Source organism: Aplidium turbinatum, chromosome 7, assembly GCF_918807975.1.
Source record: "Aplidium turbinatum chromosome 7, kaAplTurb1.1, whole genome shotgun sequence".
Classification (NCBI taxonomy): Eukaryota; Metazoa; Chordata; class Ascidiacea; order Aplousobranchia; family Polyclinidae; genus Aplidium; species Aplidium turbinatum.
Window position 1 is genome coordinate 25908047 of NC_137478.1, and position 72089 is coordinate 25980135.

Here is a 72089-nt window from a genome sequence, read left to right on the forward strand (position 1 = left end):
CTTGCAAACAAGGCGGTCCTTATTTTAAAAACAGTACTTTTGCCTCTAGGCGTGCCAATAACACCATATTCATAACAACACATGATGCGTACAAAAACAATCAATTTCTCAAGACCAATCGTTGATGGAAATCAAAGGCAAAAACTAAACTGTTTAGTTTTGAATGTGACCAAATGAGAAATTCTTTGCAGTCGCTATTTCCAGAAAGTCTTGTGTTCAATAGTTTCATGTCTATCGACCGCATCAATAGTTGTTAAGGGATGGAGCAGTGCCGGTCTTAGGGTATGTCGAGCCCTGTGCGGAATATGCTTTGCGGGCCCCAATGACAATGATCCAATTCAGTAGCGTAGCTAGGTATTTTGAAAGGGGGAGGGGGCCCCCCGAGAAAATTTTGAAAAATTATTTTGAATTTGGTGCATTCTGAAAGCATGTTCAACAAAAATTTGGGTATGTATATGCATGTAAGCTTGTAAAGGTGGCAATCTCAGCACTTGCCTCAGCCTAAACTGACTTCAAGGATACCAGTACTTGCTTGTGAATCGAATTTTTTTTTCATTGGAAATGACAAAAATGACTGCATTTTCTGAGTTAATTGCGGGCCCTGTGCGATTGCACGGTTTGGACACCCCAAACACCTGCACTGGAGGGAGCGACTTTGTGAAAGAAACTGTCAATCAAGTAACTATGGTTCTACACCAAGGATGTGCTTTTGAGCCACGCTTCATAAGGACAGCTCTTCATTATCGACACCTAGCAGATGAAATAATTTACAAACAAAAACACGCGAAAACTTTGCTCTTGTTGACCGGGCTTGCGTCAGTGGTTCATATTCTCTGTAGGCAGGCTACGCAAAACTGCCAAGACAAATGGTCGTTATTTAGGCTAGTGAGATGATGAAATTATCAATTGTCACAATAAAAATGAAAGAAACGGGAAATCACTTTATTCAGAGGCAATGAGTAGCAATAGAAAGAAAAAAGCAACAGCAGTGTAAAGCAAGGTTCATTCTGAAAATAAGCAGCCCAACAATATAAAATGTAGCCTATCAAAAGCTATGAAATGCAGGTAGGCCTTATGAAGTATTACAACTTTCAGGATTAGAGCATGTGTTGTCATTACAAAACAAGCTGACTTCGGAATTGCCTTACCGCTGTCAAAGCAAAAAATTAGAACGAAAAAACCGCATGGCAAGTCGTCAGCGCATGTTGTTTCGAAAAATCAAATTGAAACTAATTTTTTTTAAAGGTTTTTGAGCTAAATATTGAAGTAGCTGCAAGGCGCTGAACGAGAATTCTCCGTTTTGTAATGTGAAAGGTAGTGTTGACACACAAGAACAATTCAGTATTTGAGGGAAGAAAACCAAGAAAACGAATCAGACAAATCGCCACAGCCTCAGTTTCACAGACGAACTAGCATGTGAACCAGGGTTGCCAATTGGTTTTCCCGCGGAATTAAGCTTTTATTTTGGAGTCGCGGGAAAATTTGAGCAGCCACGTTTTTTTCGTTTGGTTTTGTTCGATTCACACAGAAATTTTATCTGCTTTGAATATACTTTGAGCAAATTTATCATGTTTCGGGCTACTTTTCAGTAGCAATTCGGCTGAGAATTTTAAAAACATCTGGCAACCTTGATGTGAACAATCCATTGCCAAAAAAACTACTCGATCGAAACTACTCCATGACAAAGAGACTGAATTGGCTGAGAAAATTTGCATTCAGCAAAACAATCGCTTTTACAGTACATTGCATCATATCAGCGTGACAAGCTAACAGCAGTGATGAAATTGTCGTCAGAGCACGTGAAAGTGAGCAATGATGAACGTGGGCAAAAGATTTAAGTGCTTACCATAAACGAAAACAGTGGCATGCTTGTTTTTGAAAATAATTGCTGTCGTAACATTAATATTCTTAACACCAACTGGTTAAAAACTGAATTGAAATTTTACAAAATACCTAGACTCAAATGCGGAAGGCGTAAAAATGGCGCGAAACTTGTCACCAACGTAACGCAAACTTTCTCGTTCTCAAACTTGGGAACGGTTAAATGTTGTCAACGCAATAAAATTTGACGTAAGCACACTAAAACAAATTTGTGAAACACGTTTCATTTTGCTAATGTTAAGTTTTTTAAGGATACAACACCATCACACGTTAAACGGACGTCAAATGGGAGTTATTTTTTTACCCTGGGTACCAAGCAGTGATTTTTCGCAGACGTGAAACTACACTCTCCCTTGCCTTATCTTTTCGAAAGTAATCTAAGGAAGTTATGAAATAAAGAGAAGTTTCTGGTAGAGGACAACCTTACATGGAGAATGGAGATATAAAAAAATGTCTGAATTGAGGAATTGCCCTTTTAGTGTTGAGCGGAATTTCGTGTCCCGAAATGCAATGTGACTGGGAGGAATGTAAAAAAGCAATGTGGCAGTTAAAAAACGAACAACAAAGTAAAACATACAGGCAGTGGAAACTGTTTCGCAGACAAAAACACGATGGAAAAAAGATGTCACACGACAGCTGATTCGTCTAAACGTTTCTTTTTAAGCACTCCATTCACAAAACCGTTGTCAACAGATAACACTTCCGCTTTGAGTTGTTCCAATTTTTCCGCTCTTTCCGCCGATGACATCTCATCCCACTTGACTTCACGAAATTGTTCAAGAAACTTCTTAATCAAATCTTCTCCTTCCTAAACACACCGTTAGTTGAACATGGTGAACAGGCCTGTCACATTTACATTGGAATTTTCATGAACCCAGTCCCATGTTTAAAACCCCTAGCCTAGGCTAAACCAATATCCTTTATTGAACCATCAAAACCTAGGTTTTATGCGGGGTTCACACTGACAAGCATAAGCGCTAATCATAAAACGTGTCAAAAAAACGATGGTTCACAGTGAAAAAAAAGTGTTCACACTGAGAGCGTGAAGCGTGACCGAATCGCGCCACCGGTTTGGAGATCTCGATTTCAAGCGTGAAAACAGAAGTTGAATTATTTCAACTTTTCCCTTTCGCGCTTGACATGAGAACTCGATCTGTTCGACTTTCGAGTCGAGGTTTGGAAGAGGTCGGCTGATTGTACTCGCTTAGGCTATAGTTTGTCAGCAGTTTTGGCTCTGTAGATATTTTGTAACACATTATTATCAGCAGTCAGTTCAAATTCTAGCCAGCAGCAAGATGTAATTGATTTAACATACTGGCATTTAAAGATCAAAGCCTAGGAAAAAATACTAGACCTATAATATTGCTGTAACATACACCAGGGTCAGATCTCACTAGAATACTTAAGTGAGACTAAATAGTTGACAAATAATTCCAAATTTACAGAAAAACCAGATTGTTTTTGTTTTAAAACTAATCAAAGATACCGTAAGTTAACCTTTTTTTCCAAACAACCTCATTGCAAAAAGATCAATAAGGCTAATACAGTTTACAACTTTATACGGTATATAATTGGCAAATAAATGAAAGCGTAGTTCAGGTTTAGATGCATTATACTGAATTAGAATATGTAGGCTACAGTATTGTAGGCTATGCTGTTTTATTAGCCCTAAATCTATGAAGGCCGAGTGGCTATATTTGACTTGGCCTGCTACAATACAGGGCAGTACCGTACCGGTATAACACAATGTACCGGTATTCGATATAGGCTAGGTCTATGATTTAAAAGTAAAATTTAGTATGGTACTTTAACAAACAAACCGAAGTCATGACATAGACTAGGCTATGTCAATGGTACATGATCAAGTGGTATTAATTTTTTTATATTGCAGTTAATATTGCTTCAATTAAAAAATAAAACATACAATTAAATAAAAAACTGGTAGAACTTAAAATGTTGCTGCTCTGTACGATGAAAAGCATAATAGGTACAAAGATAGGAACTAGGAAGTTGAAGAAAAAGCTACGAAAAGAAATGAAAAAAGATATAGGCCATCCGGGTAATTATTAATTTATATTCTGACTTAAAAAATATTAAATAATGATTGATAACAAAACAACTTACGGTAGTTGGAAAACGTTGCTGAAATGGTTAAAAAACGTTTCTGCTGTTGCTGATGTCAGTGAGCTGAAGAGAAATCTAGTTCTAGTGTGAAAACATGTGTTGTTCATATTTTTGTAAACTGTAATGTTTTGGTTTTTCACTGTGTGTTTTACTGCTTTTGTGTCATCATACTAATCTCAGGTGTACGACTGTACGTAATGCTTATTTACAGGGTAGCAACTGAGCTATCTAAACAAACTTTGTGTTGCTTTATTTACGTATTTGATGATCAGGGATGTTGATGATGAATGAACACATGGATTGAAATTAGCAATACGAAGTAAAGGCGTGGCTATATTTCAGTGGCGTATTCTCCATGCATGCAAGGCATGCACTGCATGCCTTACAATTCTGATGAAATCAGAAATCTTTCAGAAGCAACGAATTTATGCGTAGAAATTGAAAATGTTAATAGCAGAACCACCTCGCTCTCTTAATTTCAATATTCGAAACAACTGTTCGTTTTCAAAATTTGGAAACTTTGCTGACCCTGGCAACTCTGCATGCTGAGACGAGCTCAGCATGCGTTGATAATACAATTTGCCTATTCGCCGCTCTTTTACAACAGCGTGGCGCAAATGGAACCAAGGCATGCAGATTTGAAATTGCATGCAAAACAAAAATCACGATCTCGAGACAGGGTTGCCAGATTGGTCTTTTTAAGGCCAGATTGGTCTTTTTAAGGCCAAATCTCAGAAATTTGGGGTTTTTAAAAAGTGTTTGGCCGGATTATTTTTGTTTGGACTCTTGGTCTTTTTTAGTTTTCCGATTGGCATTTGTTTGGCCTTTTTTCTTTTGGTCCTCATAGTTAAAGTCCTTGTGGTTTTCTACTGTAGATAGTATGATATACTTGAGACCAAAGAACAGTAGTTTAAAAAATCATCAAGAAAACGGGTCGGGTGTATGCTGAAGGCTATACACCGCTGCATAGCGCTTCAAGTCCGCTTTCCTGCAGTGCAGGATAAAAATATAAAATTAAGACATTGGATTCATGGTGCGTTCCAAACCTCATTTTTTGCAAAACAGCTCAAACAATTATCAGCTAAGTAAGGCTCAGATTGCAAGAAAAGCTATAAAACCTAAGGCAAATTTGCAAAATTTTCCTGGGGGGGCATGCCCCCAGACCCCCCTACACTGGCTATGACCCTCTTTCCATTGCATGCCCACAAAAATCAACCAGGATACGCCACTGCTATATTTACAGCACTAGTGTTACCAGATAAGAAATTTTTCCATAATTTAGTAAAGTTTAAAGTAGTTGAAGACAAAAACTTGTGATTTATGAGATTTTGAAATCTTGGGCAAAACTCTTAGCTTAAACCTATCCCTTGGCAACACTTTTTACAAAACAATGCTTTTTGATTGCAACCATGGTAATCCATGGTTACATATAACCACTTCGAATAAGTACTGTTACTGTAAGCTCACAGATATTACAACTATGTTGTGAGTGAGGATTTTAGTTTCTAAAATGATGATATGGGAGAAAATAATTAATACCATACCTAAAATTACAGAAATCGAAAAGTTGTTTGTGTAAGTCCTGTGCAGATAAGTCTTTTAAATGGATATTTTCCACAAAACTTGCACAAGAAAGATCACAACAGCTTTGTTGGAAATGCTTTCAATTTCTTGCTTTTAATGGAAGAATCTTCACAAAGTATGAAGTAGAGAGTGTGGTTATACTTAGTGAGTGACTTTATAGTATTGTCTCAACAATGTCACTGTGAAGCTGAATATATGTATTGCAATGACAATTACTCTTAAGTGCAAGCGCATGAGCTATATGAATGCAAAATCTGATTGTGGTCGAGCTGTGGGTTACCTTCAAAACAAAACTTTTCCTTTATATATACATGTTATGTTACCAAATATAAATCGAATATAGTTATTACTATCTAAACCCTTGACAGCCTGTTTCACCTAAAGGAGGATCATCAGAATGTCCTTATTCAAATAGAATCTCTTCTTGTTACTAAATATATTAATTATTGTGGAGATTCATCTGCTAAAATTAAGAAATTTCATGCTTAAAGTTAGTAAAAGTTAATTACAAATGCTTATTTTATGTGCAGCTGTGGAACTGAAAGACCCGGATGACAAGTTCAGTGAGACTGTGAGAGCATAAATTTGTAATGACTTTCTGTCTTAAAGCATAAATTCCTTTGAAGACTTCACTGAGGGGTAATTATTACCTAGAATCAGAAAATGCAAGGTCATTTTAGTAGAAAATGTTCAAAGGCGTGCAACCAAATTGGTTCCTGGATTAAGGCATTTGTCATATTCTGAAAGATTAGAAAAATTAAACTTGCCTACTCTAGCATTCCGACGTCTTCGCCATGATATTATTCAAGTGTATAAATATTTAAATGGTTTTTATGATGTAAATTATACTGTATTATTTCAAATGAATCCAAATACCTATGATACAAGAGGCCATAACTTAAAATTGTATAAGCCACAAACTATGTCAAGGCTGAGAAGCAACTTTTTCACAGTGCGTGTAGTAAATGCCTGGAATAATTTACCACCAACAGTCATAAGTGCACTTAGCTTGAATGCATTCAAGGCAAGGCTTGACAAGCACTGGAGCAGCGATCCATTGAAATTTACCTTGAAATCATCTTATGATGTTATGTATTAAGTGACAGTACTATTGTGTATGTATTTTCATGTATATATATATCACCGTATTATTTTCTGGTCCCACTAATATGTCTTCTAAAAGTTTATATATGTTATCAGATGTTATTGACGGTTAGAGTTATTAAACTAGCTGTTAACCTAATTAACAGCAAATGCGTTATGTATAATATATCAGAATGATGAAAAAGCACCTCGGTGCTTACAACATCAAATATTTATTATTATTATTATGATGTGAGAGTCCTGCTGGGGGTATTTAAGAAAGACCAAAAAGTTCACACAAAAATAAAATACAAGTAAAAAAAAAGAAAATTTTTGTCTTGTCTGATAAGCGGATAATGCAAGTAACATCAGGACATGAAAAAGCATTGCATTGTAAGAACTACAACAGATGTCGAGCTAATTGTGTCCCTTGTCCTTGATATTAAAAATATTAAATATCTTCAAATTAGGTATGTAAGATGTATGCTTGCTTTTCAATATATATATACCAGTGTTGTACGTTGACGCCGTCAATTTGACGGCGTCATTTGACGGCGTCAACTTTTTGTTGACGCTGAGGCTAGCGCCGTCAATTTATTTTTCAGTTGACGGAAGTGATAGCGCCGTCAACTATTTTGCCGATTTTAAGCGTCAAGCGCTAAGCGTCATTTTTTGTTTTCATGGAAAATCTCGTTTCACAATAAGAGTTTCACAATGTATTCTGGCCAGCGCGACTCATCCGAATTACCGGCTTTTGCGTTGGTTGGAATGGCTCCCTGGAATACATGCGGAAGAAGTTCTCCAAATGGTGATCACCCATGTATTGAGAACGAGGGATCAGAGACAGAAAGCGAAAAATCCATGAATGGCATCGCGAACGTTGAATATACTTTATTTCAAGAGCTCTATGCCCCTGAAAAGAGCGATGTTGGTGCAGTGGACCTCGTTAAAAGATTTATACGTGCTAAACTATCACAGCACGCTTGGAACAGTGATACCTTTCCGACTAAACGTTTTCAACTTGTTTTTGAAATACAACACACCAATACCAACCAGCGCTGCTGTGGAACGCATGTTTTCACTTGGAAAGGACAATATGCGCAGGGGCGCCGGAAGCGGGGGGAGCGGATGCCCCCCTGCCCTCAAATTTCTGTGGATGGGGAGGGAAGAGAGGGCAATGGTGCCCTTTTAAGGTCATGTAAGCTACTGCACACTTTGCAATATAACAATTTATGCTATTCGCTTTTAGCCTAATTATAAGGTTCTATTTTTGCCTCAAAATAATATTCACGACACAAAATTCTCCATCACAGTAGGCTAAGTTATATTACATCATTATAAAATAGCATGATGCCCTTCCGTGCCATTGTTCTTTGTATAGCGGACACTTGTATCATTACTCGATAATGAGCTGATAGATGAGCATTATCGCTATATCTTATCTTAAAACTTACAAAAAAAATTGGCCTTTCAGCAACAAAAGTGCCCTTTTTTCATACTCCTGCCCATCCAGTCAAAAATCGCTCCGGCGCCCCTGAATATGCGTCCCAAACGCAGCAGATTGTCAGACAAACGTTTTGAAATGCTTGTTTTTCTGCAAGGAAATAACTAATAGGCTGAGCAGCTAATTACAATACAGTCCCAAAACATAATACCTGCTCTTTATTTATACTATAGCTATTGTTAGCCTGAACTTGGTTGAAATATTTCCGTTTTATGAGACGCTGGCAAAAAATAGCGCTAGAAATTAGCGCTGACGCCGTCAATTTCTTTAAGAGCTTACGCAGTCCTTTACGCCGTAAAGTTTTTAGGCAATTCGCGCTGACGCTGACGCCGTCAAATTATTTCAATGACGCGTACAACACTGATATATACTGTACAAACGTTTACATCCAAGGTCGACCAAGCGTGTTATTTATATATTGTTATTTAAGTGTTGAAGGTTTTTGACATAAATCAAGGAACTTCAGTACTTTTCTGTGGTTCTTTTTTATGCGGCCTGCATCATAACTTATATATTTTTTCAGGAATGTTTGCTCTCCATGTTAAAAGAAAACTCGTCAGCAATAGGGACAGCACTGTCTACTGCTACATACAATACAAATGAAGAAGCATTGTTTGGTCAATTGATTAACCACGCCAAACTTTCAATTAGACAAACACGCTTCTGATATGTGCATGTCACACAGTGTTTAGTATGTATGCACCATTCAACAGAAAAGCACATAAGTGTGATTTAACTTGTCTTGTCTGATTTTTTAATATTTGTGTTAATCACATAAAGTTTGCAGATGATATTTGTTACTCTTCCCCCAGTTTACATGGTCTCAAACAAATATCTTCTAAACTACTGTGTCGGTTAATCGGTTATGCCTCCAGACATGGCATTGTTTGTAATTGTAAAAAATCTTTTGGTTGTTATTTTCTCAACATTTCAAACTTTCTTGAATCACACTCGCTTGAGCCTGAAAAATTTCTCTTTGTTGGGTCGGTTAAGTGTTTAGGTGTGTATACAATATACATGTAACTGTTTGTCTAATGAACTGGATATTTTGCGGCAAATGCGCTCACTTTGCTGCATTGCCAACAAATGAAAATCGCTATTTTATAAATGTTCAACGACTGTTAACATACTCTGTTTTACTCATACTCTGTTTTACCCATACTGTACGTCTTTTTATGCTTTGTAACTGTTGCATAAATATCGTCTCTTTTGTTTTAATCGTTTACGAGTAGCTTATAATGACTAGTTTAGAACGCTACATAATCTGTCACGATATGTGAGCGCACGTGAAAATCAAATTAATTGTGTTTTTCTTCTTGATCAAATGATCACCCTGCTTGCCATCAGTTTGTTGCAAATTGCAATGTGACTGGTTTGAAAAGTGATAAAAGATTGGAGGGGAGTTTGGCACTAAAATTGTATTGTATGTATTGTAGTAATTTGAAATAAGCCTTGGCTTAGACAATATGGTTTGCACTGACGTTATTCAGTTCATTTGAGATTATTTGAACACCGTAAAGAAGCCATTATATGCAACCCAGACAGCCACTCTATTTGGCCAAAATCGTACCCAATCTGGTAAAGATTTGGACCAGATAAAGTGGCTGTCTGGGAGGGCTGTGGAGTCTTGCGAAAAATATGCGACTCCTCGTTTTATAACTAGCCCACTCCGGCTTCAGAGTTTTCATTTTTTTATCGTTTTCCATTTTTGTAAAATTTAATTTCATCAAAGTTATGATCGAAATTGATACAGCGACTTTTACAAATTTAACAAAAACAAGCACTTCTAGTTTCAGGTGAAGTTTTAGACCCAAATACGGCGAACAAGAAATTATATTCTTTTAAAAAGAGTCTAAACAAAAATTTTGTTTTTCGTTATTTTGTATCAAGTCGGAGTGAGCCTTTTAAATTACTCCATTCCGGACACGCCAAAATTCCTCCGATTCCACAGCCTTGGCTACATTACATATGTTGTTCTGTATATTGTTTGCAATTATTTGAATTTGTATATCTAGTTTACTTTGATATGTATGGCTGATAAAAGTGCTTATTGTCTGCAAATGTGTGGACTGTGCATTCACAATGCACTGTACCGTCATTTTCATGCTTATACCAGATTAGCTTATTTCTTGCTATAGTAATCGTTCGTTGTGTTACTTGGTTCAATCAGTGTTTAGAGCAGTGGTTCCCAACCTGGGGTCCGCGGACCCCTTGGGGGTCCGTGAGAAAGCATTTGGGGTCCGTGTTACCTTGACGAATTTTTGGGGGGAAAAAAACGAAAAGCGATGTTTTTACTTTTTTTGTCAAACAAAGTTTTGATCGGAAAAAGAAACTTTGTTCCATATGCACGGATGGAGCACCAGCTATGCTTGGGAACAAATCCAGATTTGCTGCTTAAGTAGAAAACAAAGCTCCTCGCGTGGTTGTTACCCATCGTTTCTTATACAGGTACGCCTTAGCAGCAAAAAATTTACTTTAAGAAGCTTTAAAACGACTGCAGCAGCTAAAAAGTGAGGTATCAACTCTTTTGAAAGCAAAAGGAAGTCCCCTCTCAAAATTGTTTGAGAGTAAAGTTTTCTATACGGCATGGCCTACTTAGCCGATATTTTCGGTCATATTAACAATATTAATCGTGGCATTCAAGGACCAGGTGTGACAATAATTGATGCAGCTGAAAAACTGAAATCGTTTTTAGCCAAGTTGCCGGTTTGGAAACGCAGATCGGAAGCAGGTAATTACGCTAACTTTCCAATGTTAGAAGACCTTATCTTGATGGATGAAACTCCAAGAGAATGTACTCTTTTGATCTCTAGGAGAGAAAAATTTTGCCGCACACTTGGAAACCCTGCAAATCTCATTTCAACGTTATTTTGATTTAGAATACCTGCCGAACGAAGTTGAAACATGGATTCGAAATTCTTTTCTTATTGACTTGAACAACATTAGCGATGACGATCTCAGTAAAGATGACCTAATTGATTTGAGATCAAAAGAGTTTCATTCATTCAAAATTTCATTCAAAAACTGCGGAAGAATTTTGGTGCTCACAACTGAAAACCTGCCCATTTTTGGCAAAGCAAGCGATTTGTTTTGTTACCATTCATAACCACTTACCTTTGCGAGGCAGGATTGTCAGCTCTTGTTACAATAAAAACTAAACATCGAAATCACCTGGACGTTGAGAATGACATGCGTGTTGCATTGTCAAAAACTGAACCATAGTTCAATCGTTTAGTTCATGAAAGGCAACAATTACAGCCCTCTCATTAAATTTGCTTACGTTGAAAAAGTTTCGGCATGGCACTTTGGGTCACCTTGATATTCAAATACTGCTGACATTTCTTGAACAATTCATTCATTTTCTTATTTGCGCAACTGTTTAACCTGATATTTGCCGCAGGAGTCATAGCGGCAATGCAATATGACACAGTACAGTAGTTGAGTAGCATAATTATTATAATAGTCAATAGTATGTTAATTGAGTTTCAGGCAAAATTTAGGTAGGGGTCCGCAGAATTAATAATTTGTCTAAAGGGGTCCGTGACAACAAAAAATTGGGAACCACTGGTTTAGAACGTTTACTGCCACTGGTATGATTGATATCACTTATCATTATTATGAATCTTTCTAGTCGTTAGAGTAGAGTCAGTTTAAGATGATTGGTGTAGGTTCTTTTTCAAAGGATTCAATATTGCAGTGTATGTTCACTGTTCAGGTCTTGGTTTCATCATATGCCTAAGCCTTATGCTAGGCCTATTTGCCCATTGTAGATACGAATGTAGCTACACCATCTGCGGCTTGATTTTTCGTTTTTTTATGTTGTAGTTATCGTCAATTTTCGTTTTCCTCAACTTCGAAGCCTTATTACAATATACTGGTACACCGTAGGTGCTTGCTTTGGTACATCCGTGCTTGGTTTGGTAGTTTTTAGAGCAAAGAATTAAGAGTCCGACGCGTGTAGCTGTAGCCTATATTGCCAGCCTTATATGACTGTTGATGTTTGCAGAGCATCTGATGTCAGCCACAGCCTGTACTTTTTGGACAGTTGTGATGCGGAGATATGTTAAGGCAAGACCGTCTTGGTTGAGGGCAAACCATAAAAGTTGTAAGAGAAGCGGGGAAGTTAACACAAGATTCCAAATGAAATTTCACAAATGGGCCACTTGAATTACAACCAATTGTATTTTCCAACATCGCTGAAATAAAAGTAACCTGCGCTTGCAATTTGTTTTTATTCTGACCATATAAGTTAATATATGGCAAACATAGCAGAGGTCCAAAAAAGGGTAGAAGCGACAAAGCGGAGCTGACACGTTTTGTCAAGAAAGCAGATCATCTAAGGTACCTACTACTACTCATTCTAAACTACGGTAACGATGGAAGCATTCCTCCATTATGTCACAAGATTTTGTTCTCCCAGGACCCAGGTCATCCCTTCTTTGAAATATGGGTGCACCAACCATCTAAATGTTTTGTGAAAAATTTATTAAAAATACCGTAGGCTACCGTCTTCAGTTTGTTTTGTTGGTTAATCAGCCAGAAAGTGAAGTAGGCCTACTTGTAAAAAACAATAAACAAACTTTTTTTAAAGTAGCCTAGGTCTATGCCAGAAGAAAAACTTCATTGTTATTTGCAAGTAGTCTTGCATAGGCTACTTTTCAAAAAAAAATACCAAGTTTTCTTGTTGACGAAGCATCAGAGCGGATTTAAATACAATGTCGGGTTTTGTGATAACTTTGAAAGTTTGTCAACGGATATATGAACAAGCTTACTCACTCAATGGCTTCCACACGCTTAACGTCTTATTTCTATGGAAACCAATGTGAACATGTCAGCGCAAATCATAAAGCCGAAACACGCCAGACATGAAAACACGCCAACCCGCTATGTGCTAAATGCTAGACAAGCTCAGTGTGAACCCCGCATTAGTTCACATTTTTTCGTTTGGGCGTTTGAGACAAAGAATCAGTTCTTTCACCACCCCGGATTGGACATAGTTCTAAACTTTCTCGAGTGTAGCCAGTGAGCTAAAGTTGCCACTGAGCTATGCAAACAAATAGCCACAACTTATCACTCTTCGGTTTCTTATAATATCGTCAAGACTTGCTCAGTGCGCTGAAAAAGTTTGACTGTTTTTTTTAAACCAAAACAGTGACTTCGAGGTAGGTTTAAAACGCAGTACAGTGTATTTGTTTCCAAGATTAGCTACGTGTTAATCTTGGAAGCAAATACGAACAAGAGCAGATGTTCATGTTCAGATTTTAAAAATCAGCAACGTGTTCGAAAACTGAACATGAAAGGATAGGCGAGTTATTCGTTGCTTTACCCAGAAAACAAAATTCATCATTTTTACATGGATTCAACGCCTGCAGACGTTGAACCGATGTAAAAAATGACGGATTTTGCTGTCTGGGTATGCCATAGTTCAGTGCACAAACCTGTTTGATTTTTCTCCTTTTCCTGGACACGGATGCGTCGTTCTCCTCCACTCCGCATGATGGGGTGACGCAATAGTCTTCCAGCTCGGACGCCTTCTGTCGCGCGGCTGCAATCACACGCTCTGGGAAGCCAACGCATTCAGCCACGTGAATGCCAAAGCTTCGGTCACACGAACCTGTGTCAAAATAATTGAGAAATTAAAGATTGTTTGGAAACTGACTTAAGAAAAGGGACGTCGTAAAAAATCTTCCAAATTGTCACCAATTTGCGCTTTTCCGAAACCGTGGCGCATGACCTCAGGGTGGTCATTAACCAGCTCAAAATTAAGAGTTTTCACTGCTCTGTTGACACAGATTCCAATCAGAGCCCTGCATATGCATTGCAGGATGTTGCATAGGGTAGTTTTGATATGTTTAGTCACTTTTTAGTCGAAGTCGGTTTGACGTCAGATATCGTTTTCGCAGAGTGTAAACACTTTTCTCCAAAAGGTGTATCCTTCTTAACTGGTTTTGAACAAACGCAGAAGGAGTTGACAAAAAAAAAACTATTTCTGAACTTCCACACAAATGTCCATAGGTTGGAATAGCAAGTAAAAACACACTATTTGAGTGAGCCCAGTTTTGTCATTTCTAAATGTATTTAAAAACGCATCTAAAAACTTTTACTATCATAGTTGTTTGCGAAATGAATTCATTTTTAGCTATTGAAGCCGCCAGCCGATGACTATCTTTGTAAAGAGTTGATTTGTGTTACAAAACTTGAATATAGCGAGAAGGTTTCTCATAGCTTGAAGTTGCATTACTTTTTGTCAGACTTTCTTCAAGAGCTTGTCGTCAAAAAAATCCAAAGACCTTCCTATCGACATATTTTTGCACGTAAGTCCTATTAACCAACAAGCCTCATAAAAATACACCCTTGACAACACAATGGTATCAATGCCTGTGTAATGTATATTCCAAAAGAGAATCTCGGTTACCTGGCTTCAGCTGATACAGCATGGTCAAAGTTGACTGGCCGTCTTCATCAACATTGGTCAGTGCGGTCACGTGATAGTTGGCAACTGTTTGGACGTCGTCAGCCAGTGACGTCATCTCGTCAAAATGCGTTGCGAAAAGACAAGGTGATCTGATGTCGACAGCGATCTTGTGCGATATGGCCCAAGCAAGGCCGAAACCGTCGTACGTGGACGTGCCTCTACCTGTGCAGGGTGAACAAGAAAATTTTGTTTTTTTCCTTTGGTGCTGAGGAGATGGCTTCAAAACGATCAAGTGAATCGTTAAACTTTTGAGCTCATCTGATGACACATCGGGTTATACCAACTGTTTCGCAGAAAAAAGTCACTACAGCTATCAAATCAGATCTCTTTTTACATTGATTCCACGTCGGCGTCTACAACCAATGTCAAAAAGACCTAGTTTGCTGGCTGGGATAAACGAATTGGGAAGTGCAACAGAGCATTAGTTTACATTATAGGAAGTACGATAAAAACCTTTATACGAACTATCGGATGATATGTTTTATCCAATTCCTTAAAATCCTTTTCCTTTTACGTATCACTTGTCCATTAGGATAGTTAAATAGCTCAAAACGATTATAGTGCACGTTCTGCCGTTGGGCTACAGTTGTTTCAATAAGACAGAGGCGGATAATAACGGAAGGACATTCAAACCTAGTTCGTCAATGATGACCAGAGAGTTCTCAGTCGCAGAACGGAGAATGGTTGAAGTTTCCAGCATCTCTGCCATGAATGTAGAAACACCTTGAACCTGGTGAAAAAGTTAATAAAACGTGAGATCTAGCGTGACTTCGTTAACTGGGGTTGCACGATGCGGCTGCGTGTGCGGTATAAATGACGAAACAAACTTTCATGACAGTCTGGAGTCTTTCACGTGAGTTATTTGTGGAACGCAGTTCGTGAGTTATTTATGAAACGCAGTTCGTGAGTTGTTTATGAAACGCAGTTCGTGAGTTACTTATGTAACGCAGTTTGTGAGTTATTTATGAAATGCAGTTCCATAGACCAGCAATACGCTTCACTTTGATCATAATTTAAACTTTGCGATTTCATAAGCTGTTGAGAAAACGTTTAGCTTTCTAAAGTATTGAATGCAAAAAAACTTAAAGCTTGTTCACCAGATAGGTTGCCGCCATTGAGTAACGTTTAGACTCTTAGAGCTACAATATAGGCGCATTCATGGTGTTGAACTGATAAAACCTCACTGTCAGCAAAAGTCGAGAAAGTGCAAAAAATTTCTTAAGGATGCTGGAGAAATCAGTTCGAGTGAAGACATCTTTTACACTGCAACTTCAATTGCAAAAATATACTACACTGATATCTTTTGCAGTTGCAACAAGAGACGGCAATTGGTTCAAATACCTTCAGTATGAATATTGGAAGAGGAAACAAGCCAACAAAGTAACTTACTGAAAGAAACAAACCAACAAAGTAACTTGCTGAAAGAAACAAGCAAACAAAGTAACTTGCTGAAAAAAACAAGCCAACAAAGTAACTTGCTGAAGAAACAAGCCAACAAAGTAACTTGCTGAAAAAAACAAGCCAACAAAGTAACTTGCGGAAGAAACAAGCCAACAAAGTAACTTGCTGAAAGAAACAAGCCAACAAAGTAACTTGCTGAAGAACAAGCCAACAAAGTAACTTGCTGAAAGAAACAAGCCAACAAAGTTACTTCCTGAAAAAACAAGTCAACAAAGTAACTTGCCGAAAGAAACAAGCCAACAAAGTAACTTGCTGAAAGAAACAAGCCAACAAAGTAACTTGCCGAAAGAAACAAGCCAACAAAGTACCTTGCTGAAGAAGCAAGCCAACAAAGTTACTTGCTGAAGAAATAAGCCAACAAAGTTACTTGCTGAAAAAACAAGTCAACAAAGTAACTTGCTGAAAGAAACAAGCCAACAAAGTAACTTGTTGCAGCGACTTTCAGACCAACTTTAGGTTGTGACTTACAGTTTAAGAACCACTGGTATTGAAAGAATGACTTGTACCTGGCAGTCACCAGCGCCAACTCTTGCTAGTATTGCATCAACCAGTGTGATTTCAGCAGAGTCGCACGGCACGAAACAGCCTATTTGTGCCATAAGCACAGTGACACCCACTTGACGAATGTAGGTCGACTTTCCACCCATATTTGGCCCTGTGAGTACAATTACATGAAGTCAGAGCATTTTCATCAAGATCATTTTCATCGAGATAGTCAAAAACACTACCTAATAACTGCCTTCGCAGTGTTGGCAATAAACAGTCATATTTTTTGTATTAATTGTTGAGAGAAAAACTGAACAAATTTTTTGCCGTGAAATAAAACTACTGTATACATTACATAACCATTGCTTTGAAATCACATGGTATGTCAGTAGGAAAAATGGAGGTAAAACGTGTCAAAAAACACATTTTTCAACAACCTCGTAATGACGATAGAGTGCAATTTATTCTGAAATAAGACAAAGCGAAACCGGAAGCTTTGTGCCTTGAAATTTTATTAAAGATTTACCTGTGACAATCAGGAAGTTTTCTTTGTCTTTTTCTAGTATGGCGTCGTTTGGAATAAAAGAAACCCCGTCCTGTACTTCCACGCAAGGATGACGACATTGAATCAGTTCGATCCGGTTTGAACCCGTTCCGACGGCGTGCAGTTTGGGACGAACGTACGAAACAGGTGCGATGACGGTTGCCTTTGAAGTAAAATGTAACGAATTCATCATTAGTGAGAAGAAAGGAAGAAAAATAACTCCATCCACAATATCACAGTGTAGAAAATTGAAGATGAAGATCCAAATCGCTTTTTTTGTAAAACTCCACTCTATAGTTAAATATTTCTTCCTTGTGGTTTCAATCTAAGCTCAAAATCAAGACATCTTAATTCACGCAGGCCGTCGACAATAAACAAAACACTCACAAATACCTGAGCGAAACTCAAGAGCACGTCTAACTTTGCGACAACGTCACCAAGGGAGTGAAGCGGATCAGCGTAACCGGAAGCTATGGTAACGATCTCCATGACAACGGCATTCTGTTGCTCTTCGTAGCCGCCTTTGCAGTCATTGTATTCGGAACTGAGATCCTGAAGCCGAGGATTGACGAATCTGAATGGTGAGAAAATCGTTGATCTTAAAACTGTTCTAAAATTTCAAAACAAAACTTTTAAATCCACACTGCCTACCTCACTCCAGCTTTGTTCGTGTCCAAAGTGGTAAACTTGTTATTATGTCTCAAGCTCTTCTCTTCTTTGCAAGTGACACGAAATACGTAGCCGTATTGTGACGTCATCTCAAGCTGACAAGCAAATCCGAGCGTTATTGAAAATCTCGCACAAAATACACAGCACAAGCAATACAGTGTAGGCTGTTGAATCAGGAGATGGGAGTGCGACACACAACACGATCAATAGCAATGATTTCATAAAACTGCCACTGCATCTCATTCCTGCTTAGAACTGAAGGAATGGATTTAGGGAAACAACTTGCTCTGTTGGGCCTGTGCAGAAAATCTTTGCGTCAAGTCCAGCTCTCTGAGAATGCACGTAATTCTTACACAGAGCAAGCAGAATATCACTTGATACGGAAAATAATCAGTTAAACAATACAACATTATTGTAAAAAAATATATCGATGCTAGAGATTAAAAAATATAAAGCAAACATACGTCATCTGTAAATGACAAGAATGCATGGAAATTGCTCCCTACGGTGTAATGTTATCTTGATGCTAAAAAATAGCACTGAAGCATGATTGAAGCATCAAAGAAACTGCATTTCGTGATTTTTTTTATAAGCAATGAAGACATGTTAGGGGAGTGCTACAACTAATTTTCTAGACAGCAAAATTCGCCATTTTACATTGATTCAACGTGTGCAGACGTAGGATCAATGTAAATTTGTAAAAATGTCTGCAGAATGTAAAAATGACGGATTTTGCTGTTTGATTTACGTGTTTTACCTTTATCGTTTTCCCAGCCTCCAACCCTAAATCGGAGGCCGCTTTTTCAAAGACTTTCTCTATACCTTTCTCTATTTCGTTCATTCTGCAGCGAAGTCGTTGCAGTTCCGGATCGAAATCGGATTTCACAAGAAATTCGTGTTTCTCAACCTGCAGCAAAATAAAAGCGATTTTAAAACGGCTTCAGTGTCTTCACATTGTACCGAGTATGTAATACTCTTCAATTGAAAACTCGTCCGGTTTTATTTACCATGTCAAAGTCCAGCGTGGTGTCCAGCATTTCAATGAATTTCTTGAAGCTGTTGTACAGTTCATGTATCGGAGTTGTGAATAGCTCATGAAGAAGCGTCTTGTCTCGGTCGAGCTCGTCAGAATACTTTTGCAAGGTTTCGCACAAAAACGGCAACTGCTTTATCGCCTGTAAACAAAAACGATGCCAGTAATGACTGCCTGGCCCTGGTGGGGATCTTTTGATACATGGCGACCAGTATACACACAGGCCATGCCAACGTGCGAGCTTCAAATTGGACTTAAGGCCGATCTGTTACACTAATTAAAGAGGCTCGGTACTGTATTATAAGTTGCTAGTTTGAGTAGTTGATGAATAGAGTCTTTGTGTATATTTTGGGCTACCTTTTGTGCTGGCGTTACCACGCAAATGCTAAACTAGATGTTAGCTCTTTTGCTGGAAATCCGAAGAGCATATGGCAACACAGCTAACAAAGGAACATTCCCATATTGTTAGTGTGAAACCAAAGAAAAAATCATTTTCTTGCCTTCAATCGCACTGCAGTATATAACTTTGTAAAATTTTATTTTGTATGTTATTCGCTCTGAGGATGCGCATTGTCATGGTGCGCGAATCGTCAGTGAAGCAATAAACCACCCTGTTCATTGTTGCTGTAACTTTCAATTTCATCCAATGAACGTTGCAACTAGTGCTAGAAACGATAATTGTCCTGATGAACACCCAAACTTTTCAGTATTCAATATTATACATTACATACTAAACATAGTATAAGGACAACGTTGCTTTTGTCTTTATCTTTAATTACCTGGTAAACACGATAGCAATCTTGCAAAGAAGCTTTTTTGCGGAGAAACTTCTTGGATAATCTGAAGAAACATGAAAAATGAAAAAACAAAGAAGCAAATTGAGCAGAAACTCACATAGAAACATAAATACGATGTAAAACAACGTTGAAGACAAAACTGAAATGTAATCAGGTCACAAAATTCTACTCACTTCTCAAAGTCCGGAAGCTTCTTGAGATGATCATTGGTGAGAATTTGCCGCAGTTCGCTGCAATTGACAAAGGATTCCACGGCACTGAGACGTTCCTCGAGATGATTGACGTCAAGTAATGGCTGTTTGATCCAACGAGACAACATTCTTTGGCCCTGCGTCGCGCCATTTGGTCAAAAATCAACAATTTTTTTGCTGCATAAGCACTGGAGTGTAGAATGAAGACTCAATGCATGTCGGAATGGCCCGTTTCGGTGAGTCCGATCCCTATTCGGTGATTTTTTCAATTTTTTTTTAAAATTATTGGGTACCGTAGCCTAAATATCATTGCCGTTTTAGGGTTGGGGGTTAGGGGTTAGGAACTCACCGAATCGGACTCACCAAATAGTAGCAGACCCAATGCATGTAGTGTCTGCCATCATTAAAAGTTTTCAGTACCAACACTCCAGCAGTAATGAGTGCAAAGTCTTGTGGTTGTGATAGTAGTCAGTTGTGATAATAGTCAACAAATCAGTGCTTTTTTCATTAATCCATAATTAATAATTATACATTTATCGCATTTCTACAAACACCTGCTGATGTTGCATCAACGTAAGACAGACAATTGGTGGTTAGAATTGTAAAAATACAAAAGCACAAACGCCTCCTACCCCCTCCCTAAACAGTAGCGCACGAACGACAAAACCCCGTCAAACAGAAACTGGAAACACTTCAAAAGGGGTTGGTTTACTACTTATCATGCCAAGCACAGTACCTTCGCTGTAACTGTACGCGACAACTGTTAACACAAGTCGGAATTTGTTATGACAAAAGGTGGTAGGGCCAACGTAAAAATGAACTTGTTCATATTAAGTTTACTCGATTAAAAGCATCTACCTGTGGAGTTTGGCAGTGATTGAGAATTCCGTACAAAGAGTCAGTTGGTCGATTCTGCTGAATCAAACCAAAACTTCTTTCGGAGAACAAATTCAGAGCCGAATTCGCGGCACTGTCAAGCTTGACGTACTGAGACAAATCGTATTTTTCAACTACAAACTGTCCAAACTTTTCTTCTTTGCTTGTAAGTTCAAGGTAAAGAATGAGGGCCGAAATACAGGACGAAGCAAAAGGGTGATCTGAAACCCAACACAGAGACGCCCCTTCCTCAACGCCCCTGGTTGTAAACACAAGAGTTAAAAATAATACTTATATATTGATTAAAGTCAATAATAATAATGGATCAATGAGTTTGAAAACGATCACACTACGTTGAAACGACGTCCGTTGGACACCTTGCGAGAGTACACGATTGTTCTGGCAAGGCACTTAATGACAGGGTTGAAGGTGGACTCAGTTTGGATTATTTTTTAATTAAAAGTCATAACCCAGGAAATTAGCACGCAATGAGGATGCAGGTAAAATTTAAAATAGTGCGACAAAAGCGAAGACTTCCTTCCACGAGCTTTAAAAGTTATATGGCTCGGTACAGTTTCCTGCAGGACACGTTTCAACTTGAAGAAATTAAGCAATACACCTCTCCATCTTAAAAAAATGAATAAACTTCTTCAAAAACCATCCTTTGTTATGTACTGGCAATTTTCTATATAAACTAGTGCACGAGTTCGCTACGACAAAAGCAAAAACAAAGAAAAAAAACATCTTTTATTACGGTACACAGAAATTTAGCAGGAATCATCTTAAAATTAGACAAAAAGACGTCAAAAACTATTAACTTTACATAAAAAAAAATATTCAGAAGTAAACCCGTTATACATCTAAAGTCAAAAACATGAAGGTTATTTGACTTGCACCTTCAATTCCGCTACATTTCGGAGGTGCAAACTACAGCAGACTATCAAGACATTTCAACTTAACAAAGAAGTGAAAACAAATGTGGACTTACTTTTTCTTTGTCTTCAAAAGTCTTTTTAAATCTTGTTCAATACTTTTTCCGGTAAAATCCGACTTGGGGCGTTCAGTTAACAGAACTCCACTCCGTTTTATTACTTCATTTAATTTCTTTGCTTCAGAACTGTTTTCCTGCAAATAAGTTTGTAAAATGCAGAAACTGTTACATACAAAGAATTAAATAAACATTTATAAATGCAAGAGTGGTAAAAAGCGTCTGCAGACGTTGAATCAATGAAAAAATGACGGATTTTATTGTCTGGGCAATGGGTAAAAAGCTCATCAAAAAACAATACCTGTTAAGGGAAAATTTCTCACCATTTTGATGGAAAGACATTCCTTGGGACAAAGTTGGATGATTGTTGATTCAAGGTTGGAAAACTGATCGTTATCAGAAAACTCTGCATATTTTATTTCACATAAATTCGTGTCAACAAATCCAATTGCTACCATAAACTGACCACCTAGAAATGCAGACAATAAAAAATTAAACTTAGTCTAACAACGTTAATGTAGCTGGACTAGCCAACTCAATTGCGACAAAATGAAAAGTTGTTAGTTACAATTCGTTTATTACGGTATGTGTCAAGTGAGATTCCATGACCAGAAACCATGTCAATATGCTTTCATATTTAGACGCCAATTCAAGTAAGATTTGTACATTATGTACAATATATTTGTACAATATGCCAGACCTCACTAATGCAGTACGCCCTACTTTGCTTCGTCAAAGTCATGTTGTTTTAGTGATGTCAACCAAATAAAGACATCTTAATAAGGCAAATATGCCCCAAACCGACACAAAAAAATTTGTGTTTGGTAGGAGAATCTTGTTTATCCAAGTTTCGTTAAACAGTGTCTGACTATAACGCCTTTGTGCAACTGTCAATGAATTTAGAAGTTCGGTTCTTTCATTGCACGATATATATAAAGCAGTTATTCACAAAATATAGAACAACTGGGCACAGTGCAACGTCCAACATCAACAAACAAAACATCCGGAAATTTTATAAGGCCAAAAGCAACTGAGAAAACATACCAATATGTCGCCTTTGCAAGCATTCCAGTCAGTGCAGTTTATGTTATTCACACATTAAGGTATTATGGAAAAACTTACACAACATGAAGCAAATAAATACCTTCTGATCGAAATCTTACAGCAAGAGCAGCAGATGAGGTAGACATCAAATCAACGTTATTGAACAGTAAATCTTCTACCTATAAACATGAAGCTACTCAGACAGAATAATCACAATGATTATGAATTAAAGTCATACGGTATGTTTACCTTCAACGTTCAAGTAGTATTGCAGAAATGGTTTTTAATAGACTTGGTAGAAAACGAAAACGTGGAAAAGAGAAGTTGAGGAGGAATGCAGCAAGGTGGGCTTGACAAGAGAGAACGAGTTAGACAGATCGATGCGGAGGCAGGGTGTGAAGGAAATTGCGGCACTTGGAGGTGAATCCGGCCACCCTCGGTAACGGGGACATCACCAGATTAAAACTGGACTATACTAATTGGTAGCATACATTTGTAGAATTCTTTTCTATTTAATACACAATTAAACAGGTTATTGCACAAAGAGGATATTAACAGAAAGTTTTACAAAGCCAGCGTTATGCACTTATTATAGCATTGATGAAACCTTTAAGTGAAATCCTGTGCCACTGTGCAGTGTGCACAGCTATGACGCTCTTGGCTTATGCTGATTGAGTACTTTACTGGAGGCACCTTGCTGTGCATTGCGCAAAGCTCACTGCTTGCAGTTTGAGAACTTAGGCAAGGTTGGTGGTAGTACCATTTTTGGAGCTTGGGTTCCACAAATGGAAAAACGCCACATGGAGGTATATATCTCCATGACCAATTGGCCATACACAGTAGGGCGGTCCTTATTTGGGGCTAAAATTTTTTTTTATAATTTTTCAAGTCTCACCCCCCAAAAAGGTTCCATTTACCACAAAAAACCCTGTGTGAAAAAATTTTTGAAAAATATTAACGTTTAGAGGTTCCTCGAGGCCTCTGAAAATTTCACGTTTTTATGCATGTATGTCATACCTCTGTAAGCTTGGTTTTGCCATGCGGATTTGAAATGCACAAGTGTTATTGCTTGTTTTCATCAGCATGGCATAAATAATAACCCAGTTTGGTATACCTAAGACAAAAGTTCTTTTTTGTGATCTTGATGATAAATATTATTAATAAAAAAAAATGATAATGTTCACATGTTTGAAAGTGATGAAGCAAATTTAATTGCTTCGAAATACTGCGCAACAAACAGTGTAAAGCAATAGCTATAAGTGAGCCTTTAGTTGCAATAAAAATAACAATACACGCTGAATAGATATATATTGGATGTGTAACTTAGAAAAATTGGGATTCATGCGATATTGCGGTCCTGTTAAAACAAACTTGCTAAATGCAAATTAATAGTCATTGGTTAATGGTTATAATGGTCAACGCCTCAAAAATGGTAAAATGTCACATCAAAGCCTTTTTAAGTGGTTCAGAAATGCATTTTTGATGTTGTGAAACTACTTGAAGAAGGTACTGCAACTGTTTCTCATCTTTAGTGAGTCGCCCAGAAAAGTTTTGGATAAGTGCTATAGCTCTTTCTGCATGATCATTGGTCATAGCTAGAGATTTACATAGTTCTCGAGCAGTCTGATAAGCACTGTTTTCTTCCCACTCTGATGCAGGAAGATGGAGAAAAGAATCTGGAAGGCTTAATTTTTTGAACAAGAACTTTGTGTTTGTACTGACTGCAAGCAGTGCACCACAGATCACCACCCATCTTTTCAGTTGTTGCTTCTGAGATACCTTTGTTAACAGTTTTATAAGCTTCCAATTCTTTATATAAGGACAAATCGTTGTTGGGAGCTTTTATCCACGCCTTGATATAGATACGTGTAAAAAACACACATAGGTCATGGAGACCGTTTGCTCACGGCCCGTCAGGTGAAACTGACTTCGAAATAACCACACCTTAAAGGTGTATATCACTTTCATCATCCACCGTGCATGATGGCTTGCACCAGGTGCTTTAAAATTAGCTTGCCCCAGTGTAGTATCTCCAAGAAAAAGCAATAAGATTTCCATTAGTTCACGATAATCATCTCGAGGTTGCTTTTCCTTGCCCAATACTACATGAATGAACTGAATAAGGTCATCCTTAATATCTTTAACACCCGCTGCAGCTTCTTCATCAGTGGAAGAATCTTCATAATTCTCTTGAGCTATGTACTCCTACTGCTCGTTGAATATGACCGATTTAGATGGTACTTCCTGCGGACATCACATGCTGTGACGGCGGACATGTCCGCCATGCATTTCGAGGCCTGCTATTGTGTCTTCTAATAATACAACTGTGTTTTGTGAGAATTGTGCAATACACAATTACACATTTATGTCGTAGAGTGGAACAATTATGTCTTTTGAGAATTAAGCAATACAAATTTGTGTCTTAGAGTGGAACAATTGTGTCTTGTGATTGCTGTTAAAATACTGTGATTAAGAGTGCTTTCAGGTGTTTTCATGTCTGCACAAAGTTGTTTAGAGGGGTTTCAAAAAGTTTATTTCATACCGCATCACACCCCCTATACATAGTGTACGGGGAAATTTCTAGGGCCTTGAGGAACCTCTAAACATTAATATTTTTCAAAAATATTTCACACAGGGTTTTTTTATCCAAAATGGAACCTTTTGGGAGGGTGAGACCTAAAAATTTCAAAAGTCAAAAAATAAGGACCACCCTAATACACACTACACAGTGTACCTAGACACTTACAGAGGAAGGAGGAGACCCGAAGGCTGAAACGATGTGCACTGCTTGCAGTTATAAAATAATGCAGTGCACTGTATGTTTAAAAACAAACGACCATATGCAATCAAGAAAACGAACTTACTTCCATCAAGTTTCCAGGCGAGGCTTTAAATGCAATAAACCATTGACTTTTTGGACTTGGTTGATAAATTTCAAGCCGGTAATGAAGAACCAAAAGTAATTCTCGTGCAAGAGATTCAAAATTGAGCTTACTCAAATACAAGGAAGAAAGTTCTGTATCTGATAAAACATATGAGTAATCATCACCAGGTGCGCCTCATGCAAAAAGACTAGGTAGTTATCAACAAAAAAGTAAAGTTATATTCAAAATTTAGTGCTGTAAATATATCTACAATTCTACATTATACATAGAAGGATTGTGATGGAAAAATTCTTACAATATCAGAACAATTAATTTATATCATAGATATATGTCATACATATAGTAAAATAGTTTACATCATTATGCCTATATACATATTATATCAAATATAGTTATTACTATCTGAAGCCTTTACAAATTGTTTCACCTAACGGATCATCAGAAGGTCTGAAAAAACATGCAACCAGTTAAGAATCGATATGAACTTAATATTACGAACCATCTCGTTATATATATATATATATATCATTATATATTATATTATATATATTATATATATATTATATATATCATCTCGTTACGTTATATATATATACATATTATATATATACGTTGCAGCTTGCAAATAATGAACCTAGAAAGTTTGATATTAAAAATGCATTATCATACACACTTTTCACAGACTAATCAGAATTACATTTATTTTCGTTAAAAGGCGTCTTTCCATATGTAAAAAAAAAACAGGCCACAGCAAATTTTAAGTGAAATAGATTCATTTAAAATTTAATCATGGTACTTAAATCATTCATACAAAGTTAGCAATAACTAGGAAAGTTTCCAAAAAACATTCAAAAAACATTCCAAAAAACAAAAAAACCAAGCGATATTACCTCCTTTCTTGATGCTTTTCACAGAAGTTGATGCATTGAACACAAGTTTTGCAGCTGTAAATGCATCCATTCCATGAATCGAATAAAATTCACCATGATCAAAAACTCGAAATGTGGTGTCTGCCTTGATTGGTAGGGAATTGAAGTGTTGAACAAAAGAGCCTTCATTTTCAATACACCATTTATTTTTAGCTTGCAGTGTTGCCATAATGCAATTAAGCTTCAGTGAATTCTATTCATTACAAAATATGAAAAACCATAGTTTAAAAAGTGGTTAAGTCTTAGTTGAAGTCAATTGAAGCAATCAGTGCAAAAAACGCTTGCAAATTAAATATATCGCTCATTGAAAACAGAAGGGGCTTAAGTCCATTTTTTATGATTTCTATGTTTAAACAAACAGCAGCAGTTCGATGTGGTAGCAGTCTCACAGAATTTTTTCCGATATTCCAAGGAGTTCGGCAGGGATGCATACTCTCACCAATATTATTCAATTTGTACAGCGAAGCAATAATCAAGGAAACATTAACAACACTAAACAAAAACGGAGTAAAATTCAATGGTAAAATAGTAAGCAGCATTCGATACGCAGATGACACTGTCATTCTCGCCGACACAGAAGAAAAACTGCAAGAAAGCACATGGACAAAATCAATGAAATCAGTAAAAAATACGGAATGAAACTCAATTTGAAGAAAACAAAGACAATGCTGATCGAAAAAAGCAATGGAAATAATAAAATAAAAATTAAACTGGAAGGAGAACAATTGGATCAAGTCACCACGTACACATACCTAGGGTCTCTCATTACACAAGATGGAAGATGCATCAATGCTGTAAAAAGACGAATCGGTCAAGCAAAAGCGTCATTTTGGAAATGCAAGGAATTTTTAAGAGGAGAAATAAATTTACAATTAAAACTTAGACTTCTATCTTGTTACATCAAACTAGTAATGTCATATGGAAGTGAAAGTTGGACCTACAGCAAAGAAATTCACAAAAAAATTAATGCTTTTTAACTCTGGTGCTACAGAAAAATATTAAAAATATCATATAAAAACACATTACAAATGAAGCAATTAGGAAACGAATTGCAGTACAAGATAGATGGGCAAACGACTTAGCAAAACAAAAGATGAAATTCGCGAGATATATTTTGAGAGGATCAGCAGGACACTTACATCAATTGGTTATTGAAGGTATGGTGGAAGGAAAGAAGTGCAAGGGAAGAAGACGAACATGGAGAGATGACGTAATATACAGTGGGCTGATTTTTCAAGCATTGGAGAAACTAAAAGAGTAGCGGAAGAACGGGACATGTGGAAGAAAATGACAGCCACCTTCGGATCGGAGACGACACGTGATGATGATGATGTTTTCAGCTTTTTTAGGTTTTGGACTCTGGGCTTTCTGATTGGGATGAAAAATTGCAGCTATCTTGTCTATAATCTTAATTGGCAGGGGCTTGTGTCCATCAACTTTTTTTAAATTTGAAACAGAATAGCCTTTAAGTCGATATAATGGACTTAAGACAAAATGACATTCAACCGAATTTGGATTTTAGCCCTTTTATTGGACATAAGTCTTTCTCATCCCAACCAAATTAAGCTTATGTTTCTAAAAATTGGACATAAACACTTTCTAAGGCTTCTTCTAAACCTCGATTTTAATGGAATACAATACCGGTAGGCAGTAATTAAAAAAATTCTCTAATATACTGTGGCAATGAATCAAATTCAGCCCACAATAAATCAAATCAAACCAAAAGCCAGTGAAAGGTACCAGTATCTTAAGCCATTTTTTTGCCTGCTTGCAGTTGCTTTGATTCTAATACCGTAAGTGATCTAAATACGATTTCTATGTAACTAAGTCATCGAAACACAACCTGGTTGGCAGTTGCACACATTGAGCTCTGTATGTTTGTAGGTACAGAAATATAAGCTACCTTATTTAACTACCAATCATTGTATGTTTTAAATTTTTAGTAGGTTTTGTCAGGTATATGCAGGTTGCAGAGTAGCTTTTAGCCAGCCATGTGCACAACTGCACGTATATATGCATAATTTACGTATTTCACGTATGCGTCTATGTCAATGGGGCTTATTTTGACGAAGGACTACAAAAATACAGTGACAGCCTTCCATATAAAGAAAAGACAATGTTGCAAGGAACAGTGGTTAAAATTTATGTACAGACTTTTTATGTAAAGTTTGACATAGATGGAAAAACTACATCAGTCAAAAAAGTTGCTGTAAGGACTGATGTTCCAGAAGATCAGCAAATATTTATTTTGAGTACAAGTAGGCTACAGCGTTGGAAGCTGGAAACCAAATCTCAGATCTCAGGATGAGCCATCATTCTTATGCTTAGATGACGAGGACCCTGCATCTTCTCATAGCACATCAGATTTAACAGCAGAATCGGATATTTGTGACGATGACTCAGATTTAGATAATAATTTTGACATAGACAAGGAATTGAAGAACCAGGGTATGAAAAATGCTTACGAACCACAAGCAGATGAGACATATGAAGACACCATCTCTGACACTAGTGAGAAGGTTACCGGTAAACCAAATGAAACTGATCAACCAACAAACTTTATTCAAGGAGAAGATGTCATATTATATTGCAATAATAAACCAATTTTTAAAGCAAAGTACGATTTTGTGGAAGCAGGGGGAACCATACATGGCCAAAAAGTGAAAGAAGGTGAAAGCAGATTTTTCATAACCCAAGTCTATAAGACTGCAGCATCATGGAGTTTGTTCATTACATCAGATCATACTGAAGGTGCAGCTGTACTATGGAGTATCGTGAATGCTACAAAGATCACTTCAGAGACGGTAAATGACATCAACAGAATGTTTGGGACTGAAAGTTGCACGGCAACACCCCTCATGGAATGCAAAAAGAAGTACAATCCAGATCAATGGATACGAAATGTACAAAAAAGAAAAAGCCAAGATGAATCCTATATATATAAATTAAAAGACGGACAGACAAAAACAATGCCGGAAAAGAAGGTTAGAGATACTTGCCCATCAGCATGCAAAAAGTGCCCTGAAAATTTCACCCATGAGGATCGCGACATCATACACAAAAACTTTTGAAAGTTGGAAGCTGTGGACATGAAGACTGAAGAGGCTGTTTTTGACAAAAATGGTAAAAAGTTCTAAAAAGGGCCGCACAAGGGTTCGACAAAATATTAAAACGGGTAAACGGAGAACCAGACCAACATCACAGCAGTATAGTTTGCAAAAGCCTGGCATGCAAGAACCGACAGCAGATTGCCAGCCATTTTTCCTCAAAACCTGGATATCTCCAGAAAGCAAGTTAAAACTGCCATTAAAAAAGCAATTGATGGAGGTGGTATTGAATCTGATAAAAGAGGTTCCAATGTGCAACATAACAAAATTAATCCTGGACGTGAACAATCCATTGTTGACCACATCTGTCAATTTAAAAAAATTGAGAGTCACTATGTGAGGATGGGGTTAAGGTACCAATATCTCCCCCCAACTCTGAATGTAAAGGAGATGCATAGAATGTACAAAAGATGGTGTTGTACACAAAGAAATATTAACTCAGAGACATATGATACGGTACATATTATACAATTTTCAAACAGAAATTCAGCCTAAAGTTCAAAAAACCAAAAAAAGATGAATGCGATCAATGTACCACATACAAACATGTGGCTGATGCAAACATTCTAACAAAGGAAATGGAAGAAGAACACTCTGTTCATTTAGATGAGAAGGAAAGGAGCCGGAAAGTTAAAGAAATGAAAGGATTAGGGGCAAAGTTTACCCATGTTCAATCATCTACGTTCGACTTCCAGAAGACACTGTTAACTCCAGCAGGAGCAAGTTCCTCATTCTATTATAGTAATTACAATTTCACAATTACTGACATATTGCTATCTCTGGAACGAAGCAGATGCGAAAAAAGGGCTCCAATGAAATGGCCTCTGCTCTTCTTGATTACTTGGTGGAGTTAAACAAAAAAGGTATCACACATGTAAACCTTTTTTGTGATAGATGCAGTAGGCAAAACTGCAACTGTATGGTCTTCTCTATGCTGTCACTTGCTCGACATTGGCCCAATTTTTCAGAAATAACATTGCGCTTCCTTGTAACCGGACACAGCCAAAATGAACATGATACCATGCATTCATTGGTGGAGAGAGAAGTTCGTTTATATGAAACTTACACAACTGAAAATTGGGAAGCACTCATATTGCATGCTTTAACAAAAGCTAATGACTCCAAGAATAAGAAAAGGAACGTGAAATTGAATATACTGACTTTCGAAGAAATCATAGACTTCAAATGTGGAAAGCATTTATGGCAGCTTCAAGACATTTTCAAAGGAAAAAATCAAAGATTGTGATGGCACAGCAATTAAATGGTCCAAACTGATTGATTGATGCCAAACTTGATTGATGCTTTGCCATCAATTGTTACGCAGCTGCTCCGGGAATAACAAAGGATATATATGGTTCTCTGATGCAATTTTGCAAGATGGGCCTTATCCCAAATCACCATCAGAAATTCTATGAAAACCTCAAGGTGGTCGGAGAGAGTGATTCAGAATCAGATGATGGAGTAGAATCTGTTTGAATACTTGTTATTAGGGCTGTGGATAAACTGACTTTTTCTTTAGGCGCTAACCACTGACTTTTAGTTGATTAACCGTTTTTGTGTAAAACGTCTTAGACATTGACACGTTTTGAAGCTTTTGTCAACATAATAAAATGCTTTTACTTTAGTGCAGTTTCACAAGTTGTTATTACCAGGTTACTCTAGATACCAACTACGAAAGCTCAATTTGTCACTTTCATCATGAGCTAAAACATTTAAATTTAACCAAAATGCAAAATACCCATTTTCTGTTAACCACTAATGAATTTCTTAGCAGTTAACCACTAAAACTTGCTTAACTGTACACACTGAGACTGCCAAAACTTTCACTGACCACTGTGATTTGTACTTGTGCCAGTGTATTCAACTCACTGCCAAATTTTTACAGACCGATGTTATTTGTATATAATTATGACACTTGTGCCAATGGATCCACTTCCAAAACTTCCATAGACCAATGTTATTTATGAGATACTTGTGTCATAATGCATTCATTGCCACAACTTTAACTGATCACTTATTTGTAATTCTTCCAATGTAATCACTGCCAACACTTTCTCTTACTTTTACTGATCACTGTTACATGTACTTGTGCCTATGCATTTAAGGCCAAAACTTCCACTGACCACTGTTATTTGTGTACTTGTGCCAATGGATCTACTGCCACACGTTTTACTGACCACTGTTATGTGTACTTAATAAGTGTCATTGAATTCACAGCCAAAACTTCCACTGACCACTGTTATTAATTTGTATATACTTGTGTCAATGTCATATAGGCTGCGGTCTATGGTGTGTCAAGCATCGCATAATTTGATACTTAATTCCTTACAGTTTACTACTCTGTTCTCACTACACAGTACACATACACACTATGGACAATTCCATGAAGAAATACGAAGCATTCCAAATATTGACAATAAAATGTTCATCCTAAAAGGCCTTAAGTCACATACTAATGCAACTTATGGGCTTATGTCCTATAATTATGCCAAAAGGGCTTATATCCAATTTACAGTTTACACACACAAAAATTATTTGGAACAGTATTGGCTTAAGTCCAAAACGGGGTTAAAAATATATACATAGGTCCCGCAGGGGGTCCCAACACACGCATAAGAAAAGGTTTACACTCTGTCAACAATGTGTAGACACAGCATTGTGAAGTTTAATAAAACATGCAAAACAATAGAAATTGTGGCAAACATCGTAATTGTATGGGTTTTCACCAGAATGAATTCTTTTATAATTCTTCAACTGACCAATTTGTCCAAAGAATTTGTTGCAAACATCACATTTGCATGGCTTTCACCAGAATGAACTAGTTTATGCACCTTCAAAGCACCACTTCGTGCAAAGCTATTGTTGCAAACATCACATGTATATGACTTTTCACCAGAATGAATTTTTTTTATGATTTTTCAAATTACAACTATGTGCAAAGCATTTGTGGCAAACATCGCATTTGTATGGCTTTTCACCAGAATGAATTGATTTATGCTGCTTCAAATGATCATTTCGTGCAAAGCATTTGTTGCAAACATCACATTTGTATGGCTTTTCACCAGAATGGATTTTGATATGCTTTGTCAAATTAGAACTCTTTGAAAAACATGTCACATATGGTACATTTATATGGCTTTGCTTCTGAATGAGTTCTTTTATGTTCTTTCAGATGTCTGTGGTTTGAGAAACATTTGTTACATACATCACACTCATAAGCATTGGAACCAAAATGAATATCTTTGCGACTTTGTACAGCAGACTTTCTAGAAAACCTTTTATCACATTCAGGTGATTTGTTATCAGCAAAGATTTTCCATCATTTGTTTCAAAATCAACAATATCTTCTAAATATACAACAATTCCCAGGTGGTGAACTGGTGATTCATATTTTTTAAAAGGTTACAGCTTAAAAAGTACCACAAGCATACATCTGAAAACAATTACAGTAACTTTTCAACTTACGAACATTCGGAGATACGAACATTTATATTTTCTCACAAAATTTTTTTGAAAAGTGCAGTGCCTATGCAGTCTACCATCATTAGCAATAAAAGGGGAAGGCTTATAGAAGAAATGGAAAAGCTTCTCCATTTATGGAAGGAACACCAGTGGCAGTGGCGTGTAAGACTTAGCCTAGCACTAATTCAGGAGAAAGCTAAGTCACTTTTCGAAGACTTCAAGACAAAAGCTGGCAATAGTGCGGAAGACGAAACGTTTGCTGCAAGTTCTGGATGGTTCCAACGCTTCAAGAAACGAGCAAACTTGCATCATGTCTCTGTCTCCGGTGAAGCAGCAAGCGCCGACAAAGTGGCTGCAAAGAAATTCCCGATTACCTTAAAAGATATCATCGATGCCGGTGATTATTCTCCCCAGAAAATCTTCAATGTGGATGAGACTAGGTTTTTCTGGAAAAAAATGCCTCCGAAAACGTATGTTAGCCGTGAAGAGAAGACGATGCCAGGTTTTAAGGTGGCGAAGGATAGGTTGACTCTGATGTTGGGCGGCAATGCTTCAGGAGACTTCAAACTCAAACCAGTGCACTATTAGTTTATCGAGCTGAGAATCCCCGGGCATTGAAGACATCACAAAAGCTCTCTTCCTATGATTTGGAAGTCAAACAAAAAAGCTTGGATGACACTTGTTTTATTCCAGGACTGGTTTCTTTACCACTTCATTCCTGAAGTCCAGGGATATTGCCGGGAAAAGGAAGTCCCTTTCAAGATTCTCCTGATCTTAGATAACGCACCTGGCCACCCGCCACACTTGGAAGACTTTGATCTCGATGTGAAAGTTGTATATCTACCTCCAAATACAACTTCACTCCTTCAGTCAATGAATCAAGGTGTTATTGCTAATTTCAAGAAGTATTACACACGTCATGCATACAAACAAGCATTGAACGCAGTAGAGGGTGATCCTAATATGATCTCAAGTTAACCAACTTTTGGAAAACATTTAACATTCGAACGTCACGTGTATAGAGCACATTGATGCTGCATGGCGTGAAGTGTCCCAAACCACAATGAATGGTGTCTGAAAGGCTTTGTGCCGACAGTTTGCAAACAACTTTCAAGGATTTCAGCAAGAGGAGAAGGAGATTCTTGAAAATCTCATTGAAATATTTAAAAAGCTCGATATTGACCTAAAGGAAAATGACTTTCAAGAGCTTTTTGAGTCACACGCACAGGAACTGACAAATGAGGAACCAATGGAATTGGAAGCCATGCAAAGACAAGAAGATGAAAACGATGAAGAGATTGTTCCTACAAAGAAGTTTGAAACAAAGTTGATGGCCAATGGGTTTAGTTTGATTGCGAAAGCTCTCAGTGTTTTTGAGAATCAGGATCCGAATGTACAGCAATTCTCAAGGGTAGCAATGGAAAACATACAATGCAATGATTTGAGACAATGTCTGCTGTGTTTTACTTTATTTCTGTGCGTTTAATATTAGAAAGAACTTAGGTGTATGTTGCGTATGTGATGGACGGATGTCTAGTAGACATAGGCCTAAGCAGTTCTGTAGGCTATACCAAACAACAGTACAGTTTGAACTTACGAACAATTTAAGATACGAACGGCCGTTCGGAACGCAACTTGTTCATAAGCTGAGGAGTTACTGTTAATAGTTTAAACAAAACTAGAGATGAACTGATACCAATATTTTGGCCGATACTTTACTGTTACAAAAAGAAGCAATTTTGGTATTTGCAAAGAATTATATCAAATGCTAAGTTTTACCATATTTGCATACATCTATTGAATTATAAACAGACATAACTCAGCAACAACACTACATTTAACATTATAAAAACAAAAAGTGAATGTTTTCGGTTATAGTGTAGGCATATTTGTAATTTCGTGTTTTTTTTTTGTTAAAAGCAAAAACTCACTTGTTTTTGAAAGAAAACATGATAAGTTTAAAAAAAAATTAGGGTGGCATTTTTTCTGAACATTTTTGGGGCACGAAATCCAAGATGGCGTCCAAAATGGGGCACAACAATGATTAAGCAATATTTTCGCAAGTATATAGGCTACAATTACAGATAAAATATCTAAATATAAGTTTTCTGCGACAGGAAATCTAATGGAATCATCGAATTTAGGTTACATATATGACATACACGTGCCAAATTTTAAAATGTTATTCAAAATACCCCCGCGCACCCGAAACGTATGCTAAGCTACCTACGTAATTTTGTAATTTTGCACCAAAGACTGTATTAACTTAAATGCATGCATTTTTCACAAAGAATACGCAACTAGAAAGCCAATGAACGGATTTAAATACAATGAAACTTGAATTAATGTTCGATCCTTTAAGTCGTATTACACGCGAAAGATGTAAGAAGTCTTAGGCCTTCTGATCAAATGGCAGTTATCGTTAACAACCGACATCTACGGAATTTATAATATTTATTGAATGTCAAAGAAAGCAATTCATCTTCAAAATTTTCAGTCTTCATTTATCACTGGTTGGATAGTTTTGTTTTTACAGCTGAGACCACAGCCCCAGACTTCTGTACATGGAATATTGTTCTTGTGGCAGTTGCACCTTCCTTCGCATCCACATTTACACCCGCGCTTTATGAGTTGCAATTGGTGGATTTAAACAACGATCTGGCTTGACGTGACTTGAACATGCATCAAACGTCCAACCAAATGCAGTTGGTGCTGGAAGGCAGGGATGGGCTTTGCTAGCTGTTCTCCAAATCATGCATACATAATGAGCCCGGCCAATGCGCAAATCTAGTGAACCAGAAGTTGGTGGAAAGTCTTCTCCTTCGGCTGCACGATTGGAGAAGAAGAACCAACGGAGGTCATTCACTTTCGTGTAGATTTTGGATCGATACAAAATACAGACAAAGCGTTCCAACTGCGAGCATACATCAGCAGGAAGATCAGTGTCATTGTCATTCCCGAGCATTGCTAGTGCATCCAAGATCTCATCATCACAAGACATAAATGCCTTGAAGCATAAGTCTTTCGTTCTGCCAGAAAATCTCCCAGTCATATCGGAACCACTCAGAGCATGAAAACCTAGAAGTGCAGAAGCACGTTTTGGTCCCAAGTTGTTGTATATGTTTCGCACACAAATGTCCCTCTTCAATCTGTCCTTTCCCGTACGGAAAGTTGTAGACCCGGGTAAGTGTGGATACATGTAGATGAGCAACAACAAGATGTCTGTGTCTGGGGAATTTACAATCAGTTCTGTTTCATTGGAAACAGTTAGAGCGTGCAGAACAATCAAAGTGTCTGCCTCTTCTTGGCTGTGAGTCAGAAGCGAGTCTAGAATATTAACATTGACCTTGGTTTGTGTTTCCGATGTCACCAGTAGTTTTTTCAGTCTGTTGTTGGGGCTCTTGCTGTGATGTACAACCTTTTCATCTAAATACTCGGTCAGTTCTCCTTTGGTGCGGATATCTGAGAGAAAGTCCTTCAAGGAAATATTCTGGATTAAAGTGTTGTCTTTCACGTGGTAATAGGCTATGTTGACTTTCCCTTGGTCCTCTTTGTCCGCATCTGTTGCTTGAGTGATGTTTCGATGTGCCCGTCAAACACCAACCTGATCTCGTCATACTGTGTACCCACTACCCATGTTACAAATTATCTGAAGAAAGGCTTCGGCAAAGTCTTGGCATGTTTTCATTTGTTCTGTTTTGGTAACTGCGTTTACCATAGCCATCCCATCAATGATGATCACTCGGTGAGTTGTCAGTTCATCTGGTGGGTCCACAGTGGTATATTCAACTGCTGTGTCAAAGGAACTTAGAATGAATGGTTATCGGACAGCTGAGTAACAATTACCTCATTCCTGTCAACTTGTAGCCTACCCGTTGTCTCTTACTACCGGTATCCAGTTTCTCAAGATGACGAAGTATTGATGTCTTATCATATGCCAGCAGGAGGGATCCATCTGAAGCAAACATTGATCGAGGCACCACACCAAATTCATACGTTCCGGTGCATTCCTTGAGCTCTGGTCGACTTCTTGATATTACAATGAACCGCTGCAACAGTCCTCGCTCTTCTTTAATTTTGATTACCTTGTCTCCCATGCTGATTTTCGCAATTGCATTGGCACTTTTGAATGTAAACAGTTTCTTCCTGGTCATTTTGTCCCACACGGAAAGTTTTCCTTCTACAAGATCAGGGCTGCGATTTTTTCTTTCTTGTCGAACGACCAAAAATTCTACGCTTGTTTGTCGAATAGTAATATGACGTCACAAGAGTCAGATTATAAGCGTTTGGCCGCGAGTTACCGCACAAGTTGTGGTATCAGAGTCACTTACTGTTTTTAATCGCACGCTGGTTGAGTGATTCCATCTACGACGGCAAAAAACATTGCCGTCGCCAAATCAACACACCTTAGATTGCTGCGACAATTGCCGTATGCTTTAATGCTTAATCAAACGAAATTTTATGCGCTTCTTCATTGCGTGTCACACGGCGGTAGCCCAGAGCATCACGCAAGTTATTTTATGCGCCGACAATGCTCTTGTGAACTGTAAAAAGTTTGCCACCTTACGAATACTGGCTTAATTGTTACGCAAATGTTATTCTTTCATCGAATGCTTATTGTTTACCGATGTCGTTGCGAATATAAATTATGGTGAAAGAAGATACAGTTAAAAAGTGGAATTTACCTGCTATTAGTGTGGTATTTTGCAAAATTTGTAAAGAATTTTATGACGGAAACAAATCGGAATTAGAAAAGCTACGGGGTCAAGTTAAAAAAATAATACGAAATTAGATAAACGGTTCTTCGGCAGAAAAGAAAAATAATGATTCTGATCAAATGGCATTGCGCGTTCATGAACGGGCAGTTTTGCGTCTTCAAGTATTTCAGTGATGACGCGACAACCTCATCCTCCCATACAGCGTCTTATGATTCCGATTTGTGACAGCTAGTTCTTTATCAAACAGACTCGTGTTTGCTCGCGGTATCTCAATTGTGCCGAAATTATGTTAGTGTAAACGTAAATCGAGGCAATCATCTCGCAGTGAGATATTAATTTGTTACCGGTACCTGGTTGAACAATTAACGTTATTTTATGATAATTCAAAGTCGCTAGATGTCGAATTAATGTAAAACAAACGTAAATTTCTTCTTGGGCATTGTTACGCAGGCAGCAAAATTTGTTATTTTTGCATTGACTTCACGTCTGTAGACGTTGAATCAATGCAAAAATGATGATTTTTGCTATTTGGGTACGCAATGTAACCCGCCAGGAAAATTAAAGAGATTTGTGCTGACTCGAACGTTGAATCAACCCAAAATTAACTTACTTTTCCCCCTGAATTATTTAACGTAAAAGCGTGCGTATCGCTACTTTTGGTACATCACTACAAATCAAACAGTGCGGTCGTGACTCGTGATAGACTACTCTAGTATATTTTTCGCTTCTCGTTTTTTCGATTTAACGTCTGCAGACGTTGAATCAATGTAAAAACGACGGGTTTTGCCAGCTGGGTTGTGTGCTTTTGTGAATGCAAAATCGCCCATTACGTAATCACAGAAAACCTTTTAGTGGATGGAAGTCAAGTTGCAACCGTGTTTATCCGTCTACTATTCTTTATTCACATTGCAAAACATTTCTGCAAGCTTGGAACAACAAGTGCATAAGTCAGACATAAATAAAAACTTGCAAACACGTTGACAATTAAAGTAGCCTACTTCGGTTATTTTATCTATAAAAGAAACCCGCTGTGTCGAATAGCACAAAACGTGTGTGGCGAAATGTTTGATGCCAGGCGTTGGAACTTCGATCAAAGCATTCTCCCGCAGTGTTCAAAATGGCGGCGCTGACGCCTTGGGAGTTTCTCGTGTGAAGCGTCACATTTAGACCTTGCTTTGAAGTACCTGGCGCAAGAAAGTTTACGTAAGTCGGCACTCTTATGATTGCATCACGTGATGCCCCCCCCCCCCGATTGTTCCTCGACCTGACGACGTTTAGTCCTCTCTCAGTTTTTTTTTACCTTTTTATTTTCCTTTTTTTTTTGTCGAATAGTGATGGCGCGTGTCGAGTGACCTCGTCACCAAAAAAGGCAAAAATCGCAGCCCTGTACAAGATGTTCAGTGACTTTCGTTCACTTTCGAAAATCTGATGCCCAATCTCATCACGCCGAAGAATGTCGTTGGTAGCAGTATCATTCATAACTGCTTTGGTGAGCAAATTGTAAATTTCATCTTCGTCAGAGGATTCAAATGGGTTTCTACGCTCGTGAAATACTACGCTGAGTTTGATAGCATTTTGCGTCATTCGGGAGAGTTTTCCTCCTGTAAGCTCGTGGTGCTGCATTCTCTTTGCCTTGCTACCACAGTAGTAGGCTACTTTTTCTCAAAGTCATGCTGCAAATTTGAGACCTCGGGTGCGATGAGAAAATATTTGTCTAGTGACTTTTGATTCTGTGTAATTCGAACTATGCCTCCAATAACCTTAAGTTCACGTTTTCTTGTTCAATCCCGTGGTCTGCACCAATTGATGTAAATCCAACAACACCTTTGGTTACCGATGCGCAGAAATTCTCTTTCATGAATTCTGCCCAGATCTCTGGGTGCTCCTTTTTTGCTTGCTGCATTGTAGAAATGTAAAGTGGTAAAAGGCGTGCATAATTTAAATGATCATGGGCAAAGAAGTACTTTATGAATGATTCCAAACTCTGCATGTGCAGCGATATGTCTAGTTGTCTGGTGACTCAACAAATTGGAGGATAGTCTCGAACTGTTTCATCGCTGAATCTTGTTTGCAGTGTTTTGCGATTGTTTAATGTTTTAGAAGATGTCCCTGCCTTTAACAGGCTACTTCGCCCTTTACTCCAGTATCACTTCTTGGTTATTTTTATCCAGCAGCCTGAGTAAACCTGTAAAAACCGTTATACCTGTACAACTACAAGCTTGGGTTTTCTCTGGTAGCCTACTGTCATTCATCTATGACGTCACAAATTATAAAAAACAGCTGATTAAAATGATTAAATAAGTTTGTTGTATGTGCGTCACAAAGTAACTTTGTTACAAAGTCTTTACGTCATAAAGCACTTTTGCATATTTTTTACTGTAAATGAATGGGGCCAAACTGTCAGTTTGGCCATTTTGATAGGGAATTTCAGGTCATTAGAGTGCACAGAAAAAATGCCACCCTAAATTTTTTTCATCTTCATAGTATCATCTGACAAAATCAAGAAAGTTTTTGCTTTTAACAAAAAAAAAACACGAAACCTTTTTTCATGACAAATGTGCCCACACTATTAGTCATATAGCCCTTTTCAAGCCTATCAAAAAAATACATTTTTAAAAGAAATGCTAAAGAATCATATAGTATCACAGCAAAAATATAGTCAAATCTAAACATTTGAGAAACAGCCTCGCTCACACAAAATGATAACTGAAAATTACACAGCACAACGGGTCAAGTATTTCAGATCTATTAAATTGGCATAATTTATTAAAAATTCAAGAATCCAATCTCAACCGCAGTGTTGTGTCATGATAGTAGGCTTTGGTAATGAAAGGCCACCGTAATTGAGGACTGCGGTTTAAGGGAAGAAACATTACATCATAATTGGGATTTCTCAAAAATTAATAAAGGGTTTGTGCAAACTCTCCAAATAGGCTATTACAATTGATAATAAGTCCACTAAAGAACACAAAAACATAAAAGTACACCAATGCAATTGTACTAAAGTATAGCAGCCTTCAAACATGCAAGAAAGTATGGTCGTTGATACAATGATACATAGTCATACAGTTGATACAAAGCATAAAAATCCGATTTGGGTTACGAATTACAATTTGATAGTGCTTTAAATGACAAGGCTACAAAACACGGAATGGCCCGTTTTGGTTAGTCCGATTCGGCTGGTCGATTAGTTCTTTATTTGGCTGGTCGTCTAGTTCCCTATTCGGGTACAGTTTTTCTCAGCTAGTTCCCTATTCGGAAAATTTTTGAAAATCTAACCATAATCCTTCTGTAATCCAACAAAATCCTTCAGTAAATCCAACGTACCAGCCGAAAAAGACTGCAGCCGAATCGGACTAGCCGAATCGGACAAGCCGAATAGTAGCGGACCCACCAAACATGACTTCTAAATAAAAAAGGATCATTCTATACAAACTAAGGATTCAAGAAAAGCAACATTTTTGATCACACCACAGAAGTTTGAATTGCAATTTGGTAGACATAACATTTTATTTTTCATCTGAATCCATATTCTTACAAACCTTTGAGTAGGTGTTTCTTGGTAAAGAATGTGTTGCATGTACAACTTTGTTGGGCTTTCATCTGAATAAATTACTGTGTGCAATTTTAAACTATTACTGTGTGAAAAATATTTGTTACTAGTATTTACATCACATTTGTATGGCTTCAGAAAGGAATTATCCTTTTTGTATTATGCTTCAAAGCACCACAATAAGCAAAGCTTTCATTGCAAAAATCTTACAATTGATGAAGTTTTTCATTACAATGAGTTCTTTCATGACTTTTCAAACCACAAGGTTTTGAAAAGAACTTCCACATTAACACTTTGCTCCTCAAAGGGAGGCCGGATTTGGCCCCCCCCTCATATTTCCTTTAATTATTTGAAGCACAGTAACGCCATGCACTTGGTTTTTCTTGACTTTTCCTAAAATTGCCAGGCGGATCTGATGATATTAAATTTGATGCTAAAAGTTGTGTAGTTTTCTTGTAAATTCAAGATTTTGGTGAATTTTTGCTATTTCTAGCTAACTTCCAGCAAAGCGTGAAATGGATTACATTGCGATGACAAGCCATAAGCTCATAATTGCTTCGTGCATCGATATGCGCGAGCAGAGAGAAGCATTCTCTTGCTTTCTTTTGTTTGGTTTGACCTCAATAATACAAAGCGCGTTATTTCTTATGCTACAAAGAAAAGCCAGTGATCGCAAAGCTGTTAATTAGAAACAATAATAGCAAACGTTTTTTGCGTTATCAGCTCTACAAAGAAGAATAGCAATCCACGATCAAAATAGTAGACTATGGAGGCCACAAACTATTCAAAACAGTTGTTTCAAGCAGATAATATTCATTGACGAATAAAAAACGTTACAATAAGAAATCTTCTCTTGGATAAAGACACGAAAACTTGGTTTCGAAATAAACGTTCTATGGAAATGCTCTCATTGACAAAACTTGCAATTGAGGAAATGTATCACTGCAAATGCTTTTGGGAGAAGCCGGAGAAATAGCGTTTTTGCAAACAGTAATTGTGAGATACTCAAAATTATGAGATAGGCTTCATTTACACGTAGCAGCTAACTCGATGGCGTCCCTTCACTGATTTATGTCGCCTACTTGTTGTTATGTCCTGTATTTTTGTTTCACAGTGCACTGTGTTTTGTTCCAAAGAGCGCAAAATAAAGATGATAATGCTTCATCTACATTACAAAATATTTTGTAATGTAGGCCTACAAACAAAATGTACAATGTACACAATGTACATTACAAAATATTTTGTACTGTAGACGAGGCATAAAGTTAGGCGTCACATAAGACAAACAACAAATCAGCTTTCTTCATCATTGATTCAACATCTGAATACGTTGCGCCAATGTATAAGAGGCCGGCTATTGTGAAGACCCGCCATTTAGGCTATAAACGATCCGATTATACCAAAAGTGGGACAAACTAGTGGATCAAAGAATGAATAAACAATGCTGAGAAAACTAAATCTAAGTGACGAACAATACCGATGTCTTCATTTATCTTGGAAAAATGCTGCCCAAACTTATCAACAAAAAATACCGTAAATAACGGCAAGGATCCCGAAAGCAGAATTTGCTCAACTTTGGCATGAATTTAGTCAGACATCTACAGTAATAATTCCACACATACAATAACGGGCTCTCAACTGCTGTAAGATAACACGATGGTTCTGGTTCTGGGCGATTTGTGTAACAGTTTAGGGGAAGACACTACTTGAAATGATGCACCACACAAAAGATTTTCAATGAAGACTGAGTCTAAAAACCGGTGTGGATTGTGCTGCACAATGACTTCAAGTTCAGGACAGACAAGGCACAAAAATATCACGATAAAAATAAAGACCTTGTGGGAGATTTTCGAGAATCATAACACGATGCAAATACCAAAAACGCATGGTTTGCATGCTGCTCTAAGCTGGCCGGCAACCACAAAGGTAGACAATACAGGCAGTTTATAATTCGATAACAGCGCAATAAACATTATAAATACGTAAACCGACAATTTTCTTTTACAAACGTTTTACGTCTAATAGTAAATTTTCCCTCAACAATTTTTTGTGAAGCACTTGCAAACCACGGTTTTATAAAATAATTCATCATTATTATTTTTTACTTCTCGGATATTGTAAAACGTCATCAGCAAAATCACAAAAAAAATTTCATTACTTCAATGTAGTAGGCCTAAGAATTTCTTATAGAATTGTAGCCACGTTGTTTCAACAAAGAAGCCATTTTTTAGCAATATAAAGTTATAGAAAATAATTTGCAATCATGCAAATGGTTGGAAAGAATCTAGGAAGTCTTCTCACAATCTGGCACAAAATGATTATGTTTATTGTATCTCTGTAAAATGTTTTACGACAAACTTTGAAGCTTCGTTATAATCATTTTTATCTTTGAAGTCAAAAGTTATTTTTTTTTTTTTGGCCAGAAACATAATCACTGCCTTGCTGATGTTGTCGATATTACGCGTATTTTTAGTGCTTCAAACAATAAGGACCCAGTCAGCAATCCAGTCCTTTTACATTGATTCAACATTTGTATATGGGATCGTATATGGGATAACGATTTGGGGTTCATGCTGCAAGACACAAATGAACAAGCTTAGCACCTTACAAAATAAGGCTGTCAGAATAGTAGCAGGTGGCAGGTGGTCTGATCATGTCACACCTTTCTATAAGAAACTTAACATACTCAAGCTTAAAGATTTGTACGAACACGAAATTGCTAAATTCATGTTTAAATTTGATACGGATGTATTGCCTCTGCCTTTCGCACACTACTTTGAAAAAACCAAACTCATGTATAATGCACGTCTTACTAGACACTCTTCCAACGATTGTTACTTTGTCCCACGTTACGCCTCATCCCGACTCCAGCGCAGCATTAAATATGCCGGAGTGAAAGTCTGGAACTCCTTACCAACGAGCTTGCGTAAACTGTCATTTTATTCTTTTAAAAAACAACACAAAAATTCACTCATCGCCAAATACTAGCACGTTTAATTTTGTATTACCTTTATGCTACCGATAGACTACTAAATATACTTCTCTGTGACCATCTTCTAACCCTTGTTCCAATTTTCGTTTTTGAATTATTCTTATCGCAATTTTAGAACTTCTTTTGAATCTGGGGTATCTGCTTGACTCGAAGACCCATGGTCTCTTCGCAGATTCCCGTTGCTGGAAAATTCCTTTTTATTGCTGTATTTATTGTATTATATTTACCTACAACGAAATAAAATCAATCAATCAATCAATCAATTTGTAAACGTTAAATTTATGTAGATTTGCTGACTGTGGGTTATTTCACATTTCCTTTGTTTACGCACGTTCCTCAATTCGCTGTTGCATTATTTCGACGCTGGCGGCAATTCGCTGTTGCATTATTTCGAATTGATTGACACAATCTTCAATAAAAAGTGAGCTTCGAACTTAGCTTTGTTGATATAAATGCTGTATTTTTTGTGGATGTAATTTATGAGTCATGTTTATAAACACCCGTAAGCGAAATGACTTATGATGTGGCCTGCATGATATTTGTGATGCGACTTGACACAAATCCACAATTTCAAAAGCACCTAATTTGAACTTAGAAATTTCAGATAATTTCAACAACTTGTTCAACTGTCTTCTCTCTACTAAAAATATTCATACTACAAACTCAATTGTAGACCTAAATACACAAACGAAGATGTAAACAGCTATTCAAGCAGGCTAAGGTGTTACTTATGAGAAATTTGGTTCCATAAAACTAGAAGCTAGCCATGAGTTTGGGAATGCATTAGTTTAGGATAAAAATGTAAGACAACAAACGCAGTTTTGTTTTTTTTTCAAATTCGTGTAACAATGTTACTTTGATTGTAACTATTTTAGAATCAGTGAGTAGCTTACAATAAGATTTGCTCGCAAGTCGTAAATTCTAATCAATGCAATGATTCGGCACACCGCACACACACTTCGTGCGTTCGATCGAGCTCTTTGTTATTCAGAAGTTTGCATGAAATCGGATTAGCACGGTAATTAAATAGCGGCAAGTTAAATCAAAATTGTCGTTTTTGGGTACCTTTGCAAAAATTGAAATATCAAGTTTAACATATAAAATTTTAAAATAATGACTTTTCAAACTTATATACAAATGATTTGCTTTCACACCAGTGCAACTTCTGTTCAAATAGCATCAGCGGATAACACGTAACAGCTGATTGAATTTGATCCAAAAACGGCCCCCCCTTGAGCAGTTAACTTCCAAAAAAACGTTGAAAAGCAAAGGGTTAATATGGCTTTTTACCAGAATGAAGTCTTTTGTGTTTCTTCAAACCACCACAATGTGCAAAGCTTTTGTTGCAAACATTGCATTTGTATGGCTTTTCACCAGAATGAATTATTTTATAAGTCATCAATAGACCATTTCGCCCAAAGCACATGTTGCAAACATCACATTTGTATTGGTTTTTCACCAGAATGAACTCTTTTATGCATCTTCAAATGACCACTACATGCAAAGCATTTGTTGCAAACATCACAATTGTATGGCTTTTCACCAAAATGAATTCTTTTATGCATCTTCAAATGAGAACTTTGTGCAAAGCATTTGTGGCAAACATCACATTTGTATGGCTTTTTACCAGAATGAATGCTTTTATGAGTCTTCAAATGACCAATTTGTCCAAAGGATTTGTTGCAAACATCACATTTGTATGGCTTTTCACCAGAATAAAGTCTTTTATGAATCTTCAAATGACCAATTTGTCCAAATAATTTGTTGCAAACATCACATTTGTACGGCTTTTCACCAGAATGAATTCTTTTATGCATCTTCAAATGACTACTACTTGTAAAGCATTTGTGGCAAACATCACATTTGTATGGCTTTTCACCAGAATGGATTCTTATATGCTTTGTCAAATTAGAACTCTTTGAAAAACATAATTGTCACATATGGTACATTTGTGTGGGTTTGCTTTTGAATGAGTTCTTTTATGTTCTTTCAGATGTCCGTGGTTTGAGAAACATTTGTTACATACATCACACTCATAAGCATTAGAGCCAAAATGAATTTCTTTGAGACTTTGTACAGCAGACTTTCTAGAAAACCTTTTATCACATTCAGGCGATTTGTTATCAGCAAAGATTGTTCCATCATTTGTTTCAAAATCAATAATATCTTCCAATTTTACAACAATTCCCAGGTAGTGATTCATATTTTTTTAAAGGTTACAGCTTAAAAAGTACCACAAGCATACATCTGAAAACAATTAAATAGTTTAAACAAATCTAGAGATGTACTGATACCAATATTTTGGCCGATACTTTAGTGTTTCAAAAAGAAGCAATTTTGGTATTTGCAAGAAATTATATCAAATGCTAAGTGTTACCATATTTGCATACAACCATTAAAAAAAGCTTTGAATTGGCATAATTTATTAAAAATTCAAGAATCCAATCTCAACCGCATTTGTTGTGTCATGATAGTAGATAGAGCTCGACCGATATCACTTTTTCAGGCCGATACCGATATTTATGAAATTTTTAGGCCAATACATATCAACTACGAAAAATTTATTACCAACAAGGTTATTAAGCAACAAACCAGTCCAAGAAAGTTAATGTAAGTTTTCAAAATAGCTGGGCGGGCGAACACATACTGTCACGTCACGCCGTGATCACCAATAATAATGTAGAACTCCACTGTTGTTTTCCTACCACCAAGGTCCAAGATCTAGGCTTTCTAGTTCCTTCTACTATTAATTGCAAATATCTAGCGACAAACTGCGCTATTGAACCGAGCTTACATTGAATCTACAATAGAACAGTTACATAACGAAGGAGCTGAATTGCAACTAATGACAACCAACGGTTTCATCCGGCCAAACCTACACGTGTGCACTGTGCAGTAGTGCACAGTTTAATATCAGTGACGTAACAGACACAACTGTGATGATTGAGACGACAAAATAGAGCATTTTGGCAGCAGAGTTAATTGATGACGTCGTTTGAGAGAAAATTACTCCTTTGAAGAACAATGCTACAGTTTTTACACCGATTTAACATCTGGCGATGTGAAAACGATGTAAAAGCTGTGGAAATTGCGGTCAGACTTTTGCTGCGAATGAATTTCCTCACAGGTTTGCGCAATTTACTTGATTTATAGCACTGGGCCACGAGTGGCATAGTGGAGACAAACGGCGTGGCTGGACACTTTTGCTCGTTTAACGGCGAATCAACGTTGTTTAACGTTGCATGAATGTAACATGGCAATAATTGATGAAAACTAGTCGCTTAATTAGTAGGTCTAGTAGGGCCTATCACATGGCGACAAAACCCTGCAAATAAGGTAAGTAGGCTAGTATCATAAGGTGGCAGATGGTTACAGAAATTTAGGGACTTAAAACTGCATTACATTTTTTTTTTAATTCCTGAAATGTCCCGCGGGCGCGGCCCACCCGCCCGGGACTTGGCGCCGGTGGTTGCTTGCTTAATTACGCCGCATAACTTCCACAGAAAGAGGTCATGTCGCTTCTTGCGTCACAATGCTTTGGGCATGAATCGAAAAACTTCTACAATGACGCTGCTATTTTCTTTTGTGCAAAGTTTCACTTGGCTTGTTTATTTGGGTTTATTTTTGCAACTTCTACAATGACGCTACTATGTTCTTCTGTGCAAAATTTTACTAGGATTTTTTCTTTGGGTTTATTTTTGCATGTCATGTGAGCAAAAGTTAATTTTCCGTGGGCCTTTTCTTTCTTACTGTAATACCAAAACTTGACAAATTTTGCTGCATCTTGCTGCAATAGCCTACTCGTATGATGATCTAAATTTGTAACGAATCTTGCCTTATCAATATCACTCGGAGATCAAAGCCATACATTGTGACGTAAGACTTGAAATAGGTTGCGCATGGTTAGTACTGTAGAAGTACACTAGTACTCCCATCAATTCTTAGCGAAAAATTCACCTTTGTTACACTGATTCAATGTCATCATTCGTTGAAGCAATGTAAAACTCGAAATTTTTCCTGCTTGAATGGAAGCTAAGGAATACAGTATTAACATTTTCTAGATGGGTAATTCCATTTATAATCAAACATCCCTTGTAACCACTAGTCACAGATTTTGCTTATTTTAACATATTTTATACATACTACATAAAATACTACATAATATACATAATACATACTACATAAAAAAAAAATTGAAATATCTTCATTGGGGGCCGAGATAGAGCACTTTGAATTTTCGGCCACTAGTAAGATTTTGGGAGCTGAACACAGCCATTTTTTCATTTTGCGCCTTCAGTATTTGGCAATAACTCTTTACCTTGAACGATTTTCATAATGAAAACATGCATTTCACCAATTTAAGACTCAAGGAATTCATTTTTGCACTTTAAATTATGCTAAGATGAACATTTCAAATGGTAATTTAGGTTTAAAGTTTTTCTTATTTTATTTTTGATACGCTAACTTTGGGGGAATATTTCGGAGCGTTGGGAAAAAGGTGCAAACAAATTTTTTTTTTCTTTGAACAAAGCAATTGAAGTATAATACTTTTACCAAATTTGGTTGATGTAAGTTTTGCATAAACCAAAATAATCAACTTAGAAAACACCAGTATTTTAACTAAAATTGTTATGAAGAAATGGCTATAAAGTTAAAACATAGGACTTAGAGCACATCAAATGCTCTTTGAACATCTTTTGCAAGTGTATTTGAGGACAGTGTATCCCTATTGCCTTAGTTCTGCTCTATTTTATTCCTTTGTCTTAAACTACAACAGAATGACAAACTCAGTAAACTTATATATACCATAAACATTGTAAGAGATCTCAATACAAACAACACAAACAGAAATCACTTTGTTCATCAACTTCTAAGGTTGGATGCATCAATAGCAGTTTTTTAAGTGGTTGATTAAGCCAATTTTCTGATTGGGTAATTAAGAATCAGTTTTCACAGTACACAAGTATCTACATTCTACAAAAGGTCATTGAAGGTTTGTTCAATTTTCTTCAAGTCTTCTTTTTTGATTACATAGTTGCGTCCAGATATTGTTACAGGGCTAGGAGATGAAACAACACATAAAATATGCTCAGAAGGAACACAGCAGAAATCATCCCTCGGCCAATAGAAATATTGAGATGGTTCATGAGGTGCCATGAACTTGATGTTGACATCTCCTTCTTCCCTAAAAACTTCTTGCACCATGCCAAGCCACCAATATAAATCGTATGTGAATGCAACATAGCCAAAGAGAGGCAGTAGTTTCAAAGAATTTGTGTATTCCAGTAAATTCTTTATCATCACTAATCCTTTTACATGTAATACTGTGAGAAGATTTTGGTTTAAAATAATGAAAAGATTGTGTGCCATGCTGAGTTTTTTTTTTTCGGTCATTTATCGGTCATTGACCGATTTTTTTAGCAAAATGTCCGAAACAAATATAGTCAATTCGGTCAAAATGTCCAAAAAATATATAGTCAATTGACTATATATGACCAAAAATGACTAAAAATGACCGAAATAAATAAAAAACGACCGAATTTTTTCAAGTCATTTCGAACAAATGACCGAAAAGTCTCAGCGCATAAAAAAACCCAGGATTGCCATGTACAGTGGAGCCTTGAACATACCTTTCTATTGTGTCGAGTTCTTTCAAGTTCATTGCTTTGAATGTCAAAAAACTGTATGCCTTATATGTACTCTTTACAGAATTTCATTAATGCATCAAAATCGAGAATTTGGTTTGTGTAAGGTCTTTGAAAACTTGCTCTAGTGGCCAATCATTTCACTGTGCCTCCTATTCCATCACAAGGAGACTTACCATGACTGGTGGCAAAAAAAGTCCAGGAGCAATCCATTCCAAAATCAGTTTTATGATACCGTAACAGAGGTTAAGCAGGTTTTTGTAGTTTTTGTGCTGAGCTGCACATCCATCAGAAAAATATTCGATTTTCTTTATTTTTTCGTGTAGTTGAAGGCGTACAAAAGTTGTAATTTGTTGAAAAATTCTGTAGACAAATCATGCTGTATCATGGCACAAATCATCTGAAATAAAACACATGGATTGTTGGATCCGGCCACCCTCGGTAATGGGGACATCACTGGATTAAAACTGGACTACTACTACTTCTACTGTTGGACAAATTTATCTTTAGAATTCTTGTAACAAAATGCCACTGGATGTATTGAGCATTGACTTTTCAGTGGAATGATTGCACTTCATCTTGAACAACAAACTTGTAATTTTCTGCAATATCTAAAATTGATTGATTGTTATGGTTTGTTTTATGTCGCTTTATAACATCTAAGGTCTTTTAGCGAAAGTCATTTTTATAACAGCCATTTACCAGTTAGAACACAACAGGGCATAGTGAAGGGTGCAATACGACACAACACAACATAATACGATAATACAGTAGTTTAAACACATCATTAGTGGAAACGAAAGTCTTGTGAGAGGTTAGGCCTACGAAAGTCAGATAGGTACTTCTTAGGAATTGCACGTTTGGTGTAACAAAAGGAAACACAATAAGGAAAGCCCAGCCAGCAAATCAATCACCTTCCACACCGAATCAATGTCTGTAGACGTTGAATCAATGCAAAAGGCGATCGATCTCTGACTGGGAGCAGACAAGACACGGGTGCACTACAGTATAACATGGTTGATTACAGTGATTAGAATAATAATTTAAATGAGCTTATTGCAGGAGTTTATAAAAGTCAGCAGATGTTTAATAGTTGGACGATTTACAGCAAAATTTTTCAACGATATATTTATTCCATACATGCTAAGATTTTGTTCAAGACACTTATAGAATAGCAACACAGCTTTCAAAGTTTAGTGTTTGTTTGCGTTCTGACAGATACTTAGCTTGGCACTTAGCTATGAAAGAGTGTGCTGTAAGCTTGTCCACTGCTTGTGTTAGAATGTCTGTGAAAGATGATGAACAAGAAACTAAGGTTTTTAGAGTTGATCGATCAGTGGACTGCCATTGTGTATAAACAATGTCATCTTCAGATTAACCTGCTAGCTTTTCTGTTAAAAATTGGTGTAAAACTTCTCTTCCAGGACAACTTTCACATCTATGCACCATGCACATTGCACATCTTATTTTCTATGTTACATACAATCATGGACATAAAATCTTTGTAATTTTGAGTCATATTAGTAGCATTACATAGTAAGATAGTGTTCTGGTGTTGTGTACACACACAGACTTGAGTGTGTACCACTATGTGAGACGTTAATACACCATTTAGGGCACAAGTGTCACAAAATTTTGATCAGACTAGCTGTGTGATATCAGTTGAATAATAAAACATTGGGAATTAGACACATCAAAAATTCATAAAGAAACGCACGATAATATGGCGGAACCCTACAAACATTGTGACAAAGCATCAGTTATGTTTCAATAATATTCATTTTTTTGATCATATGGGTTGATATTTTCTAAGTTGAATATTTTGGTTTATGCAAAACTTACATCAACCAAATTTAGTAAAAGTATTATACTTCAATCGCTTTGTTTAAAGAAAAAAAAAATTTTTTTGTACCTTTTTCCCAACGCTCCGAAATATTCCCCCAAAGTTAGCGTATCAAAAATAAAATAAGAAAAACTTTAAACCTAAATTACCATTTGAAATGTTCATCTTAGCATAATTTAAAGTGCAAAAATGAATTCCTTGGGTCTTAAATTGGTAAAATGCATGTTTTCATTATGAAAATCGTTCAAGGTAAAGAGTTATTGCCAAAAAATAAAGTCGCAAAATGAAAAAATGGCTGTGCTCAGCTCCCAAAGTCCTACTAGTGGCCGAAAATTCAAAGTGCTCTATCTCGGCCCCCAATAAAGATATTTCAAAAATTTTTTTTGCTATATTCATCATTTTTTAGTATGTATAAAATATGTCAAAATAAGCGAAATCTGTGACTAGTGGTTACAAAATTTGAAAAAATCTGATGATTATAAATGGAATGCCCCAGATGCGTGCACTAGAATGGGTGGGAATTATATTCTCGCAACAATTGTTGATGCTATGCAAGCACGTTTGAGCAACTTGTGTTTCTTCTAAGGGCATGTATGGCTGGTTTTGAGTGTGCTCTTGCTGGCTGATGTTTATCTGCGAAAAATAGCCGATACAATACATCGACTACACCTGATATCGGCCGATACATACCGGCTGACCAATATATCGGTCGAGCTCTAATAGTAGACTTTGGTAATGAAAGGCCACCGTAATTGAGGACTGGGGAAAAAAGGGAAGAAACATTACATCATAATTAGGACTTCTGAAAAATTAATATAATGGGTTTGTGCAAACTTTCCAAATAGGCTATTATAATTGATAATAAGTCTACGAAAAAACACAAAAACATAAAAGTACACAATTGCAATTGTACTAAAGTATAGCAGCCATCAAACATGCAAGAAAGTATAATATAGTCGTTGATACAATGATACATAGTCAATACTCATACAGTTGACACAAAGTATAGAAATCCGATTTGGGTTCCCAACTATAAAACACAACCTTGTAAGTACTGTAAATGACAGGGCTACCAAACATGACTTCTAAATCTCAAAACACATGCATTTACAACTGCAAAAATGGAATAATTGCATTAAATAAGATTGAATAAATCGTGTTAGGTAAATTGATAAAACAGATAAACACATAAAATATCTCATTAAACACACAAAAGATCCAGGGCAAAGTAACCATGCAATTAGGAACACTTCCACTATAAAAAGAAAGCCAACACTACTTGCTTATCAGTGACAATATGCGTTTTTGATCAACAAATCAATGAACTGGGCACTCCAGAGAGTCCAGCTGGGTTTACGTTTTTGTCTTATTTGCACTTTTAATAGATGCTTGAAGATTTATTTCACATTACAAAAAATAACAAACAAATCGTCTGAAGGATCATTCCATACAAAGTATTCAAGAAAAGCAACATTTTTGATCATACCACAGAAGTTTGAATTGCAATTTGGTAGACCTAACATTTTCCTTTCATCTGAATCTACTTTCTTATAAACCTTTGAGTAGGTCTTTCTTGGTAAAAAATGTGTTGCATGTATAACTTTGGTAGGCTTTCATCTGAATGAATTACTGTGGGCAATTTTAAACTATTACTGTGTGAGAAATATTAGTTACTAGCAATACATCACATTTGTATGGCTTCAGAAAGGAATGATCGTTTTTGTATTATGCTTCCAAGCACCACAATGTGCAAAGCAGTCCTTGCAAACATCTTACAACTGATAAAGTTTTTCACCACAATCAATTCTTTCATAACTTTTCAAACCACAAGGTTTTGTAAAGAACTTCCGCATTAATACGACTTTTCACCAGAATGAAGTCTTTTGAGTTTCTTCAAAGCACCACAATGTGCAAAGCTTTTGTTGCAAACATCCTAGTTGTACGGCTTTTCACCAGAATGAATTCTTTTATGAGTCTTCAATTGACCAGTTCGCCCAAAGTATATGTTGCAAACATCACATTTATATGGTTATTTACCAGAATGAATTCTTTTGTGAATCTTCAAATCACCATTTCGCTCAAAGCATTTGTTGCAAACATCGCATTTGTATGGCTTTTCACCAGAATGAATTCTTTTATGCGTCTTCAAATCACCACTTCGTGCAAAGCATTTGTGGCAAACATCGCAGTTGTATGGCTTTTCACCAGAATGAACTCTTTTATGAGTCTTCAAATGACCAGTTTGTCCAAAGGATTTGTTGCAAACATCACATTTGTATGGCTTTTCACCAGAATGAATTCTTTCATGAATCTTCAAATGACCAATTTGTCCAAAGAATTTGTTGCAAACATCACATTTGTATGGCTTTTCACCAGAATGAATTCTTTTATGAATCTTCAAATCACCACTTCGTGCAAAGCATTTGTGGCAAACATCACATTTGTATGGCTTTTCACCAGAATGAATTACTTTATGCATCTTCAAATCACCACTTCGTGCAAAGGATTTGTAGCAAACATCACATTTGTATGGCTTTTCACCAGAATGAATTCTTTTATGAATTTTTAAATGTCCAATTTGTCCAAAGAATTTGTTGCAAACATCACATTTATATGGCTTTTCACCAGAATGGATTCTTATATGCTTTGTCAAATTAAAACTGTTTGAAAAACATTTGTCACATATGGTACATTTGTGTGGGTTTGCTTCTGAATGAGTTCTTTTATGTTCCTTCAGATGTCCGTGGTATGAGAAACATTTGTTACATACATCACACTCATAAGCATTAGAACCAAAATGACTTTCTTTGAGACTTTGTACAGCAGACTTTCCAGAAAACCTTTTATCACATTCAGGCGATTTGTTATCAGCAAAGATTGTTCCATCATTTGTTTCAAAATCAACAATATCTTCCAATTTTACAACAATTCCCAGGTGGTGATTCATATTTTGTAAGAGATGACAGCTTAAAAAGTACCACAAGCATACATCTGAAAACAATTAAATGGTTTAAACAAAACTAGAGATGTACTGATACCAATATTTTGGCCGATACTTTAGTGTTACAAAAAGAAGCAATTTTGGTATTTGCAAGGAATTATATCAAATGCTAAGTTTTAGCATATTTGCACACAACTATTAAAAAAAGCTTTGAATTGGCATAATTTATTAAAAATTCAAGAATTCAATCTCAACCGCATTGTTGTGTCATGATACTAGGCTTTGGTAAGAAAGGCCACCGTAATTGAGGACTGGGTAAAAAAAGGAAGAAACATTACATCATAATTGGGACTTTTGAAAAATTAATGAAGGATTTGTGCAAACTTTCTAAATAGGCTATTATAATTGATAATAAGTCTACGAAAGAACACAAAAACATAAAAGTACACAATTGCAATTGTACTAAAGCAATAAAGCATAGCAGTCATCAAACATGCAAGAAAGTATAATATAGTCGTTGATACAATGATACATAGTCATACAGTTGACACAAAGTATAGAAATCTGATTTGGGTTCCCAACTATAAAACACAACCTTTGTAAGTACTGTAAATGACAAGGCTACCAAACATGACTTCTAAATCTCAAAACACATGCACTTACAACTGCAAAATTAAATAATTGCATGACACTTGATTGAATAAATCGTGTTAGGTAAAATGATAAATCAGATAAACACATAAAATATCTCATTAAACACACAAAAGATCCAGGGTAAAGTAACCATGCAATTAAGAACACCTCGACTACAAAAGGAAAGCCAACTCTACTTGCTTATCAGTGACAATATGCGTTTTTGATAAGCAAATCAATGAACTGGCCACTTCAGAGAGTCCAGCTGAGTTACGTTTTTTGTCTTATTTGCACTTTTAATAGATGATTGAAGATTTATTTCACATTACAAAAAATACCTAACAAACAAATCGTCTGAAGGATCATTCCATACAAAGTATTCAAGAAAAGCAACATTTTTGGTCACACCACAGAAGTTTGAATTGCAATTTGGTAGACATAACATTTTCCTTTTCATCTGAATCTACTTTCTTATAAACCTTTGAGTAGGTGTTTCTTGGTAAAGAATGTGTTGAATGTATAACTTTGGTGGGCTTTCATCTGAATGAATTACTGTGTGCAATTTTAAACTATTACTGTGTGAGAAATATTTGGTACTAGTTTTACCAGGGTTGCCAGGTCCGGGGATTTCCTGCGGAATTGGGCTAGTTTGGTTGAAGAGTTGCTGGAAAAATTGAGCAGTTGCGGGTTTCAGGGCTTGTTTTTGGGTTTGTTTTTGGAGCAACATTAAGCATAAAACAGCAAAAAATCACAACAGTTTTCATTGAAATTCTATAAATTTCTCTTTACAGCATGAATCAGAGTGAATTTTAGGTGAACTTTTTTCTGTTAAACTGGATGGGCGCATTTAGCGCCTTAGCGGAAAAGTGATGGAAACGTCACGTGAAGGAGGAATGGTATGGCTGCTTGTTTGATCTATTAATTATTACCTACTCCCAGTGCTCTGTCTTACTGTCTACTAGAGTGTCTAGTAGGGTGACATACCGTAGTGGTCATACTGTTCATATTGTTCACTGGCTCCCCACTATGGCTAGCGATTTTATGCTTTGGAGTACTATAGATTAATGCTGTAAACCAGGTAGAACGCCTAATCTGGCCTTGGCCACTGTCGGTCATACCATCAATGACCCTAACTATATGTACAGGTATTTCTGTTCTACTTAAAATATGTCACTCAATGTTAGTGTTGACATTTTTGTATTTTTTCAGAGAGAGCAATGTCACTTATTTAGGCAAGCACTATAGTAATAAAAAATCAACTGTTTTAATATAACGGGTAAATGGGCAAAATATGGTAAAAAATTCTCAAAAGAATGAAAAAAGGATCCTCTGCTGAAAGACTGGATTGTCAGATTGCCTGAGGATACTACCAAAGCAGCATGTAAATACTGCAAAAGTGAAGTGCGTGCCCATCACACAGATCTGGTTGCACTCCAAGACCATGAAACATCGACACAACATTGCACCATTTTTTAATTCACGGCTGTTATCTGATTTAGGTGTCAGAAAAATAAATATAGACAATAATATATTCTGCAAAAAGTGCAGAATTGAGCTGCTCATGTTGCATGCCACAGCAGTATATTAACCATTGACCATTTGGGTGAGATGATTAATAGCATATGTGGCAAAGACTTGGCAATTCATCGCACAAAATGTACTTCACTCATCAGGCGTGTACTAGGACCTGCTCTTCATGAAGAACTTGTTAATGATATAAACAGCAATGGTGGTGTATCTTTTTCCTTGCTCATCGATGAAAGTACAGATGTACAAGAAAAACAGCTTTGCTTGATGGTTTGCTACTTTTCACCAACAAACAAAAAATAGTGACTACCTTTCTTGGTTTAATCTCCATTGAAAGTGGAGCAGCAGATGCTATTTTTGAAGCAATTAGGCAATTTTTGGAATCAGAGAAAATTCAGATTAAAAAAATGTATAGGTCTAGCAACAGATGGTTGCAATGCAATGTGTGGAAGGAATAAAACTGTTATAGAAAACTTCTGCAAGGTGTGTTCAAATATTGTGCATATTAATAGTATTTGTCACTCTATTTACCTATGTTCATCATATGCATTGAAGGTGATACCTTGAAACATGGAGTCTATGATTGCTGAGACATAATTAATTAAGCCATAGTAATGCTCGCCAAACAATAACGCCATCTCTATACTTGCATAAATGTAGGTGAGGCTCCGTTAAAAATTTGAAGAGCCTGCGATACAAGATGGTTATCAATTGCAGTGTGTGTGGACAGAATCCTTAACCAGTACCTGAAATTAAAACTTCACTTCCAAATCGCAAAAGATGAAGAGAGGAACTACACGGCAGAGTTGCTGTATCACATGTATTCTGACACAGAAAACAAATTGCACCTACTCTTTCTACAACCAGTTCTTCGTGAACTTAACCATATAAACAAATTTTTTGAGCTAGAGTCCGCTATCCCTGTGAAGCTATTGGATGAACTTGTTAACTTATACAAAACTCTGCTTCAGTGCATTATGAGACCTGTTGCATTGCCAACATGGGCATCAGTTGTGAATTATGACATTCATAATGAGGCTAATCATCTTCCAGTTTCAGCAATTTCATTTGGCAGTCACTTCCTACTTGCTGCTGCTGATTCTCCAGTGTCTGATGAAAATCTCAAAAAAACTAAAACTCGGTGTTGGGGTACTTATTTGAGCTGATGAGTCAACTACGGCAAAAAATACCTTCGAGCATTGAGATACTACAATGCCTTTCAGTCCTAAGGTCAAATGTTGTACTTGGAAACAAGAAACCACGGCTGGTTGACCTTACCTTTTTGCTATTGTACAGTGTACACTGGAGACATTGTTGCTCTGGAAATGCAATGGAATAGACTAAACACTGTTATTTGGCAAAACAAAAACGATATTGATATGGTAAAATATTGGTGCAAACTGCAAAGTGTTAAATCACCACCATGCATCTGGAGAAAACGACTTTGCTGAAGTTGCACAATTTGTTCTCTCCCTGATTTCATTGCCCTTCAGAAATGCAGCAGTGGAACGAGCTTTTTCAGTAATGAGCATTGTTAAAAATAAACAAAGAAATCGAATGCAACAGCAACTTCTGAATAACATACTAGGTATTCGGGGTTACATGGCTTGTTCTGGTGTTTTATGTAACAAATTTCAACCTATACGAGTCATGTATTGTTTGTTTACCTCATTAATGTACACTGATGAAAGCGACTCCCAAACAAACACTAGTGATGTAAAAACTAATGCAGACACAGTTTTTTAACTGCTGATGTGATTTCCAAAGTATAACAATTAAATGTGTAAGTTTGAGTGTAAATCGTTGCATTTATGTGTACTTTTACACTATTTAATACGAAGGTCGAAGACTCGAAGGTAGCATCAGACAACATAATATTCCAGCAACTAATTTGTTGAACAATCATTTAGTGGTACAAGCAATTAGGCAGAAGTAAACAGAATGAAATAATAGTTTCAATGTTCCATTCATCATTGTTTTTGTGGGCACGTTTTTGTTGTTTCTTGATTCAATTAATTTTAAATCCTTTTCATCTTGCATTTTATTCAATATTTAGGACAGTGCCTTGCTGTTTAGGTGCTTTTTTTTAAATGTAAAAAATAAGATCTTTGATGATTGATTGTGTTTCGTCAATTTGGACTGATTTTGTGAACGAATTCTTCTGATTTTTGGCTAGTTTGTACAAGCAACAATATTGGGCTATTTTGAAATTGCTTTTGGGCTGGAAATTTTGAAAATATCTGGCAACCCTGAGTATTACATCACATTTGTATGGCTTCAGAAAGGAATGATCGTTTTTGTATTATGCTTCACAATACCACAATAAGCAAAGCTTTTGTTGCAAACATGTTGCAATTGATAAAGTTTTTCACAATCAATTCTTTCATAACTTTTCAAAACACAAGGTTTTGAAAAGAACTTCAGCGTTAATATGGCTTTTTACCAGAATGAAGTCTTTTGTGTTTCTTCAAAGCACCACAATGTGCAAAGCTTTTGTTGCAAACATCACATTTATATGGCTTTTCATCAGAATGAATTATTTTATGATTTTTCAAATTACCACTATGTGCAAAGCATTTGTGGCAAACATCACAATTGTATGGCTTTTCACCAAAATGAATTCTTTTATGCATCTTCAAATGACTACTACTTGCAAAGCATTTGTTACAAACATCACATTTGTATGGCTTTTGACCAGAATGAATTCTTTTATGCATCTTCAAATGACTACCACTTGCAAAGCATTTGTTGCAAACATCACATCTGTATGGTTTTTCACCAGAATGAAGTCTTTTATGCATCTTCAAATCACCACTTCGTACAAAGCATTTGTGGCAAACATCACATGCATATGGCTTTTCACCAGAATGAATTCTTTTATGAATCTTCAAATGACTAATTTGTCCAAAGCACTTGTTGCAAACATCACATTTATATGGCTTTTCACCAGAATGAAGTCTTTTATGATTTTTCAAATTACCACTTTGTGTAAAGCATTTTCAAAAGAAGAATCTTCAAAAGCATTAGAACCAAAATGAATTTCTTGACTTTGTACAGCAAACTTTCTAGAAAACCTTTTATCACATTCAGGTGATTTGTTATCAGCAAAGATTGTTCCATCATTTCTTTCAAAATCAATAATATCTTCCAATTTTACAACAATTCCCAGGTAGTGATTCATATTTTTTTAAAGGTTACAGCTTAAAAAGTACCACAAGCATACATCTGAAAACAATTAAATAGTTTAAACAAAACTAGAGATGTACTGATACCAATATTTTGGCCGATACTTTAGTGTTACAAAAAGAAGCAATTTTGGTATTTGCAAGAAATTATATCAAATGCTAAGTTTTACCATATTTGCATACAACCATTAAAAAAAGCTTTGAATTGGCATAATTTATTAAAAATTCAAGAATCCAATCTCAACCGCATTGTTGTGTCATGATAGTAGATAGAGCACGACCGATATCACTTTTTCAGGCTGATACCAATATCTATGAAATTTTTAGGCCGATACCGATATATATCAACTACGAAAAATTTGTTACCAACAAGGTTATTAAGCAACAAACCAGTCCAAGAAAGTTTATGAATTGGTTGCTGTCATAGGCGCCGAGTTTTCAAAATAGCTGGGCGGGCGAACACATACTGTCACGTCACGTCGTGATCTCCAAAAATAATGTAGAACTCCACTGTTGTTTCCTACCACCAAGGTCCAAGATCTAGGCTTCCTAGTTCCTTCTACTATTAATTGCAAATATCTAGCGACAAACTGCGCTATTGAACCGAGCTTACATTGAATCTACAATAGAACAGTTACATAACGAAGGAGCTGAATTGCAACTAATGACAACCAACGGTTTCATCTGGCCAAACCTACACGTGTGCAGTGTGCAGTAGTGCACAGTTTAATATCAGTGACATAACAGACACAACTGTGATGATTGAGACGACAAAATAGAGCATTTTGGCAGCAGAGTTAATTGATGACCTCGTTTGAGAGAAAATTACTCCTTTAAAGAACAATGCTACAGTTTTTACACCGATTTAAGATCTGGCGATGTTAAAACGATGTAAAAGCTGTGGAAATTGCGGTCAGACTTTTGTTGCGAATGAAGTTCCTCACAGGTTTGCGCAATTTACTTGATTTATAGCACTGGGCCACGAGTGGCATAGTGGAGACAAACGACGTGGCTGGACACTTTTGCTCGTTTAACGGCGAATCAACGTTGTTTAACGCTGCATGAATGTAACATGGCAGTAATTAACGAAAACTAATCGCTTAATTAGTAGGTCTAGTAGGGCCTATCATATGGCGACAAAACCCTGCGAATAAGGTAAGTAGGCTAGTATCAGAAGGTGGCAGATGGTTACAGAAATTTAGGGACTTAAAATTGCATTACATTTTTTTTAATTCCTGAAATGTCCCGCGGGCGCGGCCCACCGGCCCGAGACTTGGCACTGGTGGTTGCTTGCTTAATTACGCCGCATAACTTCCACAGAAAGAGGTCGTGTCGCTTCTTGCGTCACAATGCTCTGGGCACAAATCGAAAAACTTCTACAATGACGCTACTATTTTCTTTTGTGCAAAGTTTCACTTGGCTTTTTTATTTGGGTTTATTTTTGCAACTTCTACAATGACGCTACTATTTTCTTCTGTGCAAAGTTTCACTAGGATTTTTTCTTTGGGTTTATTTTTGCATGTCATGTGAGCGAAAGTTAATTTTCCGTGGGCCTTTTCTTTCTTACTGTAATACCAAAACTTGACAAATTTTGCTGCATCTTGCTGCAATAGCCTACTCGTATGATGATCTAAATTTGTAACGAATCTTGCCTTATCAATATCACTCGGAGATCAAAGCCATACAATGTGACGTAAGACTTGAAATAAGTTGCGCGTGGTTAGTACTGTAGAAGTACACCCGCACTCCCATCGATTCTTAGCGAAAAATTCACCTTTGTTACACTGATTCAATGTCATCAATCGTTGAAGCAACGTAAAACTCGAAATTTTTCCTGCTTGAATGGAAGCTAAGGGATACAGTATTAACATTTTCTAGATGCGCGCACTAGAATGGGCAGGAATTATATTCTTGCAACAATTGTTTGTGCTATGCAAGCACGTTTGAGCAACTTGTGTTTCTTTTAAAAACATGTATGGCTGGTTTTGAGTGTGCTCTTGCTGGCTGATGTTTATCTGCAAAAATAGCCGATACAATACATCGGCTACACCTGATATCGGCCGATACATATCGGCTGACCGATATATCGGTCGAGCTCTAATAGTAGACTTTGGTAATGAAAGGCCACCGTAATTGAGGACTGGGGAAAAAAAAGAAAGAAACATTACATCATAATTGGGATTTCAGAAAAACTAATATAAAAAATTTGTGTAAACTTTCCAAATAGGCTATTATAATTGATAATAAGTCTATGAAAAAACACAAAAACATAAAAGTACACAATTGCAATTGTACTAAAGCATAGCAGCCATTAAACATGCAAGAAATATAATATAGTCGTTGATACAATGATACACAGTCAATACCCATACAGTTGACACAAAGTATAGAAATCTGATTTGGGTTCCCAACTATAAAACACAACCTTGTAAGTACTGTAAATGACAGGGCTACAAAACATGACTTCTAAATCTCAAAACACATGCATTTACAACTGCAAAAATGGAATAATTGCATGACATATGATTGAATAAATCGTGTTAGGTAAATTGATAAAACAAATAAACACATAAAATATCTCGTTAAACACACAAAAGATCCAGGGCAAAGTAACCATGCAAATAAGAACACTTCGACTATAAAAGGAACGCCAACACTACATGCTTATCAGTGACAATATGCGTTTTTGATCAGCAAATCAATGAACTGGGCACTCCAGAGAGTCCAGCTGGGTTACGTTTTTGTCTTATTTGCACTTTTAATAGATGCGTGAAGATTCATTTCACATGACAAAAAATAACAAACAAACCGTCTGAAGGATCATTCCATACAAAGTATTCAAGAAAAGCAACATATTTGATCACACCACAGAAGTTGGAATTGCAATTTGGTAGACATAACATTTTCCTTTTCATCTGTATCTACTTTCCTAACAACCTTTGAGTAGGTGTTTCTTGGTAAAGAATGTGTTGCATGTATAACTTTGGTAGGCTTTCATCTGAATGAATTACTGTGGGCAATTTTAAACTATTACTGTGTGAGAAATATTTGTTACTAGCATTACATCACATTTGTATGGCTTCAGAAAAGAATGATCGTTTTTGTATTATGCTTCCAAGCACCACAATGTGCAAAGCATTCATTGCAAACATCTTACAACTGATAAAGTTTTTCACCACAATCAATTCTTTCATAACTTTTCAAACCACAAGGTTTTGAAAAGAACTTCCGCGTTAACATGGCTTTTCACCAGAATGAAGTCTTTTGTGTTTCTTCAAAGCACCACAATGTGCAAAGCGTTTGTTGCAAACATCGCAGTTGTACGGCTTTTCACCAGAATGAATTCTTTTATGAGTCTTCAATTGACCAGTTCGCCCAAAGCATATGTTGCAAACATCACATTTATATGTTTTTTTACCAGAATGAATTGTTTTGTGAATCTTCAAATCACCATTTCGCCCAAAGCATTTGTTGCAAACATCACATTTGTATGGCTTTTCACCAGAATGAATTCTTTTATGCGTCTTCAAATCACCACTTCGTGCGAAGCATTTGTGGCAAACACCGCAGTTGTATGGCTTTTCACCAGAATGAATTATTTTATGAGTCTGCAAATGACCAGTTTGTCCAAAGGATTTGTTGCAAACATCACATTTGTATGGCTTTTCACCAGAATGAACTCTTTTATGAATCTTCAAATGACCAACTTGTCCAAAGAATTTGTTGCAAACATCACATTTGTATGGCTTTTCACCAGAATGAATTCTTTTATGAATCTTTAAATTACAACCATGTGCAAAGCACTTGTTGCAAACATCACATTTGTATGGCTTTTCACCAGAATGAAGTCTTTTATGAATCTTCAAATTACCACTATGTGCAAAACACTTGTTGCAAACATCACATTTGTATGGCTTTTCACCAGAATGAATTACTTTATGCATCTTCAAATCACCACTTCGTGCAAAGGATTTGTTGCAAACATCACATTTGTATGGCTTTTCACCAGAATGGATTCTTATATGCTGTGTCAAATTAGAACTCTTTGAAAAACATTTGTCACATATGGTACATTTGTGTGGGTTTGATTCTGAATGAGTTCTTTTATGTTCTTTCAGATGTCCGTGGTTTGAGAAACATTTGTTACATACATCACACTCATAAGCATTAGAACCAAAATGAATTTCTTTGAGACTTTGTACAGCAGACTTTCCAGAAAACCTTTTATCACATTCAGGCGATTTGTTATCAGCAGAGATTGTTCCATCATTTGTTTTAAAATCAATAATATCTTCCAATTTTACAACAATTCCCAGGTGGTGATTCATATTTTGTAAGAGATGACAGCTTAAAAAGTACCAAAAGCATACAATCTGAAAACAATTAAATAGTTTAAACAAAACTAGAGATGTACTGATACCAATATTTTGGCCGATACTTTAGTGTTAGAAAAAGAAGCAATTTTGTTATTTGCAAGAAGTTATATCAAATGCTAAGTTTTACCATATTTGCACACAACTATTAAAAAAAGCTTTGAATTGGCATAATTTATTAAAAATTCAAGAATCCAATCTCAACCGCAGTGTTGTGTCATAATACTAGGTTTTGGTAATGAAAGGCCACCGTAATTGAGGACTGGGGAATAAAAGAAAGAAACATTACATCATAATTGGGATTTCTCAAAAATTAATAAAGGGTTTGTGCAAACTTTCCAAATAGGCTATTATGATTGATAATAAGTCTACGAAAGAACACAAAAGTACACAATTGCAATTGTATTAAAGCAATAAAGCATAGCAGCCGTCAAACATGCAAGAAAGTATAGTCGTTGATACAATGATACATAGTCATACAGTTGACACAAAGTATAGAAATCTGATTTGGGTTAACAACTATAAAACACAACCTTGTAAGTACTGTAAATCAGTGCTTCCCAAATGGTAGGTCGCGACCCATTGGTGGGTCGAGAAGCTATTTCAGGTGGGTTGCGAAACATTTCTAAATGTTACTGAATGTTAAAATTTTCTAAAAAACACAGACGTTCCTATGGATCTCACAAGCCGCAGTTTGGTCTTGAACAGTAGGCTACTTCGCCATCACTAATCTTCAGTTCTTCACTTCATTTGTTGACTTTTCATGAATTGTGCACCGTTTTCTATTAGATCGGGAAATTATTGCGTTATCATTACGTAACAATTATGCAACAATGTAACAAAACGTAACAATTAGATGTGTTGTGTCGCATTAATCATTTCAGTACGTACACCAGTAGTAAAGATGCCATAATAAAGATGGCATATATCATTGTGGGTCGCACAATAAAACTTGCATTTAAAGTGGGTCACGCACAAAAACTTGCATCAAAAGTGGGTCGCAAACTGAAAAAGGTTGGGAAGCACTGCTGTAAATGATAAGGCTACCAAAACGTGATTTCTAAACCTCAAAACACATACACTTACAACTGCAAAAATTAAATAATTGCATTAAATAAGATTGAATAAATCGTGTTAGGTAAAATGATAAATCAGATAAATACATAAAATATCTCGTTAAACACACAAAAGATCCAGGGCAAAGTAACCATGCAATTAGGAACACTTCGACTACAAATAGAACGCCAACTCTACTTGCTTATCAGTGACAATATGCGTTTTTGATAAGCAAATCAATGAACTGGCCACTTCAGAGAGTCCAGCTGAGTATACGTTTTTTGTCTTATTTGCAATTTTAATAGATGATTGAAGATTTATTTCACATGACAAAAAATAACAAACAAGTCGTCTGAAGGATCATTCCATACAAAGTATTCAAGAAAAGCAACATTTTTGATCACACCACAGAAGTTTGAATAGCAATTTGGTAAACATAACATTTTCCTTTGATCTGAATCTACTTTCTTATAAACCTTTGAGTAGGTGTTTCTTGGTAAAGAATGTGTTGAATGTATAACTTTGGTGGGATTTCATCTGAATGAATTACTGTGTGCAATTTTAAACTATTACTGTGTGAGAAATATTAGTTAGCCTACTAGCATTACATCACATTTGTATGGCTTCAAAAAGGAATGATCGTTTTTGTATTATGCTTCAAAGCACCACAATAAGCAAAGCATTCATAGCAAAAATCTTACAATTGATAAAGTTTTTCATCACAATAAGTTCTTTCATGACTTTTCAAACCACAAGATTTTGAAAAGAACTTTCACATTAATATGGCTTTTTACCAGAATGAAGTCTTTTGTGTTTCTTCAAAGCACCACAATGTGCAAAGCATTTGTTGCAAACATCCCAGTTGTACGGCTTTTCACCAGAATGAATTCTTTTATGAGTCTTCAATTGACCAATTCGCCCAAAGCATATGTTGCAAACATCACATTTATATGGTTATTTACCAGAATGAATTCTTTTGTGAATCTTCAAATCACCATTTCGCTCAAAGCATTTGTTGCAAACATCGCATTTGTATGGCTTTTCACCAGAATGAATTCTTTTATGCGTCTTCAAATCACCACTTCGTGCAAAGCATTTGTGGCAAACATCGCAGTTGTATGGCTTTTCACCAGAATGAATTCTTTTATGAGTCTTCAAATGACCAGTTTGTCCAAAGGATTTGTTGCAAACATCACATTTGTATGGCTTTTCACCAGAATGAATTCTTTCATGAATCTTCAAATGACCAATTTGTCCAAAGAATTTGTTGCAAACATCACATTTGTATGGCTTTTCACCAGAATGAATTCTTTTATGAATCTTGAAATCACCACTTCGTGCAAAGCACTTGTGGCAAACATCACATTTGTATGGCTTTTCACCAGAATGAATTACTTTAAGCATCTTCAAATCACCACTTCGTGCAAAGGATTTGTAGCAAACATCACATTTGTATGGCTTTTCACCAGAATGAATTCTTTTATGAATTTTCAAATGTCCATTTTGTCCAAAGAATTTGTTGCAAACATCACATTTATATGGCTTTTCACCAGAATGGATTCTTATATGCTTTGTCAAATTAGAACTCTTTGAAAAACATTTGTCAGATATGGTACATTTGTGTGGGTTTGCTTCTGAATGAGTTCTTTTATGTTCTTTCAGATGTCCGTGGTTTGAGAAACATTTGTTGCATACATCACACTCATAAGCATTAGAACCAAATTAATTTCTTTGAGACTTTGTACAGCAAACTTTTCAAAAAACCTTTTTTCACATTCAGGCGATTTGTTATCAGCAAAGATTGTTCCATCATTTGTTTCAAAATCAACAATATCTTCCAATTTTACAACAATTCCCAGGTGGTGATTCATATTTTGTAAGAGATGACAGCTTAAAAAGTACCACAAACATACATCTGAAAACAATTAAATGGTTTAAACAAAACTAGAGATGTACTGATACCAATATTTTGGCCGATACTTTAGTGTTACAAAAAGAAGCAATTTTGGTATATGCAAGGAATTATATCAAATGCTAAGTTTTACCATATTTGCACACAACTATTAAAAAAAGCTTTGAATTGGCATAATTTATTAAAAATTCAAGAATCCAATCTCAACCGCATTGTTGTGTCATGATACTAGGTTTTGGTAAGAAAGGCCACCGTAATTGAGGACTGGGGAAAAAAAGGAAGAAACATTACATCATAATTGGGACTTATGAAAAATTAATGAAGGATTTGTGCAAACTTTCTAATTAGGCTATTATAATTGATAATAAGTCTATGAAAAAACACAAAAACATAAAAGTACACAATTGCAATTGTACTAAAGCAATAAAGCATAGCAGTCATCAAACATGCAAGAAAGTATAATATAGTCGTTGATACAATGATACATAGTCATACAGTTGACATAAAGTATAGAAATCTGATTTGGGTTCCCAACTATAAAACACAACCTTTGTAAGTACTGTAAATGACAAGGCTACCAAACATGACTTCTAAATCTGAAAACACATGCACTTACAACTGCAAAAATTAAATAATTGCATTAAATAAGATTGAATAAATCGTGTTAGGTAAAATGATAAATCAGATAAACACATAAAATATCTCATTAAACACACAAAAGATCCAGGGCAAAGTAACCATGCAATTAGGAACACTTCGACTACAAAAGGAAAGCCAACTCTACTTGCTTATCAGTGACAATATGCGTTTTTGATAAGCAAATCAATGAACTGGCCACTTCAGAGAGTCCAGCTGAGTTACGTTTTTTGTCTTATTTGCACTTTTAATAGATGATTGAAGATTTATTTCACATGACAAAAAATAACAAACAGATCGTCTGAAGGATCATTCCATACAAAGTATTCAAGAAAAGCAACATTTTTGGTCACACCACAGAAGTTTGAATTGCAATTTGTTAGACATAACATTTTCCTTTTCATCTGAATCTACTTTCTTATAAACCTTTGAGTAGGTGTTTCTTGGTAAAGAATGTGTTGAATGTATAACTTTGGTGGGCTTTCATCTGAATGAATTACTGTGTGCAATTTTAAACTATTACTGTGTGAGAAATATTTGGTACTAGTTTTACCAGGGTTGCCAGGTCCGCGGATTTCCCGCGCAATTGGGCTAGTTTGGTTGAAGAGTTGCGGAAAAAATTGAGCAGTTGCGGGTTTCAGGGCTTGTTTTTGGGTTTGTTTTTGGAGCAACATTAAGCATAAAACAGCAAAAAATCACAACAGTTTTCATTGAAATTCTATAAATTTCACTTTACAGCATGAATCAGAGTGAATTTTAGGTGAACTTTTTTCTGTTAAACTGGATGGGCGCATTTAGCGCCTTAGCGGAAAAGTGATAGAAACGTCACGTGAAGGAGGAATGGTATGGCTGCTTGTTTGATCTATTAATTATTACCTACTCCCAGTGCTCTGTCTTACTGTCTACTAGAGTGTCTAGTAGGGTGACATACAGTAGTGGCCATACTGTTCATATTGTTCACTGGCTCCCCACTATGGCTAGCGATTTTATGCTTTGGAGTACTATAGATTAATGCTGTAAACCAGGTAGAACGCCTAAACTGGCCTTGGCCACTGTCGGTCATTCTATCAATGACCCTAACTGTATGTACAGGTATTTCTGTTTTACTTAAAATATGTCACTCAATGTTAGTGTTGACATTTTTGTATTTTTTCAGAGAGAGCAATGTCACTTATTTAGGCAAGCACTATAGTAATAAAAAATCCACTGTTTTAATATAACGGGTAAATGGGCAAAATATGGTAAAAAATTCTCAAAAGAATGAAAAAAGGATCCTCTGCTGAAAGACTGGATTGTCAGATTGCCTGAGGATACTACCAAAGCAGCATGTAAATACTGCAAAAGTAAAGTGCGTGCCCATCACACAGATCTGGTTGCACTCCAAGACCATGAAACATCGACACAACATTGCACCATTTTTTAATTCACGGCTGTTATCTGATTTAGGTGCAGAAAAATAAATATATAGACAATAATATATTCTGCAAAAAGTGCAGAATTGAAATTAGCTGCTCATGTTGCATGCCACAGCAGTATATTAACCATTGACCATTTGGGTGAGATGATTAATAGCATATGTGGCAAAGACTTGGCAATTCATCGCACAAAATGTACTTCACTCATCAGGCGTGTACTAGGACCTGCTCTTCATGAAGAACTTGTTAATGATATAAACAGCAATGGTGGTGTATCTTTTTCCTTGCTCATCGATGAAAGTACAGATGTACAAGAAAAACAGCTTTGCTTGATGGTTTGGTACTTTTCACCAACAAACAAAAAATAGTGACTACCTTTCTTGGTTTAATCTCCATTAAAAGTGGAGCAGCAGATGCTATTTTTGAAGCAATTAGGCAATTTTTGGAATCAGAGAAAATTCAGATTAAAAAAATGTATAGGTCTAGCAACAGATGGTTGCAATGCAATGTGTGGAAGAAATAAAACTGTCATAGAAAACTTCTGCAAGGTGTGTTCAAATATTGTGCATATCAATAGTATTTGTCACTCTATTTACCTATGTTCATCATATGCACTGAAGGTGATACCTTGAAACATGGAGTCCATGATTGCTGAGACATAATTGGTTCAGCCATAGTAATGCTCGCCAAACAATAACGCCATCTCTATACTTGCATAAATGTAGGTGAGGCTCCGTTAAAAATTTAAAGAGCCTGCGATACAAGATGGTTATCAATTGCAGTGTGTGTGGACAGAATCCTTAACCAGTACCTGAAATTAAAACTTCACTTCCAAATCGCAAAAGATGAAGAGAGGAACTACACGGCAGAGTTGCTGTATCACATGTATTCTGACACAGAAAACAAATTGCACCTACTCTTTCTACAACCAGTTCTTCGTGAACTTAACCATATAAACAAATTTTTTGAGCTAGAGTCCGCTATCCCTGTGAAGCTATTGGATGAACTTGTTAACTTATACAAAACTCTGCTTCAGTGCATTATGAGACCTGTTGCTTTGCCAACATGGGCATCAGTTGTGAATTATGACATTCATAATGAGGCTAATCATCTTCCAGTTTCAGCAATTTCATTTGGCAGTCACTTCCTACTTGCTGCTGCTGATTCTCCAGTGTCTGATGAAAATCTCAAAAAAACTAAAACTCGGTGTTGGGGTACTTATTTGAGCTGATGAGTCAACTACGGCAAAGAATACCTTCGAGCATTGAGATACTACAATATCTTTCAGTCCTAAGGTCAAATGTTGTACTTGGAAACAAGAAACCACGGCTGGTTGACCTTACCTTTTTGCCATTGTACAGTGTACACTGGAGACATTGTTGCTCTGGAAATGCAATGGAATAGACTAAACACTGTTATTTGGCAAAACAAAAACGATATTGATATGGTAAAATATTGGTGCAAACTGCAAAGTGTTAAATCACCACCATGCATCTGGAGAAAACGACTTTGCTGAAGTTGCACAATTTTTCTCTCCCTGATTTCATTGCCCTTCAGAAATGCAGCAGTGGAACGAGCTTTTTCAGTAATGAGCATTGTTAAAAATAAACAAAGAAATCGAATGCAACAGCAACTTCTGAATAACATACTAGGTATTCGGGGTTACATGGCTTGTTCTGGTGTTTTATGTAACAAATTTCAACCTATACGAGTCATGTATTATTTGTTTACCTCATTAATGTACATTGTTGAAAGCGACTCCCAAACAAACACTAGTGATGTAAAAACTAATGCAGACACTGTTTTTCAACTGCTGATGTGATTTCCAAAGTGTAACAATTAAATGTGTAAGTTTGAGTGTTGCATTTATGTGTACTTTTACACTATTTAATACGAAGGTCGAAGACTCGAAGGTAGCATCAGACAACATAATATTCCAGCAACTAATTTGTTGAACAATCATTTAGTGGTACAAGCAATTAGGCAGAAGTAAACAGAATGAAATAATAGTTTCAATGTTCCATTCATCATTGTTTTTGTGGGCACGTTTTTGTTGTTTCTTGATTCAATTAATTTTAAATCCTTTTCATCTTGCATTTTATTCAATATTTAGGACAGTGCCTTGCTGTTTAGGTGCTTTTTTTTAAATGTAAAAAATAAGATCTTTGATGATTGATTGTGTTTCGTCAATTTGGACTGATTTTGTGAACGAATTCTTCTGATTTTTGGCTAGTTTGTACAAGCAACAATATTGGGCTATTTTGAAATTGCTTTTGGGCTGGAAATTTTGAAAATATCTGGCAACCCTGAGTATTACATCACATTTGTATGGCTTCAGAAAGGAATGATCGTTTTTGTATTATGCTTCACAATACCACAATAAGCAAAGCTTTTGTTGCAAACATGTTGCAATTGATAAAGTTTTTCACAATCAATTCTTTCATAACTTTTCAAAACACAAGGTTTTGAAAAGAACTTCAGCGTTAATATGGCTTTTTACCAGAATGAAGTCTTTTGTGTTTCTTCAAAGCACCACA

The 72089-nt window shown here is 36.4% G+C and overlaps 1 protein-coding gene and 1 pseudogene across 1 annotated transcript; both read right to left on the minus strand.

Annotated features, from left to right (window-relative positions):
- Positions 1-921: 921 nt before the first annotated feature.
- On the minus strand, positions 922-26723 carry LOC145774638 (DNA mismatch repair protein Msh2-like). The gene is made up of 18 exons (XM_082585928.1): positions 26516-26723; positions 25605-25762; positions 22841-22919; positions 22020-22165; positions 21697-21833; positions 20691-20967; positions 19815-19969; positions 19624-19684; positions 18819-18986; positions 18569-18718; positions 17794-17906; positions 17536-17716; positions 17125-17305; positions 16619-16767; positions 15285-15381; positions 14592-14813; positions 13615-13790; positions 922-2689 (listed from the first exon to the last, which is right to left on the minus strand). Exons 1-18 carry the CDS (start codon positions 26721-26723, stop codon positions 2507-2509), a joined length of 2841 nt encoding a protein of 946 aa, XP_082442054.1. The 3' UTR covers positions 922-2506.
- A 43932-nt stretch (positions 26724-70655) lies between these two features.
- LOC145773884 (uncharacterized) overlaps positions 70656-72089 on the minus strand; it is an 11880-nt pseudogene continuing 10446 nt past the window's right edge.

Bases quoted from the DNA above. Each gene is read 5' to 3' on its own strand.
- LOC145774638 (XM_082585928.1), bottom strand. From the start codon at position 26,723: ATGGCAACACTGCAAGCTAAAAATAAATGGTGTATTGAAAATGAAGGC. The intron at 17,907-18,568 runs GTAAAACACGTA...TTTGCTTGTCAG, and splicing joins AGGCTGGGAAAACGATAAAG to CTTGAGATGACGTCACAATA. The intron at 2,690-13,614 runs GTTTGTGCACTG...CGGTGTGTTTAG, and splicing joins AAAGGAGAAAAATCAAACAG to GAAGGAGAAGATTTGATTAA.